Source organism: Calidris pugnax, unplaced genomic scaffold (assembly GCF_001431845.1).
Source record: "Calidris pugnax isolate Ruff unplaced genomic scaffold, ASM143184v1 scaffold219, whole genome shotgun sequence".
NCBI lineage: Eukaryota > Metazoa > Chordata > Aves > Charadriiformes > Scolopacidae > Calidris > Calidris pugnax.
Window position 1 is genome coordinate 6,494,760 of NW_015094507.1, and position 72,089 is coordinate 6,566,848.

Below are 72,089 nucleotides of genomic sequence, written 5' to 3' on the forward strand. Positions count from 1 at the left end.
GCATCCCAGCCCTTCCTGGGCATACCAACAGCACACGTGCAACAGCCTAACCTCATCAGTGGAGGGCACCAGTCCAGCCTCTCCTGGCAGCTCTGCTTCCCAATTGTATTCATTATTTATTATTTGCTCAAGAGATAGCTCGCTTAGAGGCAAGGTTCATGCAATTATTTGACTTGACTTTGAAATACAGTTGTCCAGTAAACTACAGGAGAAACAGAGGGATTAAGGACAATGAAGTCATACTGTTTCATAAACACATTGTCATTACCTTTAACTTAGTGCACTAAATTGTGGCAATATGTCATAGTGAGGCATTTCATTCCTATTAGAGCATGTACAGCATGTAGTAGGAATTTGATATCCAAACCAGATACACAAAAGTTGGCTTGAAACATCACTGTCTTAAAATGTATAGCATTCTTTGTACAGCGAGACAAATCTAACTCTAAAATGAGCAGTAGTGCCATGGAGCGATACCAGCTCTGGCTGATAAACACGAGCCTGGTTTTATCACCAGACATTTGCACAGACAACTGAGTCAGATCACCAGTAATACCGTCAATATTTAAGGGCTAGTTTCTCAAAAAATATTTTCAGAGACGTGCCAATTGCCCATTTTTGACACCATGGCTGTCCACTCTCCCTCTAGTGTTTTAATCTTATGTAAGCTGTCTCCACCCAAGTCAATGATTTGAATGTGTGAAAAAGGAGTCAAGTCCTTTAACTGGACTGTTACTTTGATGTATTTGAGTATTTCATCTTTCTATGAATCCCATCACAGTAAATATAGCCTTGAAATTCAACCTATTTGACAAGGTCCTGTAAAAGGCCAGCAGAATTAGGCAGGTCTCATTTATTTCCATGGCTCCAAACAGCTTTTTAATGCTGTTAAAATCAAAACCTCTCTTTTCCTTGTTAGTCTTTCATTTTTTAAGCAAACAAGTCACGCCTACAGTGACATTTACAGTGGACACCTTGCTGCCCACCAGCAATTTCATATATCAAATATTTAACTTCATGTTTCAAGTGTCCTAATCCTTCCCTTTTTTCTTTCTCTTTATCATCAATAATACTATAAGATGTGAAATTTTAATGTTCTCTGTCATGTCTTCTTGTCCATTGCATTTAAACACACAGTCTTTCCAACACAGGCCTTTTCAGACCATTAAAAGCTCCTTTGTCATCTTTATGTAATGGAAAGTACATTGATTTGCATTTCACTTAAGCTAAACATATAATTATAAGCAAATAACTTATATGAACTGCAATCATAAATTGAAAAATTTCCATCTGAATGTACACACTTATTTTAGGCAAACTTGAGGAAGACAGGGTCATTAGCATGGTCAGAATTAAATTTGTGTTCAGATTTGAATGAATATTCATGGAAAAGTTTCCAGCGCCCTCTCTAGTATAACATACAATAGAGTTAAATTTCTTACAGACATTTGTCCACAGAATATGATGGCTCAAACACTTCTGAAAAGATTAGCACATATGGACTCAAATTTCTGTTTATGTCTGAACTGGTCCCTGCTGAGGAGCCTCTGTGGCAGAGTCCCTTGTTCCTGCTCCCCATGCCCAACATTCTCCCACACTGAATTCTCTTTTGGTCCAAGACTGGCAAGGGAAAGGTGTAAGCTTGCATAGACTGTCTCAGTTACCTTTGGTAAATTTTGCATTTTTCTCCTGAAATCAGAAAATAAATAATGCAGGTTGGAAGGACACACAGGAGGTCTCTAGGACAAAGTCTAGCTCGGGCAGGGTCAGCTTTGAGGTCAGAGCAGCTTGTTCATGGCCTTATTGAGAGAGGACTGCAAAATCTCTGAGGATGCGCTACCTCTCTGGTAACCCTGTTCCACCCTTAACTATCTGCACAGCAATCTCTTTGTATCCAATACAAATCTTTTTTTTTGGCATCCAATGCAAAACTCTCCTATTTCAGTTTATGCCAATGTCTCTCTGTCAGTCTCTTGCCATGGACCTCTATAAAAAGCCTGTCAAGCAAGGCCATGTACCATGCGGTCTACGTAAAACTGTACACATTTTAATAGCAGAAAGTTCTGTCAGGACAGAGAATTATAAGTTGCATTCTTATGTGACTGACTTATGGTCTGACTTTTGAAAGCAAGGATAGAAAGGCTGAGGAGTCAATAACTAACTGAAGATGGTTTCCTAGGGAAATGAGAAGATTAAGGAATTAAATTTATATAGGATACATTTGTGGAAGAAGGAAATCTCAAACAAAAAGATTATGCACTTCTTACACTAAATGCAGGCTAGTGAGGCCATCAGTAGATTACTATCTCCACTTCTGATGTACACTACACTAGTTTTAAAAGACAGTTGATAAGCTGGAGAGGGTTTAGGAAAAAAACGAAATAATTCAAATATTGGAAATCTACTTCAAAATGAATGAATAGACCAAATCTATGTATCAGAATGAACAGTAAGGTTATGACTTGATTATGATTTATAAGTGTGTTCATAAAGGAACCATCTTGAGATAATCAGTCACTAAAGGTGTAAAATGCAGTAAATTACCCAGAAATTTGACATTGCCACATTTTCAGAGGTTTTGTTCTAAAGTCTAGGGTGATATTTTTGATATATCAGAGCAAAGACCTGAATTCCATTCTAACAAATTTTTATTGAGTATGATGAAAAATAAATTAATACATTATTCTACTCATTCAATTTAGATACATTTTTGATGCAATATATCCTTCCTACTATCAGCACTTTGCCTTGCTCAGAAGTGACGACTCATTGTCTCAGTTTTCATTTCTTGTCCTGGGAGATGTTGTTCCTTCTTTTTCTCTCTTTTTGACAGAGGAAGTAGACTGGATGGTCAGATCAGAGATTATCCTGACCTGCAATAACCTCAGCAAAGGAGCTGTGACAGGACAGCAGCCATAATCAGTTTGGAGATGGCATTTATGTACAAGGAAACTCCTCTGCTTGGAGGCATGGTTTCACAGGTGATGAGTTCTATTCATACAGGAAATTTAAGCAGTATAAGTCTCTCTAATGTGTCTCCTAAGCAGCAAAGATTACAATAGACATAAAATATCTGTCCTCCTCTGATTTCTCAGAGAATATCAAATGCAGCCCAGTCAAAGGCATTGTTCCTCAAAGGTGCATAGATTCCTAACAGCTTTTTATTTCAATGAGGTTAAAACAACTGTTACAGAAGTATGACATTGAATGGCTGAACCTCAGGATTTCTGGGGGTACTGTATAAAGGTTAGGTATTTTACAGTCCTGCAAACTTCCTGTAGAGTTGATGAGGACAGATCAATACCACTGGAAGGTGCTTCAACCCAGTTCTATGACTACTGTCTCAGATGGGGTGAAGAACTTGCCTTCTGGAAGGCCTCCATTCTCTGCAGAAGGAGCTTGGACAAATTGTTTGGATCAAACTTCTAGCACTGATGTACAGATTTATTCTTACGGAGTATAACACATATCCAAAGGTTGTCAGGAAATTTGGTAAGACCCTTGCCAGGAAGTAAGTAGACATTGCTACCTTGCCTTCACCTGTTGCTCTAGTTGCAAGGAACATTTCTCCATCTCCTGTAACATAGGTAAAGCCAGACATATACAATTTAAAACACACATACATATATGTCTACATGTACACATATGTATATGCACAAATATAGATGTATCTTTCAATAAAATGTTACATTCCAGTGATAACATTTTATATGACTAGATAATGCATAGACACTAGGAGACACATGTGAATTAAAAACTGCAGAGAATTGTATAGAAATATATCTGTTAAGACCTTGTTTCAGAGGAAACTCACCTCATTTCAGGTTTCGACTCTGTGACTCAGACTGCACTTATAGGAAACGACAGTAATGGCCACAAGCTTTCAAAAAAAACAGAACCCCATTTTCACAACACTGGGTGATGTTTCATGGATTTCTAACAAAATCAGGCAAATGTAGTGGTTTTAGGTGAAGTTCTATGGTGAGACTATGAAGCAAAACTTGAAGATCAGCTATAAACAAAGCATTACTATAGCCTCTTTCAACCAAGAGGCGATGTCTTAAGCAGCTCTGGCACTGGTGACAAAAGAAATTCCATCTTGCAGTGGACAATATTGTTCACTTGTGGCCACTGACAATAATTGCATTCTCACAATGGTTATATTACCTAGAGTCGTAAAATTCTAGAAATGTTCACAGACACTAGAAGAGAGAGCAACAGCATCATTTCTACTGCCATAAACTATGCCTATGAATCTATAATAATTTAAGTGGTATTGAATAAGGGAAGTTTGACTTTTAATTATTTTTTTTATGATAAGCAATAAATGTGTCTTGCAAATAGTTACAAAACTAATTTTATTGAAGAGTGGTATTTATTAAGCTCTTGAACTATTTTAGTTATGAAACATATTACTGGAGCTGATGAATTTGATTAAAAACAACAAAAACAACCTTGAAAAAGTTCAATAACACCACAACTAAAGAAAAACAATGAAATTCAGCTCTTTTGTCGCTAATGAATAGGCTGTTCCTTCCTTCCTCTTAGCTGAAGAATGGATTTCAGTAACTGGAACCAGAGTGTCTTATTTCAATCCTAAACTACCTCAATCTGCAGGTCTCAAAGCAAAAGAAGGAAACTATATGCCAGGTGTAATTTTGGTATTATTCTACATAGCAAAAGGTTGAATATAAGTGGGAGTAAAACTAATGCTCTAATGAGCAGGAATAAAACTAGTGTCCTTCAGTGTCATATTTGCAGATGATAATATGATCCAGGTGCTCCTGTATTCATTACTAATTAGAGACAAAAAGACAGCATAAATTTGCAGTCTTTGCCCACAATCCTATGAACTTTTCTAGTTTAAACTTTTAATTCATTAACTTGATATTCATATAGTATTTTGCATTTAATAACAAAAAAATGTTAGCGTTACCTTTCCAATCTAAGTGCATAAGCATGATGCAGAAGACACTTTGAATTCATAAAGATCAATGGCAGAAATGACTGTAATGAAAATATGCTTACATATATGCTGGAGAAATAACACATGTATCTATTGATAAATGTATATATGTGTGTATAAATACATAAACATGAGGAAAAATTGATGTATAAGGTTAATGAGTTTGTTTTGCCATTAATTTTAGTATTTATGAGTTTATGTGATATATTCTGCAATGACACATATTTATTACACCAGACTACATGCTGAAGTCCTTAATTAACTAATCTCCTGTAAAAAAAAACTTATACAATGCCTAAAATCAATAAAAATTAAGTAGTTATAACTAAAATTAATTAAACAAACCTCTAGTGAATGAAAAGACAGGGCCATGATTTAGCTCTAGGGAAACAGGAGACATCAAAATATGTTTTCACATATGGTTGATGTTACACCTGTTCTGATTTAGCACATCTCCTGAATCCACCGCACACGTATTCACACGTACTGAGTGTCGGTGCATAACCTCCCCATCCCTGTGTAAGCGTGTAACTTGAACATGCTGAATGGGTATGCACAATGACGTTTATTGAATTGTTTCAAGTTTCCTATCAAGGCTTTGTTTCCTCCCCTCCTATCTGAGTGTTCAGATTTCTAGAAGTGGTTCTTTGATGTGTCCTCATAAACACGGAGGGATTTCCCCTCCCTTCTACTTCCCTTCAATTCCCTCTTTGTGTTTGGAAAAGTAATTCAACAACTAGCCTTTGTCTGTATTGTATTTACAACTACGCTCCCCTCAAAGATGAACTTATTTATTTATTTAAACTGGGAGAGGATAAGATCCATGCAGGAGAAGTGGTTTTGGTTTCCTTGAAGGTACTGCTTGGAAGAGAGCAGCCCCTCCAAACGGGGATATTTTTTCTGTCACTGTTTCCAAGCAGCTGATGCATCATGATATAGTTATTTTCAATTTGCCAAAGTGCTTTTACAAGTAAGACTATAACATTTATAGAAAAAAAAAAAAAAAAGAAAAAAGAAGGGGGGTCATGTCTTTTTTATTTTGATATTACTTATTCCCAAAGTGGTTTGGCAAGTCAGTTAAAATTACTTCCATGTCCCTGTATATGCGCAAAATATTCTCTAGGAGTAAGGAACCTCTATCCTCTGTTGCTGGAAGTTCCTGTAAAGGATATAACCAAATCACCCCTCTTCTCCCTAAAACAAAGGTTACCCCTCCTCCCGCAGCCCAAATCTTACTAGGAAAGACCTTAACAGGCCTCACATATGGCCTTCTTTCACAGCCTCTGTATTAACTTTAAAGAAGATTTGTGATTCTTCATATGTGTCTTTTTTTTTTACTGTTTTTACTGCTCTTACACTGTCTGCCATTAACAAAATTTGCTACTATGAAGTGATTACAATTCCACAGCATTTCCTGCTCACTAAAAATACTATGGTTATTGACATGATGGATTGCATAGTTATCCTTTAGTGAGGTCTACCATGTCTTCTCTCTGTTGAAGAAATCACACCTTCTGTGAGCAATGATGATGATTTCTAATTAAATATAAAAGATAAACCTCCAAGATGAAGAATATCATTATTAGTAGACAATATTCCAAGCCCTTATGTTATTGCTTTTTAAGAATGACATATCAGCAGTGCAATGCATGACTAAATTATTCAACCTCACCACCATACAACTGGTTCTCCTCTTATTCATGCTATTTTTATAATGATGCATTGCCAGGGTTACATGTAACTCACAAATATGTAAGAGGGTCAGGGTTGTGGTCTTTTGCCTAAAACAAAACCAAGCAGTGTTTATTTGAGAACACTTGTTCTCATCCCTTATGGATCTCGTTCTCCATATAACCTAAAGAAGCATCATTGGGTAAATTACATAAACATTTCAGATCACCTATGCTAAATTTACCTTTCAGTGTTTCAAGTCATTCTATATTCCCTGCCAAATTTCCACACCAGAAAATAAAGAAACTATGGACAGTGTGATATCCAATGCCTCAGTTCAGGCTATTCATAAAGGAACCCGTTTTTCAGAGGTGGAATGTCAGAGATGTTTTGGAAAAAAAACCCAAATGGATATATACCATACACTGCTCTCCTAGTATATAATTACTTTTTGGATCAAATAGACAGGTTTGGGGGATATTTTTCCTGTCTTTCTTTTTATGGGATGGACTTACTCAAAGGGTTCCTCTCTCCCTTAGCAGATTCCAGCCCAGGTCCAGCTGATCTGTGCCACTCTGGGATCACTCCCCAGCTCTGTTCTGCCCTGCTTTTCTGGATGAGCAATAGCTTAAAAATAGTCTTTTTCTTTTTGTCTGTAATTGATTTGTTTGATTTCTTCTCTTTCTTTCTTGTTGAGAAATATTTTTAAGGGAACAATAATATGATATATGTATGTATATAATTTTGTACATTGACAAAGAATGGACTTATAATGCATGTCCATGAGAAGAAAACCTACTCTTACTTTTTTGAAGGCACACCAAAAATGAACAGTGTTTAACATAGAGAAAAAAAAGCTCATTTTTGCTACTTGGAAGATACTGTGCCCTCTATTCAGGTATAATTTACCTTGTAAATTCACCGGTTTTGTTAGAATAAGACCTAGCTCGTCTCTCTTCAAAATGATCTGTCATGACAAGGTGCTACCTATACTATCTGCAGTATGTCTGGCTTTGTACTGCTCGCCTTCACAAGTGGCTGTAACAGTGCACACTGAAACTAAAGCGGGCTCTGGCATCACATTTGCACCTAAAAGCCGAGGCAATGAAATAAAGAAGTCTATCCAAGCGTATTACATGGATGCCATTGTCTGCCATTCAGCCAGCCAGCTGTGGGGCTTGCTTTTTATTACTACTACTATTATTATTATTATTATTATTGCTATTATTACAACCCTGTTTCCCTTCACAGATGCTGCCATGAATTTACTTTTCCTGCAGCAAGAGCACAGATACCAAGGAATGAGAGGATGTACAAGCTTGGAAGCACTCAGCAGGGCAAACGGGAGCCAAGGAGAGGGAGCTTGCTCTCTGTCTAGTTTCCTGAAACTAATCTCAGTGCTTGGGAAATGACATGAATAGCTAATGCTCACCACGAACGCTGAAAGGTGTGCGGCTCTCGTCTGACTGCCTCCTGCTCCCGTCGTCAGAGAGGGCTCTGGGAGCGAAAGGTCAGGGGGATAATCCTGCACCTGCAGCCCACAGAGGGCCCGGAGTGCAGTTCCAGACCAGCCCTGCCGTAATTGATGCTAATTGTTATGGAGCCAAGGCGCCCTTCCATGGAGGAGCAGGTGGGAGCCTTTGTTGCACTTGGGACCATTATACTAATAACAAGCTTACAATTCTCTGCACAGGCTTTGGAGTACAAAGGCGCAGGCAATACTTTGGGGAGCCCCTAAAAGGTTTACTGGGTGTCTCCTAACACGATGAAGTAAAAGTCCCTGAGAGTGAAAGGGAAGAACAAACTGCAGAATAAAAAGGGCAGTATCTGCTGACCGAAGAAGCCCTGAACAAACCTGGGGGATGTGACTTTGGGAGCTTTATGCTGCACCTGGCAGCTTCTGTGGAGACAGATTTTGCACCCTGTCATCTGTGAGAAGAGTCAGGTGTAAGCAGCTACTTCAGGGACCTAGAGAGCTCCCAGGGGAATTTTCTCTGGAGCTGTCCGTCTGTTTGCAAGTTTTGATGTGAAAGGATAGACTCAGAAAGGGAACTGAAAAATGAGAGGAAAAAGAAAGGAAAGGAGTCCAGCTGCTGATATGATATTGGGTTATGGTCAGACAAAAAGCCGGTAATTGCTAATACTAAAATGATGTGGAACATTTTTTCTTTTTCTCTTCCTCTATGCTTAAAGGGATTGTTTCTCCCACCCCCTGCAGACCACCAGACACCCAGCTGGACGGAGTGCAGCTCCTATGAGTTTGAGAGAGTGAACACAGTTCATACTGAAATATACATCCCAGGGTTTTGCAATGCTATTGGTGGCACTTCAGTAAATATCACAACATTACAGACAAAATCAGGACCGAACACTGAAGGCATTATAAATAAAAATACAAACCTTAAAAAGGGAAAAAATAGGCTAAATCAGTATGTTTCAGTGTATCGTTTGTGTACCCTGTGTGGTGTGCAAAATGGTTGTGAAAACAGTGAAGCACTTCTCAAAAACCCACATTCAAGCAAAAAAGGAAAATGAGGAAAAATAAAAGAAAAAAACAAAATGTAAGCTGATTTTAACAGACTTGTAAATAAGTCTAGAAACGTCATGCAAAATGGCCTGTGAATTTCTCAGAAACCAATTAGAGAGTCCTTTTGAAAACCCTGGAGTAGATGACCTTTTGGATAGGCTTTTCTCATCACTGATACACAAATAAGTGATTTATAATGCAATCAGTGGATTGCATTAAAAAGTTAATGCATGCTGCTTGAGGATGTCACATCCTGCATCGGGTGGTTTAGGTTATATTGACCATTTTATGTAATTTACTGTTATTTTTTTCAGAGCCTTACACTGAGGTGTAGTTAAGCTCCTAATATAATCATGTGTCTTTTAGCTTTATGGGATCACTGTGCTTAGGGAAGCTGACATGGTGATCCATTAAAAAGTCTGTTACCTCTTTAAAAATTAAAAAAAAAAAAGAAAGAGAAAAAGACATTCTTAAAGGCAATATGTTAGAAGCACAAAGGGGAGAAATCATTTATAGAAAATTGTAAACCCATTCATATATCACAAGGAGACATTTTCAGATACAGACATCAGGTTAATCAGGGGTCAACAATCACAGTCAAGCATCACCTGCTCCTCTGAGTCTCTTCTAATTGTCCTGGAAGGATGAGCAACCTTGGCAATTTTAGAAACAGAATCCAAACTGCATAATTTTGACTGCAGAATTCATTAATTTGGCTTCAAAATCACAGAAATTAAATATAAACAAACAAACAACAAGCCCACAATCAGTGGCTGGCCTTCTTTTTATTTATCTCTTCAGTGTTTGAATCTTAGAGGCTTGACTTTCCCTGTAGCCTGAGTATTAACAGCCAATTTTTCCTTGAGAAACAATTTTTGTAGAAATTTTTGAAGAATTACCAAGTTCCAGGACAATCTGAGTTCCCACAACATTAATTGAAATATAGCGGAATCGGCTTCAACTCACACTGTTAGCACACCTGGAAAATTCAGAACCAAGATTTAAATCACTGAGAATTAGACAGAAAAAAAATCACCTGTAATAACTAGTATTCTTCTTGAATTATTATTTTGGCTCCTCTGTGCTGCATCACACAAATTCATTAGCAGGTTTGCTGGGAAATGAACCTGCAGAAAGGATATGGTACCTGTCTTTTGCATCTCATCAGCTAGGAATTGACTTTGGGTGGTCTGGCCTGGCTTACTCAACCTAGCAGACCACAATTTTTCCAGGAAGATTTAAATCCTTAAATCCACCAGGAAAGAAGCACTGACATTTCAGACAGATGTGTGCTCTCATGTAGGAGGCTGGCTTCCTAAGTGGCTCTGCAAGCTGTCTGCTGGCAAAAAGAGGATGAAAAGACTGTTGCTTTGCTGTAGCTACCTGAGCAGCTGTAGATGAGAGGAAGCTGCTCTCAGCAGAGGCTTCCGCTGCAGCTGGATGCTACAGAATTTCCCCATACTGTGCCTCAAGTTCCAGGAAAACCTGCTTCGTGGGCGCTGCACAAGGTTGGCAGTCTGTACCTGTCCTGCAGGTGGTAGAGGAAGAGAGATATGGGCTTAGCTGTAAGAGTGAGTGGGAAAGAAACCAGCTGCGTGACCTTCAAACTCAGAAAGAAAGCTTTAACAGGTCTGTTTGGGTCTCTCAGGATCGGCTGCATAAACGTGGCTGATCTGTAGATCAGAAATCTGTAGATCAGAAATCTGTAGCCCATTCTCCACCACTCAGAGCTGGGAAAATTGTATCAGCCCACTCAGGGGGGCAACAAATACGTCTGAGGTCTCGAGGATGCTATCTTTGAGCAGACACAGAATGGAGATATAGTCTTGTAATGGCAATGGAGGTAGGAGGGTTAACCAGAGAGTAAGGAGATAATACTCCTCTCCTTAAAAGCATGCCTGAGACACAACGAACTAGAACACACAGTTCCTGCCTTAGAACTGGAGTAGGAGTTGCAAAGCTGATTGTTTGATGGTCTTGTTGGCTGCCCTTCACTACAGATTCAGGCAAGACACAATAGAAGCAACAGGCAACAGCCAAGCCAATTATGATGATGGCAGTATCAAAGTGCAGTGCACTGCTATAATTGCCTGAAAATTATAATGCTTTGCAAAGACCTAATACTTGTACTCATTTTAGGTACTGAGGAACAATTTTCTCATGAGAATGCCAACAACTGGGGTATTATTTTTCCACACATTCCTTCAGCAGCCTGGTTAAAATAAGAGACTATACAAATTGGCATAGATGGCAAGTTATCTGTGTTCACTTCTTTATGTTTCATGGAGATTCTTGTCTAAATAAGAAGAAATCTATTCCTCTTCAAGGAAATCCTGTTGTCAGGAGTACCATATTCTTATCCTACATTGACAGTGACTGCAGCACTGACTAGTGAAGGGGGTTAAAAATACAGCCCAAACACAAATGGAGCCACACAAGAAGAAAAAGTTGATTATTTGTGTGCTTTGATCTGTTGCATCCACAATATAATATCTTTCAGAATTTCCCTCCATAATGTTAATATGTGTCTGTTTTACAAGCAGCTATGGACTAGGAGTAGATCTGCTTTTGTGAAGTCTTTGCATAGATGTTCTGAAGAGCTACATGAAGTCTCCTGCACTGCTTTGCAGGTGGAAGAGAGGCCGTGTCATTACCAGCATACTGTATAGGGAATGCTCAGCTGCAACCTTCTACCTATTTAATTGCCAGTATATAGTTGTGGAGAAAATTCTTGCTCTTTTTGAAAACCTAAGGAAATATATTTCAGACAGACTTGCCTTGAAAACAAAAAGTTGGCATGTTGCTTTGAATTTTCATGGATTCTCATGTGCTAGCAGGCAATTTTCACAAGGATAAAAGGTCTTTGATCTTAGTGAATGGCTTCCTTCTATTTTCAATAATGCAATAAGCCATTTTCTTTCTGGCAAAGGTATTTACATAGAAATGTTTTGTTCAAATTACTTTCACAAAAATACTAGGAATTAGTCAAGAAGTCACACTGGCTGAAGGTCAGAGGGATCAAATGGCTTTAATGTAACAAAAATTCTAATGAGTAGCATAGGAGTTTAAGATATGTTTCTAACAAAACATGTGGCAAAGGGCATTTTATTGAATTTTTGATTGGTTATGAAACTGGAATTCACCTTAGCTTTACGAAAGATTGGAAATATTTCAACAATCTGGAGTTAAATTTTAAACAATATTTTTGGACAGTTTCCATGCAAATGTTTCTGGTCTGAAGCAGTCTGACTTTTGCATTGAGAAAATTATCCTCATTTTTAAAACAAAATTTCACATTTTACCTACTTACCTCCAGTAAGATTTCCCTTTGTAGATTTGTAGATTTCCCTTGCAATACTACTGCAAAAGAGTTTTTTGGTGAGAAGAAGGTTTCTCTGTGCAACACAGCACATACTCAATTCAGTGTCACTGTGGATTTTTGCCTCAAGTATTCAGTAACTGGAAAGACTAGCCTTCTCCACCTTACATTTTCTTCTTGCTAGAGCTTTATTCCACAATGGGCACAGTAAACTCCAACAATGCTATTGCACTGATTGCTGTATTTCTGCCTTTGCATACTACCAAATCTGTTAACTTGTTTCAAACACTGTGAGAAGCAGCTTAAGCAATTTTGGGATTGCTTTGAAGACCATTAGTTACAAGTTATTAAATGCACGTTGTTAATAATGGATAAAACTCAGAACTAGTGTAGTAGGCATTATTCCCATTGAAGATAATGGCTCTTTGCCAAATGAGTTTGCAGTAATTTTGCCAATTGTGAAATCTACTGGGCATAAACTGAAAAAAATGGAATGGCTCTTCAATATATTCAGTAATTATTCTCTTAACTACATTTTAAAAGTGCATCTGGACACTGGACAAAGTCTTCAGAATCTAAATGAGCCAAAGACAAGCTCTCCTCACAGCACAACAGGGGAATTCAACCAAATGCATTTATTATACTCTGAAATCACAGCTGACTTCTAGTAGTGCCAAAAAAAGAGAAGTTTACACAAACTGCTCATAATTTTTTAAGCACTGATTACAGCTGAAGTGCTATTTTTTGTGCGAACAGAATTTGTTACCAAGTGCCATGTCATAGAATATAAACTTTGCATAAGTCCAAAGACTCAGATGTTATTGCAAATGTAGTCACAGAAGGGAAAAAAGAAAGGTTTTATCAAGCCTTAAAAAAAAAAAATAAAAAGAGAAAAGAAGTCTTGTACTCTTTTGCTAACTTATTATCCTTGCAGAATTGTAACTTGTAAACAATGGAGACAGAACTTTTCCTTTGAAAAATTACTGCCAGTTAAGGCAAACATAGGTGGTTTCCTTGCTTTATTTTATTTTCCCAGAGTTCAAAAATCAAAACTATCTAGTACAAACTACTGAAATCCCTGATCAACACACATAGAAACAATAAAGTTCATTTTTTTCTGAACACTGTAGAACTACAGTGGCAGAGGCAGAATGCAATTTCAATGTCGTCTTATAATTTTAGGAAACCTCACCTGTATAAATGCTTCAATATTAGACTACAAGCAGTAATATTAATTTGTTCTTAATTAAATTCTAGAGGTGATAAAAGCATAATTTGCATCCTGAAAGGATGAGGGAGAAGTTTATAGATCAATATGTCTTTGTGTATCATCACCAGAGAAGGTTACATAGATGAGGAACACCTTTCAAAATGTTTTGCAATAATTTGGTCATGTATGATTCCATGCATGTATTTAGTGAATGATTTTCTATACCATCAATTATGTCAAAGCCTCCTGGGGCTGGTTTGTTTGGGTTTTTCCCCGGCCCTATGGCCCACTACCACCTCACAAGTGAAATATATTGTAAAAACATTTGCTGACTGGCCATTAACAAGTGTATCCTGTGAATCTATATGGATACCACGAAGGCAAACACTAGAAAATCTTTGATGTTCCACTCATAATTTCTATTAACTTTACTCTCTGTGATCTATTTTGCCTCCACTACCCTGCTTTCATACTTGTATTCCTTCACCAAGTCATAGTAAGAGAGAGAATAAAATAAATGTCTCTTTTCTAAGACATGTTTCTTCAAAACAATATTTTCTGTATTTGCTCAAGCAGTTTCTTTTTAAAAAATCAGGTTTATACCAGGATTACATTAGTCTCATTAAGTAAATAACTACAGAATGCTCTAAGAGTTTCTTGTTACTTTGCCTATATAGTTCATTATAAGAGCTGGTTACAAGCAAGACGCATTTTGGGGATTGCAGCTTATAAAATTTAGTGTCATTTCTTCCCAGTCCCCTATTTAAGTAGAGAGAAGATGCTCCCCATCAAAAATTTCCTGTTAGTCACATAGTTCATTTAATTTGCTTTTTGGTGTGTTGACATACCTTCAGTTCAGGGATTGCTCTCTTCACAAATTGCAGAGAAGAATTAATCACAGGCAAGACTGTAATGATGCCCTAGTCCTCAATAAACTTCAGGATACACTGCTTCACTAAGGCATCGCTTTCTCCTTTGATATTTTTAGAAATTCCCTGGGGGGAACAAAGAATAGATCAGAGAGTATGGTCCAATCCTCAGACTAGAGGCCAGGGGATGTTAACAAGGAGATTAAGGAGGTACTTGGCAACAGTTCCAAAATTGCTGATTTATTTCTGAAAAAAATAAAAGCCTGGAACAAAGGTTATGAACTCTTCAGCTCGGAAGACCTGGACCAAAACACTAATGTCCCTAAGGGTGAGAGGCGGAGCGGTGTCCCAGACTCAGAAGTTGTGATCATACTTCAAGCTGGAAAATTTCAATGGCAAGTATGTTAAATGGTGAGGAAGCCAAATAACAACCTTAATTTGGGAAACTGCTTCTCCTGTCATGGGAGGGAACAGTACAGGCTTCCACTTTTAGACGGTTTGATATATCACCTCTCACCTTGGAAATAGTTGGCTTACAGATATTTCTTATTGTTTTGTCTGTGGTAGTACACCTATATTGCAAAATATCTGTTACCTGACTGACGCTTGCTAAAATAACTGTAGCATGAAATCATTAAGCTCTCTGGCACCTCAGTTACCAAAGGTTCAGGGTTATTTAGTGTCAGGAGTCAAGATCACATATTCATTGTATGTGTGCAAAACGGCCTTTGGAGTGACTAAAAGGCAACATATCTCAACATACTTGTCCCTACAAATATCTTTAAAGAAAGGGCCTTTTAAAAGGGTCAAAGCAGTAATGTGTCCCTTCTAGAATAAATAGGTGGTGCAGTAGAAATAAAAGGCTTGTAATGAAGTGCTAAAATAGCCTTAACCTTTCAGAAAAGTTTGAGAAACTCCAAGATTTTTTTTTGTTTGTTTGTTTATTTTGGCCATCTTTTCCTATTGATCTTGTTGTAACTTTCAGATATAAACAACTGTAATACACACAGAAACATTCACTTTCCTGGATGTTTGCAGTCTTCTCCCTTTGGAAAGTCTTTGGCTACATAGCTCCCAGCCCAAGCAGGTAGGTGTTCTCCTGCCGCATCCATCTACTCAAAGCACAGAATAAAAAGAAAGCTAAGACAGCTTTCATCCCTGTCCTACTCACCTCATGCCCTACCTCCTGCACACACACACAGATACACAGAATATGCAACAATAGAAGGACACGCAGGGAATGGAGGTGATGGGGAAGCGGGGCCATTGACAGGTACCAAAGCATTCTTACCTAAGGTAAAATGACATAGCAAAAAAGCAATTACTTCTATTTAACCCTCATGTATTCTATGAGTTTCAAAGACACTATGCGATTCCTTGTGAATTGTGATGATTCCTTGATCAACAAAGGGTTTGCTAACTCCCCACGTATCCATTTTAATGATAAATTTGATTAAGATTCCACTCAGGCAGCTACTCTGAATTTGCAGAGGTGTAAACCTCAGTTTACTGCAACAAATTGGAACTCAGATCATGGTTTTGGCTTTGAACCCATAGGCCTGAGGTTTTAGTGGGAATTTCGTATCACTTGAGAGACAGAATATCCTCAGATTCCTTAGCTGCAAAACAAGACTAACTCTCTTTTGTCCCCAGAACTGTGCATTTCTTGCAAACTTCCCAGCCTACCAGTGGTACTTGCTTCTGCTTTGTACCTCCTGGGTCAGGAGAAAGGTAGAAACAGATTAAAAGGCGCACAAGAATGCTGTTTCTCTTTTAGTAGCACTGCATGTAACAAATAAAATTGCAATAACCAAACTTTTTTTCTTCATACATTTTCATTCTGAAGTTTTGTTATCACTTTGGGCTGAGATCAAAATACTTGAAGAATATTTTTAACTCAGTCTACTTTCTCTGGTCACGGCTGAGTGCCCCCTTAGTCACCTTTCTTCTCCCCTTTTTGTTCATCTCACCTTCTTTTCCCAGAACTCATTTGGTCATTTAAGCTTCCTGTGTGATTTTGTGGCTCCAGCATCTTGTTTTTTATTTCAGTGTTTTGTCATTCCTCCAAAACCAAAGACATATTAGCTCATTCCCCCAGCTCCACTTTTGTCATGCATTTGTTTGGTTGGGAGAATAGTTATTAAAAGTTTCTCCCTTGTACATGTCTTGGACACACATCATGTGAAAATAAAGCCCGCACATATTTCCATGATACAGCGGTGTTCTTAATAAGTTCATAATTTCAAACATGAATAAAAATTGAACACTGGCAAATTATTTAATACCTTGACTCCTCAATACAAATTGTTCTGTTGTTATTGATTATACTGCATTTTAGCATAATTATAATAGTCTAGTGGTGTGGAAATTAATGGGACCTTATGCATGTCTTCCATCCCTAAGTGGTCAATATTGAAATACTGAATTTTGGTTTCAGCTCAAAGAGGGTTTTTTGGTTTAAAGGCAAAGTTATTTTTCAAATGTACACAAAGGTCCAAATTTAAGGTTTGATCACACACCCACTTCTAACTTTAGTAGTCCCACTTACTCAGATGCAATTAGACTAACAATTATAATCTTAAATATCTAGCTATCTATTTGATAGTGTAAGCAACTGATGTATATCCATAGATATATAGAAACACTATGTTGTATAATTACAGCATATAAGAAAATAATTTCTGTCAATTTTACTACTAGAAATTTTATTGGTGCAAGACAAGTTATTTTTCTTGAAACTGCTTATTATTTTAATTGTAGAAATACCTTGAAAATAAATAGGAAACAAAGTCAAAGCAGTTAACTTAGATCTATATACCACATCCCACTGAGAAATAGTTAATTAAAGCTACAGATAAAAAAAAGAACATATTCGTTCATTTATTGTGTAAGGATTAGCTTCACATGCCAATAACTAGGGTTCTGTGTCATTATCTTATGCTCAGTGTGCTGTGTTTTTCCCACCATCGTGTTTCTTTTATCTCTTTGACTGATCCTGTTGAAGAAAAACCCTAGGTCAGGATAAATTTCCATTCTCTGTGTCTCAGGACCTTCACATACACCAATGGAAAAAACAACAACAACTCAAAACGCAAAAGAATCATTCTGATGGATACGTCTTGAAACGAGACGTAAACTAAATAGATATTTCTCCAGGGAAATGCAGGTGAAAAATCTTGCATCACAATTATCCCTTAATCTATTTCTGTTGTGGTCAGGTTCAATGGAAATTTTAAGCATGGGATTTCATTCATAGGAAAGATAAATGGGACAGATCTGTTAAAAGTTAAGCTTGTGCTTAAAAATTCTTTACAGGTGTTAAATCTTTAAATCCTTTTAGATGTGGTTATTTCATAATGATCACAAATGGAATACCTTTTAAAATTACTGAGTGATTACTGAGGGACATAATTATTCTCTAAAATAATGTCTTCTACAAGTTGCAGCTGTGGCCCTGTGAGAGATAGTGCTGATTTGGTCCAGATCCTCACCAGAATAAATAATTGCAATCCCAACAATTATAATACAAGGCATTCTGAGCCTAGATTTTCTGCTAGTGTAAGAAGTCAGTGCTGTTCTTCTAATATACAAATATTATGTTTTGGTGTCTTTTGGCTTGTGCATTAACCATGCATGCCTTGCTGCCTTGTGCAAGCATTAGTGCTTGCCGAAGAACCAACAGTGATAACAGCATTGGCTGATGATCTGGCACAAATATGAGGAGTTGAAAATTTCTTACATTAATAAGTCAACTGTTGTTATAACACAGCAGTCATAAATTAAAACGTGCTATATTAGGGTGCCAGGCAATTATATCAAAGTAGCAGTAGATTGCTTCAAATTACAGTTATATAGCTGGTAAGACTGGCTTTAAAATTGTATCAATGTAATCCTGTTACTGTCAGTCATTTATACAGATTGAATGAAATACTCTTACTTGTTTTAACTTGTCAAATTTCAAGAACAGTGTAAAAAAATGTCACTCATCTGCATCTATGACAACTCCTAGCCCCAAAATAAAAGCTCAGGAAGTGAACACCAAAGTTTTTCTGCTTTACAAAAACAAATTACTCCAAGCAAGAACTACTCAGAACAAAGCATGGAATGAAGCTCTGGAAAAGACAATAGTGCACCACCAAAGAAGAATAAAAGGAGAGGATTAATGTTCACAGTAAAATAAACTGGTGCTTTGGTAAACAGACTATTGGGACAAAACAAGAAAACGAGGTTTTCAAATACACTGTTGCTTCTGCAAAATTAAGATTCCTAGATGTTGTAGTTTTTCCATAGCTCTCCTCATTTATTTTCAAAATTTTTATTATTTTCAAAGAGACAATTTTTCAAAACCACTGCATTATTTATTGATTTTCTGTAGAAACCATTCATGGAACAGAATTCTTCATATATAAACATTCTTATTTTTTGTGCTGAAATTATTAAAAGTCTTATTTTAAATGAGGAATGTATTATTGTTAAAGTGTAAACCCTTCATTTTATTTTATTTCACTCACCCTTACTTTTAAAATCATCACCACCAATGTAAAACATAAGTTCAATTAACATAATGGACCTGTCCAGGTAAACATACACATCCTGGGCTCGTTGCTATTGCTTTTGTAGAAGTTAAAAGTTCACATCAATTTTGAAACTACATTATTGATATGGCTGTCATGCAGCACCCTTGGCAGGGAGAAGGGGATGTACAGCCCTAAGTCAAGAGCACATTGACCACCCCCCAGCAATTGCAAGTCAGAATTCTGTGTTTATCTCAAGGCAGAGATGTCCAGCTACAAAAGGCTACTGCTGCTGGGAAACATACTAGGAAGGGAAAACAGGTACATTTTTGCCATACCACCAAGATAGGTAGCCATTAATCTGTGCCTCAATGGACCAACAAGCTCAAGTTTAAAGCCTTACTTAGTTCAGCCTCTGAAGTACTAAGAGCAGGACTCGAGTGCATGGAAACACTTTAGTTCTGGCTATCATTAGCATTTCCATGAAGCAACTGGATTTGCCATGTAGTTTAACCCTGTTTCTGGAGCAGCTGCACATTCCTCACCAAGAGAAGACTGTAACATATTTACTGTGCTTCTGGCAATGCAAAAATTATTCAAAGCATACACCAGTGTTCAAACCTCTTATGTTCTGCTCTGTTTTCATAAGAGAGCATTAAATCAAAATGGAATTATATAGAATTCAGAAGTCATATTGAGATAATGAAGTTTTTTTAAAATCTACATCTCTATTACATCTTCTTATTGTGATTATTTTCCACTCAAACATTGCTTATACAAAGCATTTTAAAATTTATTTACCAAAAAAAACACGTAGAAAAATTAATCAAACACGAGGTTTTACTTTTACAAGAATCTTTTTGTTCTCAATTCTAGACCTGATTTAGAGGCAATCAAGCATTTTTCATAGTTTAATTACAAAAATAAATTTGCATACACTAAGAGAACCTTAAAATAGATTATTGTTATTAATAAACTCCCTTACTGTTCTGTTGAAAAATGCACTTCAGAATAATTTTCAAAGTAATATCCCTAAAAATGCAAACAAACCTCATATCAAGATATATGATGATTCTTCCATTTTCAAGCTGAAAATGAAGGAAAACAGTGACAACTAAAAATTAATTAATTTCCACTAACAGACATTAAATATCAAGTTTTAGAACTAAATACAATAGCATTTGTGAGACTACATATGTATGTGTGCATCTGTATACGGATAGAGAGCCTGAGAAATACAGCTGTCATCAAAACATATGATTAAGAGTTAAAATTGTTGCATTAATGTAGAAATACTGGCCTTCTCACCAAAACTGACTGAGTTTACATTTGTTGTGTAATGACTACAAACATAGTCAATCTTGTGTGGCCAATATTACACTGTGTTTCTCTAGCCTTCTTCAGCCAGGGGTACAGTGTTAGAAATAGTCATTTCTTTGTGCAGGTAAGAGGGACATGCCTAACTGCAAACACTTCCTAGTGCACTAAACATCATACACTGTAGAATGACTAAGATTTTATCTCAAACTGTAAGTCTATTTGAAGGGAATTGTCCCCCTCAGGCTCATTCAGGGTTATAAAGGGGCTCTAATGATATCTGGGGGTCTACTGCTAAATTCTCTGAATTTTTACAATAACACTTTTTGATACTTCTTTCTTCTTTTTTTTTTTTTTTCCAGACTGTTTTGCAAATGAATTTTTTCCTGCAGTTTTTTAAGTATCTAAAATAATTAATTCAGTATCAAAGCAAACATGGGAAAAGAAATAACAATGATCAGTTCCTGATAAATTTATTTCGTGCTTTTGCTTATCCTCTTACTCCTTATGCGTTTTCCATTTGCCTGAGACACAATTTCTCCTAGATCTTTTCTATTCTCTTCGAGCCGATTCTTGAAAATGCTTGTCTAAGTTTAAAAAAGACCAGTCATAGCAGTAAAAAGTTTTGTTGCAGATCTGCAAGTGCTATAAATCAGCATACCTGATAACCGAGGAGCTGTATTGAAAGTGCTGTTGGCTCCCATATTGTGCGTGGAGAACAGTGCAAGCTTTGCACTGTAGAGCTTAGCCATCTTTTGGATGACCTTCCCCTGGCTAAAATTTTTCTTGTGCATCTCTTAAAACCTCTAGTGTTTACTCTGTCATGCTTTATGCAATTGGTCAGTAATCACAACACTAATTGGGGATGTCAATATTTGAATGTTGTCAGCTGTAAGCTATTCTACCTTAAGCCTATTATCCAGTTTTAGGGATACTTATTAGTACATGCACAATGGATTTAGCTAGAAATGTATGCACAAATTGTTTTGCAGTGTGGCTATATTTTCCAGGGTTTTGAAGCTCATGAAAAACTCCTGTGAACTGAGAAGGCAGACTACAACATTCTCTGCTGAGACAAAAATGCATTGAATCCTTCAAATTCTGTGAAGCTACTCAATTTTGGTATTATTTATAGCTGCCGGGTTTGATTTCTGCTGGAATGTACATGGGTGACTAATGCCATGAATCATTGGTGCTCCACTAACCTAAATCAAACTGGATTTGTTCTATTTTCAGTCAGTAACAAAATTGTTATGAGGTGTTTGCCGGCTTTCAATCTCAGTAGGTTCCTAAGCAAAATACACATTTGTGGTTTCACCCGCAGGTTTTCCTTTCCTTTTAGTTATATTTTTTAATTCAACTTCCATTTAAGAACAAATTGCTGGAGCTTTCAGCATGCTATGATTAAGGCAGATACTTTGCCTCAGCTATAAAACACTCCTTGTAATCTGGAGGATAGGTTGGAGGGATGCTGGGCATAGGTGCAGCTGTTCCTCTGAGAAGTCAATTAGAGGCAATGGGCTTAACAAAGGGTTGTGGGCTACAGCTCCTCACATCTGCAGTCAACTTCTTGTCTGCAACAGAGCTACTAGCAACTTTAAGTTTCTAGTGCTCGCTATTATAACTCTGGCCTCTTTCACAAAGTCCAGTCCTTTCCTTGAAGCCATCAATCTGTTCTCAGACCTCATCCAGTTCTGGAGATCGAGATATAACTTCTTCCTGACTGACAACTAAATCTGTGGCCTTTGAAAAGGAAGGAGGCCCCTATTCATCCAAAATTTCACCGTCTTAGGAAAAGGTGTTTTGTTACTGTCAAAAAATAGTAATTTCACTGAAGGAGTATGAAGATGTTACAATGCTTTTGCGACAGGTGAAAGGGAAAACAGTAGAGGATTTCGCAGAGAGCACCTCAAAAGGCAATCTTTCTGCAATTGACTTCTACCTCAGCATTTGTCTCAGCACTCCTCCAAACTACCCACTACCGCTCACATATGCTCTGAAGTCAGAGACGTTTACATCGGCCGCTCTGCCCTGCTCACTTTGTGCTGCAGCTAAAGGTGCTGGTAGTCAAACTCACGCTTGATAGTTCAGTGTTATCCAGCAATTCCCCGGGCCTATTGTCTACTCATTCTCTGTTGGGTTTTATGTCCCATAAACTGCTACTCAGTCTGCAGCTTTAATTTGCACACCCTGGTCAGCTATTAAATTCTCATCTTTCACTTTTGACACAGCCTCATTGTCTTGTTTGTGTTTCAAGAGTAAAATTTGAGCAGGCACTGACATTTCTGTATTCTTTCAAGGGTGATACCAGCTAGAGGTAGGAAAATTTATTATTCCTCCTTCTCTTTAATACAGTGTTGCAATGATTACAAAACTACAGATATAAAATTACTTGAAATGGCATACACTGATTTTTGGATGTGCAAATGATTGGGCAATTTTCAAGAAAAACAAAGCTAAACTGAAAAGATTACATAAAGATGAAAATGGGTAGGAAATTAGACTTACCATTCTTAAAGCTATACAAAATCTGTGGTCATAGACTAGTAAAACTGAGGGAGTTTTGCTGTAATGTAGTGTCTATTCTATTTTGTTTTATTCATATGTCACCTTCATTATAATAATATTTTAAAACATTCCAGTAATATGTACTGTGACAAAATTAATACAAATCACCTATTCTTTGTGCTTTCCACACTTACACTTTAGTATTCAAAACATAAACAATATGCCAAATGTGGGATTTGAAGGGGTTGCTTAGCAAACCCAGATCCAACTGTGAGATCCTCTTATCAGATTTCCAGATATAGCTGTGATTTGTTTGCTTGTTTGCCTCCTTTTTTAATTATTTTGCCACAGAATAGTTGGAGCACCTCTCCCAGGGCTAAATATTTTCTTCCTTCTCCTATATTTGGCCCAACTATCTTGTCTTCAAAGCTTAGAAATGTAGCAACCGGGCTTGCACGCTTCAGGCAGAAGTGTTTGCCACGGAGCAGTGCACTAGAGTAGAATTTTGAGTGGCATCATCATCTGCTGCGCCTTTTTACCACTGTCTTTTATGCTATTTTCCCAGAGTCAGTGCCAAAAAATCTTGTAGAGACATTGCAAAAACTGTCTGCAAAAATGAGCCTTCTCTAAGTTTTCAATGTGTCTGAGTCCAAGAAAAAGGAAGTTTCTGAAGTACTAGGCGCAATCATTTCCTTCTCTTAGTCTTGTGCTGTTTGATGCTTCCTCCAATATTTACTGCTATTTTTAAACAGTTTTATTAAGTTGGTTATAGAATGCCAAGGACACTTCTGTGTTATGACAGGGTGAAAAGGGGAACTATTATGGCAAGTACTAAGAATCGAATTCTTGAGCTAGTATTGTGAGGAACTTGAATAAGTTAGTAAGAATAGACCCATAGAAGAAATAATATCACAAACCTGTTCATATTCATATTTAAATATATTCATATTTAAACGTACATGTATTGATCTTACATGTTTATGTGAATGGCTATATGTCTGCATCTTACTATCTTGCCATTATGAATTGTCACACATTTCCAAGCAGTTCCTACATGTATGCATATTCCAAACATCATAAGAATCTAACCAAATAAATAAATTTGCAGCCTAGAGTCAAAACAAGTTCAACACTAAAAGCCATGCTATATGCTTTATATTAAGCAGAAACTATTTATGTAATTATTATTTTTTTAAAAAATGAAAATGGTACAGTATCATTGTCATCAGAAAATGTGTGCTCACTCTCCAGTTTTGCAATTCATCTTCACAGGCAAGGAGCAATGCTCCATTAAACAAGAACAACCAATGTATTATAAACATGATCTTTTCTTTCCAGAAAAGGAGAAATCCTCAATTAAAAGAAATGTTTTCATTGAGTTTTTGCCCTTGTGATTAATGGAGACACACAGGAAGATGGAGACAGATACAGATTTCAATGGCAGGCTGCAGCAGCTGGTTTAACATAGCAAGAGCAATATTTTATAGCTATGAGAGCCTGGTAATCAGTTGGTGTAATGAAAGAGGTTGCTTCTCCCTGCAAGTACTGCCTTGCTTCATACAGCAACAGGCTTCAGCACAGAATTTATATGGCATCAGTCTCACAACAGGCTTTCCAAACTAAATGTTTCTTGGCCTACAAATAGGGTACATTTAATCTCAAGAGTAAAATAAAGTGTAAAAGTGGGTTTCTGGAAATATTTTAAGCCCCTATTTCTGGTAAAATCCAATTTCTCCTTTAGTCCTTTACTTCTTTAATCTACATTGAACTCTAGTTACAAGTTATGACGAGCTACACATTCCTATCAACCAAAGATTAGTAGTTTTTAAATCCAATACTTAAACAGGCCAATACTGAACCCAACAGCAAAATTCCATCAGTGACCAGCAATTGGTATCAGCCTTTATTCTACAGCCACAGGAAGGTCAGAGTAGTCACAAGGAATAAGAAACTTAAAACATCTGCCTTTTTGTAAAGGCAGATATATTGAGAGATTACAAGGGAGCAAATCAGCTCCCATCCCTTTTGACTCTTAATGGGAAGGTGAGACCTTCCTTCCTCCATGAGAAAAAATCTATTCACTTGTGCTCTTTAGAGTTGCTGCATCTCAATTCATAGATAAAAGTAGTGTGCATGCACTGGCTAGCTCAGGGTCCCAGAGCCCAAAACTTCTAGGGAGAATTTGACTACTGTCCAACAGAGATTGACTACGTAATTCCAATGCAATAAATCTGCTGTTGTTCCAAAGAGTGGAATTTACTTTGGTGCAGATGCCAGGAAAGCCTCAGAACTGCAATTGATGTGTTGAAAATAGTTACAATCTCTACAAGCTGTAGACATCTCTATTTCCGGACCTATGGCAGCTTATGAGGGATGGGCCCATGTTCTTGTATTTAGGCAAAGTAAATAAACAATGGGCAGCAAGAGCCGAAATTTCCAGCATACGTAGATCTACAATGGGAAAGGGAATCCTTGATTATAAATTGCCTAGGTAAGATTTTGGAGTAGAGATAGGAAAAATGCCCAGGAGGACAATATTTTGCCTTTATGATTCCCTTTGTCTCTGAAAACAGTTCATTCCTGTGAGTCTGAACAAAGTCCTGTTCATATGAGAAAGAGAATAAGGCACATTTAAATGAAGAAAAAAAATTCATAACTATTTTTTTGTTTCCTTTATATCTTTAAATAAACTCAGAAAGACAAATTTTCATTTTAACAACCTGCATTTTTTCAAGGCTAAGGTTTTAATGGCAGCATAGGAATTTCACCCTGAAAAAACATATCAGGGTGAAAATGTCTGCAGTTTCTTCAAAACTTGTAGAAAACAAATTACATTTTTCTTAACCTGCGGTAGCCACCATTTTAAATTTCTGGGATTATATTTACCCCAGACGCCATTGTTATGCCCTGCTCTCTTTATCTATAAACTGACTACACTTTCTAACTAATGGCATGTTGCAAAAAAATTGCAAATACTGCTGAAATTTCAAATACTGTATAAGTTTTCCTCCTGCATTCCTTTTGCAATACCTTTGGGAAAAGGCATTACACTTTTCTGCTTATGCTCATGCCCACTGCTTCATTTAACCACCTTTGGGATTAGTACTTCCGCTCCATTCTCTTGGGCACTCCCAACAATTATTATTCCCAAAGGAACAATTGCAGTCAGCTTGTTCATAAGGCTTCAATTAAAAGTCCTGAGCGACAACATTGAAAGAGGTATTTTATTTTAAAAGCCTTTAAATTCTGCACAACTGCTGCATTCTGAAGAGCTCCCTTACATTCCTTCCCAGTTCTTTTTCTGTTTTTTAGTCTCTCTTGATCACTAATTCTGGCATGCTCTAACAAACTGCTTTTTATTGCAGTACACGTGTGCAATCATTTTGGTGAAGCACATTCTGTCATGTATTTGTGTGACTAACATTAGGTGTCTAACATCTGCACCTAGATTAGGGGAATAGACTGACTAATGTATCTCTGTAGGCAGTGGAAAGAATTAGGCTTATCAGAGGGAGATGCAGGGCAGGACCATATTCCCAGTTTTTTGGTTTGCACTCTGAAAAAGACTCAGTATTCATTGAGAGTGTCCAGCAACTCACTGCAGCTCTTGAAGGGCTGTTACATTGAATCATAGAATTGTTTTGTTGGAAGAGGCCTTTAAGATCATCAGGTCGAACCATTAGCCTAGCACTGCCAAGTTACCACTAAACCTTGTCCCTCAGTACTACACCCTAACTACATAACCAGCAGAGCCAGACTGGCAGGGTGATGCTGGGTACTTCAAATGATGTGAAGAAGTTTTGAACCCAATTTCTAATATAACAGGCCTTATTTTCTTTCTTTGCTGGAGATCAGAAACCTTGGAGCATTGTCTACTTCATATCTTTATTATTTTTATTAATAATATTTTAATTTATATTATTATTATCATCATTATTATAATCCTTATTATTAAGCAGAAGCTTACCACCTGTTCCTATAAGTGTAAAATATACATCTCTCAGAAATCATGTCACATGACAATCATACAGCACCAGAACTCCTAAAATGTAGTCAACATCTAAGCTGAGTTGAGAAACTGGGAATTTTATGAGGGTCTGAAAGTTCACGTTTCCACAGTTTATTAAAGAATGTGGATGTACTAAGCATCGGAAAGGAAAGAGCTTCAGCATTTTAGAGGCAAGGGGATTAAGTCACATATAAAAATAATCTAACAGCCCCTGATGAAATGAAAAATGCTGAATGAAAGCTAAGCTTGTTTACTGATGCTTATAACGTTCTCAGCCATATTTTAAAAAGCAGATTTATGTCAATTACAAAAAGGTTAGTAGCAATAATAGGATGTCATGTGTTGTTAAATAAGAAGATAAAGTCACACTTTTAACATTTCCAATCAAATTACTATTTCTTTAAAATATTGTAACAACAAACATTCCATCACTATTATGTCAATATGATCATATTACTCATCTCAGTTCTCATATGTTTTGTTTATGATCCACGAAAGAATTATCCCTATCCAAACGGATTCTAATTGAATTACAAAACAAAAAGAGCCCTTTCTAACTTTCTAACCTTCCTGACAAACCACAATAGGGTCAAAGAGATTTGGGGAGTCATTGAAGAGTATGTTTTGATTTACTTCAGATAGACTCAGTGGAACTTTGTTCCAGATGGTAACCTTAACCTTTTACAACAAACTGTCTATCTGTGGTAGTCCTTTATTACAATTAGATCCATATCTGTCTGATATTCTGGTGGTCAGGAATTTCCTGGTATCATGCCACCTATGATAATACATTTTCCATCATTTATTATGAATACATATAACAGCAGAGGAAAGGAATTTAATTTCTGTCACTCTCATGTGGCTGTGAAGTTTTTTTTTGAAGTATATTCAGTGTAAACACTTCAGAAACCAGCAGAAAGCAAAAAACATCCTCACACCTAAGTGTCAATTTCAGTTTGCAATTTTTGCCCATAAAGAATTGAAGAGCAGTTTTATACCAATGGTCAGTTTTAGATATACTAAAGCCACTTGCATGTCTAACCGCAAATTGTGTCTGCAAAAAGACACTGAAGTATTCAAAAATGTTATTTGTGCTTAGTATTATCTATATTTCCAGTTAGATTAACAAAATAAAGCAAAGGAAATGCAGTTTGTGCAAGTTCTGAAAACAAGAAGATTATGTTTCTAGTAGCCCCCAAAATTCCTTATTTACAATATTTAGGCTATATAACAAGTATTTATTTTTATTTCAGGGACTGCCTAATATAGTAAGAATCACAGCTGCTCACTTTTTAATACAGGCCACCTGCATGAACGTCCATGAATGTCTTCTCTAGCTCATTACCAGATCCTATATTTCTATATCATACAGATAGAGTTGACCCATGTTCACACCTTTAACATATTATACAGACCTTATCAATTTAGAATGTCAAATGTAACTTTTTTAAAAGCTTGAGAGAAAATACCTCCTTACCCCTATTAAATTAAATCAACTTACCTTGAATATTGAATGGTAATTTTCAGGCTGGAATCCATGGATACCTTGACGTTTGTGTAAGATAACTAAGGAAAGTGAGATGAGTGTCAATAAGCTTAGTTTCTCTTCAGAAGGTTTAGCCTATCTGCTGGAAAATTTTACATGCTTGTCAAATTAGAAAAAAGGTTGAAAATCTCCTTATGGATGGATTTGATGAATTACAGAAAATCATTAACACTTCTGAAGAAACCCTGCTGCAAATAGTATTATCAATCTTTTGCTCTTATAGAAATATTTAATTTCAAGCTACAGGAACATTGCAAGTGCTGTTTGCAGTTTCATTTCTTTTTCTTTAAATTCAGATATCATATTATTTTTCTTAGCCAAATATACCTGCATACTCTATTTTCAACCACATGCTTAAGGTGCTTCCATTTCTCCCATTTGACTTGATTATTTTGTGAATCTAGTGAAGTTTATTTCTTACATCATTGCATGAGTGGCTGTGCACACAATTTTAATTCCAAGAGCACATTATATTTTTATCATTAATATACTGCATTCAAAATTTCTTATAAATTTTGGCCTGATCTTTAGTTTACAAATACTTTATGGTAGCAAATATTCATTTTTATAGCACTTTGCATGTTACACAGACTAGACTTCTTGATTTTTCAGGCACTAACATTTCCCTAGAGATCCTGTCTTGATAAGCTGCTCTTGACTGGAATAAACAAAAGACATTATGACTGAAAATTCTGTGCATTAGCTCCAACTCAGAAGACATAGGCCTTAAATCACAAAAAAAATAAAGGTCTTTTTATAAAGCCTTTTCTTTCACCATAAGGAACACTTGCCATTTCTTATTTTCAGTTATCAGGCTTGCACCTCTCACACTACCTTTGGAATTACTCACACTACCTTTGGAATACAACCTGGAGATACAATTTTTTTTTAACTACTTTTTCAGGAAGAAAGCTTCAATTTTTTTTTCTTTTTAATCCTCGTCATATTATTATTTTCCCTGAGAACCTGAGAAGCTCTTGGTATGAGCTACTTTAAAACCATCCTTCTGACTTCCTCCTGCCTTCTGCTAAGACAAGCTGTGGAAACACAATGAACACATACAGGCGTGGGCACCAAGTGTCAGTGGAAAAACAAGAAGTACTTCTGTCTAGAGCAGAGACAGTCAGTCTGGGAAGGTGCACCCCTAATCATGGGACACTGCTTCATCTTCCCTTGGTGACACCTGTAAAGCTATGTCTTCTCATTACAAACCAACCCACTTCAGAGAGTGCTGGCACAAACACACTCATTGCATTGTGGCTGTTTGGAGTGTGTCATGGAGAGGAAGAATTGCACAGCTTTCGATCTTTCCCTGTTACAGCCAATGGATAGAGAAAATCTATCTGACCTAATTAAAAAATTTACCTGAGAATGAGTTTAATTTGGCTCCAAGTTTTCTTTTTCTTAACCATTCCTCCAATTAATCTATAATGATTTTCTAATATCCTGGTTATCCAGAAGTCTGAGAGTTAAGATTGGCTTATCTAACAACTTAGTACACTTCCAATAGCCTTGTAAGAGATTATAAGACATGCTCAGGTATACATGTATACCTCTGAACAGATTGTGTGTCTCTAGAGCAATAGTTGGAGCTTTATTAATTGGATAAAATGTAAAAGCTCTGAACATCTTAGTCATGGACTTGAGTCAAGCATCTCCAATTCCAGGTTCCAAATTGACCCAGCTATACATAGATCTTGACATGGAACTTGAAATAACTTTTTTTTTTTTTTGCACCTAAATAAAGTTTAGACCTAATTTTTTTTACTTGAGTTATGTTTCTAGTGAATCTTCTCCTAACAATTTTCATAGCCTGGACATGTGTTGAAAGGCTGGGACTGCTTCTGATCATATTCAGCAACATAATGCTCTGTGATGAAATAAGTTTTTCTGATCAGCCAGATGAGGGCACTTGGTTTTGAAGTATGCTGGGATTTCCTCCCCACTGGCACGACTGATTTTCCTCTCAATGAAAACCAACATAGACAGTAGTGGGAAAGTGACAATTTGTGGACCTTGTTCAACATATAGTTGAGAAGTAGCTATTGTACATATCTGAACCTAAAAGCTGAAAATCCCAGAGTTTATATGTAGTCTATGATGGCAGTCTAAACATATTTTCAAGGACTGCAGTAATGAATCATACTCTTTAGTTTACCTTGTTTTTTATCTAAGCTAATTGGTATGTGAGAAATACAACAACTTTATTTTTGTTAGCAACCTCTTCATTTAGAGAGTATTAGGTCATATAGATATCTCAGCCTGTATTTTTCTTTTCATATAAGCATCAACAAAAACAAGAAGTCGTCTTACATTTTTTTTGTTAGAAAATATGTAGCAGAATAAGATGTGACTTAATGCTCATATTAAATGCAGCAGTTCAACAGTAAATCAGGTCGAGTCATTCAGAACTCATCACAAACTGACCATTATGTCTCTTTCATCACAATCAGGGAAAGAAAAGCCTTGAGAATGATGTTCACCAGACACAGAGCCTTAATGATAATGTTTCTTAGAGCAGTTAATCAGGCATATTTTATTGTAGGACAATTCAATTAAAAAGACATTCAGAGATGTTCAGTGCTTTTCAAGTGGAATTCAGTGAATTTCTGAGGAATATATGCTTAGGAGTAACTAATTTTCTCATGGATATTTCACAAAACCTCTTTGAAGTCTTTGCTGTTACAGTAGGGATAAAATTAATCCTATTCCTGTTACACACTGATATAAACCAGATAAAACCAGTGATGGCACAGATCTCTAGCTGGTTCCTGTCAGCGTAGCTCACTGAAGCCAATGGAACTATACCTACTTGGAGTCAATCTGGTTCTGTTATTTGACTACATGTTTATTTCTGCAACTGAATTTCCAATCAGGCACTTATACATGTGCTATTTATTTGTCCTGCAGCATCCAGCATAGTATACAAATTTTCTGCCCTTAATATTGCTAGAGGCAACAGGTAACAATGATACTATTCTAAAGGAAGAGCTACTAGATTTGGGAAACATTTCACTGAGTAATTTTCACTGTTGCGCCTTCTATAACAAATAAGTCTTTATCATTCTAAACCATGTTTTGCACAATAACTGCTTTCTAGAATACATGTGACTTATTTATTGTAGAAGTGATGCTAGCCTCCAAGTACACAGTGATAATATATGAGACCAAAGTTCATCTAGTCCAGTACCTCTTCTGTAACAGCTAGCAAAAGTGAACGCTTAAGGAAAGAATATGAAAATCAGACAAAGGGCAGGTCCCCAAGGCTGTCCTCTTTTCAACATCAAGCAAAGCCTGGTCTCTTCCCCTGTGCATCAGCAAGCAACAGCAAATCAAAAAGAATGCTAAAGACTGGCTGAGTTTTTTGAAGAGGACATGCCAATCTGGTATCAGTTGTTTTCCTGTCCTTCCCCATACTTATCAAGAACCCAAATGCTAAGCCTTTCACCTGCAAAATGAGCTAAAGTAGTCCAGAGGCCAAGTGGACTTGTACTAGTAGTAGAAACATCACCCTGGCCCTACACCCTCATACCCCCCTACACACAAGGGTGTCAGCCTGATTCAAAGCCCTGCAAAGTTTACAGCAGCCTTTGCTTTCATGTCATTGGCTGCCATGAGATGAACTAAGTGAATTTACAAGTAGGTGCAGGATAGTGAAATCATTCACATTTCGGTTTTCCCAACTCCGATAGTGCTTTGTTATAAAACTAAGCAGAGAAATATAACAGCACATATTGTGTCTTGTATAGTAACATCATGATGTGGAAGAAAATGCAAGTATGCATTTTGTTACTCACCAGGGTATTCCAAAAGTGACTCACGTTGTCTGTAAGGTTAAAATATTCATCCATTTTACATTAGAAAGAAAAACAGAAAAGCACACCTAATTTCAAGGTGAATATGATTGCTGTATTTGCTGCTGCTTTGAGAGTTCCATTATATAAAAAATCAATCATCTTTTCTGCATGGCAAAGAATATTTCAGGAAAAGAGAAATACACAGAATTTATTTCTTAACTTGTTTTTCAGCTCTTATTCTGAACATGTGTGCAAGGCGTGAAGAAAAACAAACATAGAAGAAGGATCAAAAGAGGAGGAGAAGAAGATCAGAAGAGCAGGAAAAGGAGCTCCCCACCCAGCCTGTCATCTCCAAACCAGTAAAAAGTATTCTGGGATGACTGCTTATCCCTCTGTTTTATTGACCTTATAGTGCAACAGCTTGTGACACACTTAGTCAAACTCCTTTTATGTCAGTCCTAGCATGAGAGGGGAGAAGGCAATTTCAGGCAATTCTCTTGAAGCAGGAACTGTGAGATCAACTTCTGCCTCACCACCTCTACCATGGTCACTGCCACTGTTTCCCTGGTCCTGGACCCTCTGTTCCTTGGTAGCTGCTGCCACCTGGGCATGGCTGATACGCTGCTGGGAGGGAAGGAGTGTCGAGCCTGGCACCAAGAAACATGTAAAGAGGAGAAGAAAGAAAATAGCTGAGCTGAACAGCAGCAAGGATTGTACTTGTTTGAAAGCCAGCTCTTGGCAACCCTAGAGGCCTTATTACAACCCAGTGCTGTCTTCATGGACAGTGGAGTTACTATACAGCTTTTCATTAACCACACAGCTACTCAATCCTGTATTCCTTGCTTCTGATAGCATTGGGAGGCTGTAAAATGTGGTGTATGCAGTATGTTAGGTTAGGATGGAGCAGCAATTGTATTGTGCTTAACATTCCTATTGTCAAACAAACCAGACAATGCCAAAAATGAAGCTTGCCCTAAAACACAAACTGAAGTCATTTGACATTGTAGCTGCTCATTTTTTAAAAACCACAAATATTCAAGTACTGAAAGAGATAAATCCTAATGTGTAAATCTTTTACTTTTCTCCTGGTAAAAGTGCTTGGGGAGGCTGGCAAAGAGGTAGTGGAAAAATGTTGCAAATCAAATAGACAGCCTGTTCAGCCTGTTTTGTCATTTCCGTGGCTTGTACTGATCAATAGATGCTCTAAAAAAGAGGACAGTTGGAAGATGTGCTTCAGAGCATTTCTTGACAGCCTAGTGAGGGTTCAGTACTTGGTTCAAATGTGCTGGTCGTAAGGACTGTAGCTTGCTCTGCACGCTCAGCAGTGTTAATGCAGGAGAAGCAAAGGGAGTCTCTCTGTCTCTTTAGCTTTTCCCCTCCTCCAATAAATGCATCTTTTCTCTAACTTGATAACATTACTGAATACTGAACCATCCAAAAGCCTGTTGTTTAACACTGATACAGTTTGATGCTGTTTACTCTAGGTATATTGAAGCTGTTATTCCAGGTGTAGCTGCACTTCAGTGATGAACTGAAGAAAGTGTTGCTTATAATGGGTGTTGTTACTGTTGTTTTGAATTAATGAAAATTTTGGTCTTATCCGGACTCTAAAATACAAGATCCTCTTAGTGAAACTAAAGTGTCTCAGTATTACTGACTTTTTAAAAATAAGTACCCTAGGGATAGGAAATGGGAGTTGTATTTGTACCCTTCAGGCTTCTCATTCTAATGGCTGGAAAGTTGGTTTTAATTAAGTGCACGGAGAATAACATACTTTAAAAAGGGATCTTTCGAACAATAGTGTTTAAGACAGAGAAAGAATACTGCTTCTGGCAAGTTTCACACTCAGACAAAGATTTCTTATATTTGCAGTATCAGCAAATACATTCTGATGAGTAATGGTTTGGTAAAGCAGCTCCTGACTTTAAAGGAAAGAAAACCAGTTTTGTTTTGTTTTGTTTTGTTTTGTAAAGAAAAGAAAACCTCTAATTTCTTTTTTGAGCTAAATGGAAACTTTTGTTTCTTTTGAAATTTTCCACTTTTTTAAATGAAAGTCAGGGGAAAACACCGTGCCATTCTCTGAAAAACAAAATCAAAACAATTTCATTATTTCCAAATGTACAGATTTTTTACTGAAATATATTTCAGATATGAAATAATAGTAATTCTCTTCAATTTTCTATTCAGACTAAGAGAATATTAACTTCCTAAATCTGAATGAAGTGAAGCTTAAATTATTAAAACAAAGCTAAGCCAGGTTGTTAACCTCAGATAAGTAATATTTTTGCAGTCTCTGAGAACAACCCTTTATATGTGGAGAACACTTCTGATTTAGTAGTGACCCCATTGGTGTCTGTGCTGCAATATGAACACCCTGCAAGGCGTACTGTATTCACAGGATGAATTTCAATGCCTGAGCTTGTGCAATTCATTGGCAAATACTGCAAAAATTAAAGCAGTTCAAATGGCTTAGGTTTTGTTGGGGGAAGGGTGAATTCATAAGATGGTCTCATGTGTTTTCATTTATTTCAGTGAGTAATGTATGTGTTTCAGGGCTGAACCATACAAGAAACAAGTGATGTAAAATGTGATGAAAAAGGAGCATTACAGAAAAATTCTTTATTATTTTATAAGCCACAGGACAGTCTGGTCTTTCTGTTCTTAGAGAAGACTGAGTGTGAGAGAGACAAAAATTCAAGTTGCGAGGACTGCAATCCTAAACTGAATCAGTAATTAAAGAAGGTTAAATAAGCCCCTGGGGCAGGGACTATCTTTTCATTATAGCCTTGTACAGTGCCTGCCACAGCAGGGTCCCCCCTTTCCATCGGGAACTCAGGGAGCTGCTGTGATGCAAGGAGTAAAACCCACAGCAACAATACTGGGAGGGAGGGAACCCACCAAAAAAAAGCCTGAACAACACATAATATGTAGAGTCTCCTTCTGTCTCTGGTCTTCACTACACTGTGGATTAGAGAAGAAAGCCCAGCCACGAAACAGCAGAAATTTAACATTTGATGAATTTGAGCTGTGAGGCAGGAACCTGTTGCTGCTGTAAACTTCTTGTCAAAACTTTTTCTTTAGAGGTAATAAGAAGAACATTTCTTATTCTTATTTTCTCATTCTTGTATTATGCTCTTTTGTTATTTTCCTGTTTATACTAATGGCAAAAAAACCCAAACAAAACCAAAACAAAACACCTGAATCTCTGACATCAGTGATTGCTGCTCATGAATATCCAATATCATATTTGGGAATGTGGCAAATAAGCTTTACATATCAACTAAATATTCTTTGGTGAGCAGATTGCATCTTCTAGGTTATATTAAATATATTAGCAAGCATACTGAAACAATCATATCAAGAAAGAATATTATTTTCCTCTCAAGTAATTAGAATTGGAGCCACAAACTTTCTGTGATTTTACTGAGGAACAGTTTCTGCATAGCAGATGCAAGCAACATGACCTAGATCCTTATGTCTTCAGATGACAGTAGTAGTCTTGTGCTCAGAGAAACAAGATCTATACTTACAGTAATCCTCAGGGCATGTGTATTTTCATTGCCCTATGGTGATGGGGGTGCAGTTACTTTGGACCTTATTCTCCTGAGATCTTATACACTACCACGGAAATAAACAGAAGCTTTGTCCCAGATCTAAGAAAAAAACCAAGAATGTTCTCGCATTTTGGCTTTTAGAACTTGATCTCTGCAGTAGAGTTTGTATCCCTGAAATACAATTATAAGGGCTTCCTGTACAACACCCAAGGGTATTATACACCCCTTAACAAGTTGTTTGACAGCCAGTGTGCAGAGTGGGTAGCCATGCAAGAGCACCTGCAAGAAAGTGCTCGTAGGGCAGAGGCCATAAGCAGACAGCCCCTTCCCTGCTACATCAGAGCTCTAGCCCCTCAGCTGCAGTGCTAACCAGGTACCTGAAGTAGACACTGATAGAAAAACATCATTCTTCCATCTAAAAAACAAGTGATAACCATCTTTGACTTTCACTGAGAGCATTTTTACCCAGTGGACTCGCAAGATACTTACTGACTCAAGCCACCCAGATAAGTCTGGCTGTGAAATTACTTGTCTGTGCATCCAAAGTGTGGGTTAAAGGTGTCATTGGTATGCTCAACTCTGAGCCCCTAGGGATCTGCGGAACCTGGGCTCTTGGGTAAAGTGAAGTATTAAATAGCAATGGCATGTGTTGAGTCTAGGTGTCTGGAACATAAATGGCAGGAGCACGGTGACAGATAGAAGGATCGTAATTTTTAGCTCCCTCAATTCTAGTAGTGTGGCATTAAGAACTTGGGGTTATTCTTGAGTTTGTACATCTGCCCTTTGCTTAAGTAAAAATCTATAAACGTGGAAAATTCAGTTTCCCTTAAATTATTTCACATACTTTGTATGTAATAAGTCCTGCTACTTACACAGGAATACTTGCATTATGCTGAGTGTGAGGTGAGTCACCATGAGAAGCTTTAAAATTAGATATTAATCAGCAAGCTCTACAGGCCCTAATTACTAGGTACCCTTGAATCTGATACTGCATGGATGATGAAGGAGATAGAAACACACCTTTCTCACTTATTCCAGTGAACATAACTAGGCGTGGCTAAGTGAACAAGCTAACTCATTTACTTATATCAGAAAGCTAATATTGAGGTATCCAAGCTTCTGTACCTCAAAGGAAAAGGTTTTGTTAGCTTGGAGCCATGTCATAATGGATTAGGTGAAAACATAGCTAGCAATGGGTTCATTAAGAAAAAAGTGTCTGTTCAATAATGAATTCTTTACCAGTAACATTCAGGTGTCTCCGCAGCATGTTGCACAATGACTGTGTTTCTCCCCATGGAAATAATTCAATGTAGTACACTAACCTGCTCTGGCTTCTTTTGACTCTCCCTTTTTATGATACTGTCAAAAGGGAATAACTTAGCATCCTTTGTTGTCTGAATGTCTAAACTAATTACAGACAGACACTAAAGCTGTATTTGCTGACTTGGCTTCTGCTGACTCAGCTTTTTCAGTGTTTAATGAACTTCTTTAAAATCAAGCGTACTAAGAGATGGTTTTGCATACAGAATATATCTGAAGTGAGTACAGAACTGTTATTTACCCAGTGGCTGCTGTAACACTTACATGTGATTCAGAAAGGAAAGAAAAAAATATCAGCCTTATTAATGGCCATTACCCAAGGGACATCGTCTGTAGTTTATAAAACAGTATTTAAATTTCAGTGTCCAGAGGCATAATCACAGATGGAAAAAAACCCAGAAAGTTAAATTACCCTTATAGAATTCTTGGGTCTTATTTGGTATTATTATTTTCCTTACTATATCTCTTAGGAATTCAGGTTTTTACTTCTCAAGGATGCAAAGTGCACCAAAGGTAATACAGAGGGACATAGAGGTAGAGAAGAGCCTAGATTATACCTGTACTGTTCTGAAACCCAAGTGTGCAGGGTGGAGGATGTCTTAAAAGAAGAATGGTAATTCAAGCATTTATTTTGGGATGAGAGTCTTCCTTCTTCTAACAGCTTTCATCCAGGTTGGATGTGCTGGAGAATCTCCAGTTTTGTGTCCAGTTTTGGGCCCCTTACCACAAAAAAAGACATTGAGGTGCTGGAGTGGGTCCAGAGAAGGGCAATGAAGCTGGTGAGGGATCTGGAGAATAAGTCTTATGAGGAGAGGCTGAGGGAGGTGGGGTTGTTCGGTCTGGGGAAGAGGATGCTGAGGGGAGACCTTATTCCTCTCTCCAGCTACCTGAAAGGCGGTTGTAGAGAGCCGGGGGTAGGTCTCTTCTCCCAAGTTACAGGTGATAGGACAAGGGGTAATGGCCTCAAGTTGCACCAGGGGAGGTTCAGGTTGGATATTAGGAAAAAATTCTTCACTGAAAGAGTTATCAGGCATTGGAATGTGCTGCCCAGGGAGGTGGTTGGGGCACCATCCCTGGAGATATTCTAAATATGAATTGACATGGTGCTTGGAAATATGGTTTAGTGTTGGTGTGTGTGTTTTTTTTGGTGGATTTTTTTGGTTTGGTTTTGGTTTGGTTTGGTTTTTTTTATGGTTGGACTAGATGATCTTAAAGGTCCCTTCCAACCTAAGCGATTCTGTGATTCTGTGGTCTAATGATTAGCTTGTGTGTATGTAGTGATGGAGGTAACTGTTTTATTCTCACTTTTAAAATAACGCTTATAGAGACATCTAGATGACTCAGTAGATAATATTTCTAAATCTCGGGAAGATTCTGACATGAAAATTCCTTAGATGCAATGCTCAAGGAATGCTTTGTGAAGTGTTTAACAAAACAACAAGAGGAAGGTTAAAATAAAGCAATATTGATAATAACTCTATCCTTGCCTCAATCTGCATCTGAAAATGACTGTTTTATTTGCAGAGTAGATTGCTAGGAATCCCAGACCCTCCTTTCTTTCCTCCCTTCCTTCCTTCCTTTCATCCTTCCATCTTTTCATCCTTTTGTCTTTCCACTCTTCATGTCTTCCTCCCTTTCTCTCTTTCTTTTCCTCCTACCCTAAGCTAGATGGAGAACAAAAGAGGAAGACCTGCATCCCCTCTGTGGTCTAGGAGCAGGAGGAGAGCTCCTGCACAGAGTTGAGTGGGAGCCTCACAGTTAGGTATGCGGATGGCATCAGGGAGCAGGTAGGACCTTGCCTCCTCCCTCACTGAGATAGGGGAGAGCTAAGCCAAGGGAAGAATATTGCAATTTACTGCTGGCTTGGTCCACAGAAAAATATAATTGTTTTCTTTCCCACTCAGATAAGAGGAGCTAAGAAGCTGATTGTGCTTTGATATTTTCTTCATAGAGTCCCTTAGCTTTTAGGTTCTTGGCTTCTAGGGCTACAAAGCCAGCTCCTTCATAAAACTTGTGGCAAAGCAACAACTAAGTCCATTAAAAATATAATGGCTTGCCAAATACATGCATTTTTGCTTTAATCACTGTTGCTTGAGTTTTAAAGAGTTCCTTAAATCGGCAGGGTTCCAGGTCTTGAGGTGCATGTACTTTATTGGGATATATTAGGAGTTTAAAACGAATTTTGTAATGAAAATAGGCAAACCACTATAATTGCTGGTGTCATTGTAATGTCACACATGCTTATTGTGGTACAATAATGTGTGTCACACATTATTATGGAAGCCACAATGTCAAATAATTTACAGCAAGTGGAGGATTTGCAGTGTGCAAAAAAGAAATTGAAGACACACTGCTTTGTGAAAACAAGTCACAAACTATTATTCTCTGCTTAATCTACTCTTTACTTCCTGTAGTTCATTTAATTACCAAGAATTATTGTCAATCTCACATTTTTGCATCCTGAAAAGGGCAAGTGCAGTTTGAGAAAGCAAATGAAACACTCATAACACGTTTCAATTTTCCTAGAAGCCTCTAAGTGTTGGCTTCGAAGAAATTTTCTCTAGTGTGAAAGCTTACAGAAGGAATGCAGTTGTGGGTCTAATGTTGCACAGCTTTCTGGAGAAGATGGTTTGCTTAGTCATTTACACTTCTGTGATTTTCTTATTATTATTATATGAGAAGTACTACTTAAAATCATCTTCTTCATTAGCATCATGGATCATAAGATGCAGTAACAATCCACTCTGCTGTAACAGCCTGAAGACTTCCTATGTACGGATTAATGTAATTTCATTTTTAAGTAACATAATTCCCAGAAATGTGTCTAAGAATGAGGACTCAGCTAAAAAAGATGTCTCTGCGTGATGTTGTAGGGTGAAATAATTGCAACTTAGCCTGTCCCTTTCTTGGAGATGTGATATAGGAAGGTGTTATTTCAGAAATTGCAGTGAAAAGCTTTTTTATGATAGAAATGCCCACTATCTTTCATACTAATCCTAGTTATATCAATCTGGAGCATGAAGTACAGATGTAGGACATTCAGTATGCTACCAAATTAATCACTATTTTTGAGTAGATTCTATTACATTTATTGATGTTTGTCCATTTACATTAAATTGTTTATCACTTCAAAATTACATTGTTTGTAAATATTGGATCAGCTACCTGAATACATTTCTTCATTTTTCATCCATTTTTCATCCATTTTTCATGACAATTCAGAAAGGTATTCCTGGATATATCTTGTCACAAATAATTTTATAATCTAGCTGTTCAAAAGGAGCCATGACTTGCAATCTCAAAATTGAATCTATGACTAAATATTTGTCTTAAGATATAGGAAATACGGGTTGGAAATCCCTCAGTCACAGAATGGAAGCTGTACACAGGCCTATGAATTGTGACTGGGTATTTTCTCATTGATCTACATGGAAACACTCCCCTCAGTGTTTTAAATTTAAAAAAAAATAATTCCTTTCTGTTCTGACCTGTTTTGTTTTTCCACTTCCCTGTAGCCTTTGCCATTTTCTCAAACAAAAAGTTCAAATTTCCTCCTTCAGGAGAAGGCACTAGATTGTACTTTGTGGACTAAGGCCTAAATTCCACAGCAGGGGCAGGATGCAGATCTAACCCATGCCCAGGACTTTGTAGTGACCAAGCAACTGTGTGCTGATACATTTCGTTCTCGGACATCCCCAGGTCTGTGAAAGCAAGGCACCCTGTTAGTGTTCCCGGTGCTCAGCACTGTGGTACTGAAGTTTCTTTCTGCACCTTTGGACCTCAGTTCACCATCTGTCAAAGGGCAATTATTGCCTCATTATAGCTGTGTGTGGAAGAAGGTATAAATTGCACACGGAACACAGCAGCAAAAGCAACATGAAAACATAGGAGGATTAGTTTTCCAGAGATGATAATGAAGACAATAACAAAAAAAACACACCTCAAAAGAATAATCTGACAGACTCCTAAATCAGGACAAATAATAATTCTTCCCTTCTCATGCCTAATCATAAGTGCATTGATCCCAGAATAAATAAAGCCAAATATTTTCTTGAGAAAAAAAAAAAAAATCATTGAAGTAAAAAGGACTTCTTGATTTGCTTCATGATCTAGGGGGTCAGCCAGTGACATTCTATTTGCTGACTTTCTAGGGCTTTCCTCGTGTACTCGTGATTTTACATAGTGTCTTTGCCTGAAAAATAGTAGAATATCTAAAAGAAAAAAAAAATTCTTTGTTCTTTATATGTACACCTAAATAGAGATATTTTGGGAAGTAAAACAATGTTTGTGAAAAACTGTGAACACTACTTGGCAAAAAAAGGATTTGTCTGTCTAATTGCTATTTCTATAGTAATCTGCTTGTGTTCTACTTGTCAGATATTCAGTTATGACTGTCAGCCAGAATTGCAATTCTGGCTGAAAATAGGGCATTTCACCTTTCAATATCATCACAACTCACAATTCTTTTCAGTGAATTCACTTTCTAGAAAATGTGAGACCTCTTTTCTAATGTATACAACACAGGACTGCTACAGCCTAGTTCACGGTATCTCCATAATATGTTCCTTTCTTGTGTGGAAATCACAGTAATTTTGTAAGGGATGTGGCTTCTACACAGACCTTGATAAAAACAATTTTGGATTTCCCAGATTGGACTTCAGAGGATTCTGTTTATGCCATATGATATGATATATGGTATATGATATCATTTCAGATACAAAAATGTATCTGAAAAGTGTCATCACTCTGGAGTATATATTTTCTGTGAACAAACTCCACTGATGACTTAGTTCTCACTGTGGGCCATGTAACTAAACCAGAAATCTGCTATTTGGAGAAAGAGCATCAGTCTTTCCAGTGTCTGACGAAAACAGAGGAGGCTGTCAGAAAGAAATAAAACAAGGCTGAAGTCAGGAATGACTTACAGAAGATTTACATCATGAGTTATGAGGAAAAAGAGTAGCCAGGAGTTAACTTTGTTCAAGTATGTTATGAGTGTTTAACAAGCATCAGTAAAAGAGGTTGGAGTGGACAATCAGGGACATTAGGGAAAACCTAATGAAATTAGTTTATGCAGTTCCTTCTTCTTCCTTCCTTATTCACTAGGTTCACTATAAAGATGGTTGTAGAAAGCTTTCCTTGTTGTTGTTCTGAAATACCTCAGCTTTGTGGCCTGAGAACAAAGACCTGAGAGAGTTGTTAAGGCTTTATTTTGCTGGGTCCAGCCTGGTTGTGGAGAGGGCTAATTCTGAGTTCACTGGTGGCCAGCATCTCATACATAATGACAGAGACACAGAGCCAAAAGTATGTCATGCACTTCAGTGGCTGGAGGAACTCGTCACGAGAGTGTTCAGGTTGTTTAGTAGCAGTGGTGATTCAGCTGTCAATCTGAAAATGAAGAACAGAAAAAAAAAAAAAACAAAATTGAAGATGTTTCATTTTAAAACTACCCCAAAAATCAGTGTTCCTGCTCCCCAATTGCTTTCTATTTGCACAAACTATGACATCCAATTGAACTTTTCTTTTTATGGTGGAGAGAAGGCAAGGTGGAGAGAAGGCAAAAGGGAACAAAGAGGGGACTTTGCACTTGTAGGAAAAAGAAAGAAGGCTTTTCTTCATGGAGGGCACTTTGTGGTGTTCCCGTTTACTGAGCAGCTCACAGATGAGCATGCACGTTGAAGAGACAAACATCTCATCCAGGTTCAGCTCGTCTGTCTGCCATTAGCAGGCTCTCTGCATGGACAAGCAAGCTGAGGACAGCTGTCATCTCCCAGGCTCAGCTGGGCTGAGGGTTTTCCACTCCAGCTACTCATCACTGTGCCTCCCCTGAGGGTACTGACGCCCTACGCTGGCTGACTGGCTACATTAGCTTGCTAACCCACTCTGAGGGAAAAAATACACTGGGCTAATTTCAAAAGTTTAAATAGTAATTTATTACTAGTTTGGCCCATGAAGACTAAAGCATGTTAAGGTGTTTTCCCACAAGCAGTTCAAAAGGCATTGTGGAAAAGAGGCAATTTTGTCAGCATGTGGCAAAAGAGAGGCGTTAGATGAGTTTTGTTTTTTTTCTGAAGTAACAGTTTAAGACGTATTTTTGTTTACTACACCATAATCAAAAGCAATCATTCATGAAAGCAAGAAATAAAGGTATCCACATTTGAGATAAGTTGTCCCAGCAGTCTCATCCTGCATCTCAAAGTCTTGTTAAAAAGACCCAGCCTATGGATTGTTGGCTGGTATTTCTACCATGCCACAAGGTTTTCACTGTCCTTAATCGAAGTGACTGAAATTATGTTTCATAGACCCTCATTGAAGAGAGAGAGATGAACATTAGTCTACGTGATGAAAAGATAATGCTACTGTTAGAGAGTTAGAGAGAGGATCCTTTTGCGCTTTGTGTATTACTTCAAACTTATGAAAAGATATTGTTTTTCTGAACTTTGTGTAATTTTTAGAAAGGCCAGTTTTTGTTTGACTTTTGGAAGAAACAGATTTCAACATGTGTCAAGTACTTTTAAACAAAATTCATCAGAAAGGATAACCTTGGACCTCCATTCAATATCTTAACATGCAGAGACCCTTTGATTCAAGTGATACCACTGTGAAACTGTATTTTGTATAATTTCCAGGAGTAAAGTATAAATATTTCCAACAAAGTATTCTTAACGTAAGTTTGTTTGCTAAATGTGTTTCTTCCTTTTGGGGGCTTGTTCCTGTTGTAGGAAACCTTTTTTGTTTTAATGGAAAAACAAAATGGATAGATTCCCCAGATTTTAATTTCTATCACTCTGTAAACTCACATAACCATAATGTAAGACATTTGTGACAAATCTCCAAGAATAATGTCTGAGAGCTCTTTGCTAGAATATCAGCCAAGAATACTATTTCTGTCACTTCCTGTTTCTCACCACACTGAAAAGATTTGTAAACATGACATTTCTCCTACTATTTGTGCACTTTTAAAATCTGATCTCAGCAGTAGCCAGGAAAAGCACAAGAACACAAACCTAACTGCTGCACAATAAAGGAAGCTGGGATTCAGCGCAAATGACCATTTCAATGCTTTAGATTTGCATTTCTGTACAAAATATTGATATTCAGGGCTAATACAGCAACTTCAGGACATGTGGCCTATTTCTAACATCTGTTTTAAAATAGGATAAATCAGATCCTAGGTGTGTTTATTTCTTTCCACTGACTACAAAGGTATGACCTCTTCTGCTGCACGTTTACATGGCTGTTGTATCCATTTCGTCAGCTGAGTACCATCTTCTTTGCTTACCTACAGGCAGACATGTCAGTCTGCATATTGGTTTTCGCCTTTATACATCTTGTAACAATTACCTTGCATCAATTTATATAGACACCTTTATTTTATGGTCTACAATATCTTTTAAATGCAGCAGGAGTTATTGCATCCTGTTAACTCAACAACTAAGTATAACATTTAATGTCCAACTAAGCAATCTCCATCTTATAAAACAATTCATATATTCACTGGTCCTAATTTTCCTGTATCACAGTCACAGTAATAGAAGCATAGAATCATTTAGGTTGGAAAAGACCTTTAAGATCATCAAGTCCACAGGTAAACCTAACACTGCCAAAACCAGCACTAAACCAAGTTGCTAAGCCCCACATCTACACGTCTTTTAAATACCTCCACTTCCATAGGCAGCCTGTTCTAATGCTTGACAACATTTCCAGTGACGAAGTTTTCCCTAATATCCAATCTAAACCTCCTCTGGTGCAACTTGAGGCCATTTCCTCTTGTCCCATCAATTGTTACTTGGGAAAAGAGACCAACGTCCACCTAGCTACATCCTCCTTTCTGGTAGTTGTAGAGAGTGATAAGGTCTCCCCTCAGCCTCTTTTTCTCCAGGCTGAACAACCCCAGTTCCCTCAGTGGCTCCTCATAAGACTCGTGCTCTGAACCTTTCACCAGCTTTGTTGCCCTTCTCTGGACACACTCCAGCACCTCAATGTCTTTCCTGTAGGGAAAGGTGAGGGGCCCAAAACCAAGCGCAGTACTCGAAGTGGAGCCTCACCAGTGCTGAGTCCAGGGGGACAATCATTCCCCTAGGCAACACTACTTCTGAATAGCTATGCTTCTCTTTGTTACTGTTATTCACTGACAAATAAAGACATTGCATGTTTATCATCCTTGATTCTCCCTCTTATTTACACTGCTTCAATGCCAGAATCAATTCTATATCATGAAGGAGAGTTCTAAATATCTGTTTGATATGCTGTTTGCTGTATGGCATAATTTCTAAATATAGGTATCTGTGTGTCTACCCTCACTCATTTAAGCAAAGGCAGATAAGGATTCCAAAGAAGAAAACATAGTTTGTGACTCTGACAGTACAGATCAGCAAAAAATTACCCCTTGTTGCATTAGGAAAGGCCACAGGGTGTTTGTTCAGTAGTATGAGTCTAGTTCTGCAGCTCCTGGAAATCAAAAAAAATATCTGCAAAACAGGGTTTCTCCATTAGGAAGGACATTCTTCTACACAGTTTGTCTGCTGTAAGAGAAGGGTTTCTACTAACTTTGTTACCTCATGCTTAATTGGTAGCATCTTGTGGAAGCAGCTGTGTAATAAAGGCTTCAGAGGATGAAATCTGGGTAAAATGATCTCAAAATTATTCATTGCTGCTGAATGATTTATGCATAAAAAGAAATGGCTGCCTGTTATATTAAATAATGAAATATTGGCCAATTAGGAAAGGACTCTGGTATTCCTGGGAAGATTTGAGTGTCATCCAAAACCAATCTGTGGAGTTGACTGTTGGCAACTTAATTACGAAACACATTTCCGTAGTAGATCAGAAATAGCATGCTTGAATTTGTACAAGTTAATTCCTGATTGAATTTACAGTACACTAGGACAGATGCTTCCTCCTATTTGTACAGCAGAACAAAAATCCTGAGCTGGAAAAGCAATAATAACAAAAAGTGCTTGCCTCCATGCTTTTTATTTGCTTGTTTGCATAAAGGTAATGGGAACTCTTTTGGAACAGTTTTAATAGAGATGTAATGTAAGTAAATGAAAAAGGACCAAGCTGACATGGTTATTTTATTCCTGGTGATATTTCGGCCACCAAAATAAGAGAGAAAACTTTGATTGCATTTTTTAAACATGTGGAGGGAAGTCACATGCAGTTGGAATGCCTCTGCAATATGAGTTTGCATTCAACCATCTGAGTTCAACTACAATTTTTCCACTAATAAAAGTTCAAATGGTTCAGATTGGCTTCTGTTACAAAGAATGCTCTGAAATCTTGGCTGTGATGACATTCATGGGCATGGAAATATGCTTTTTATAACTCTAAATTTCTAGAAAGTGAAAACATTGGAGAAGCTTTTCTCCTCTTACTGAATTTTTAAACTTTAGTTTATTTTTTTTGGTTGAAAGTGTTTGAATATCTTAAATATATTGAAGTAATGTAAGATATGTAGCTCGGATAGAACATTTTAGCTTCAGCTCCTGAGTTGATTTCAAATACCGGCTAACATAAGACAAAAAGGACAAATTTTACTGATGTGAAAGTAATCTAAAATAGACTGTTTATTCATGGATGGTTTGTGACTTTGCAGCCTCAGTGTTGGAGTACACCATTTAACTCATATGAGATGACCAAACTGTGAAGAAGGTGAGCTAACATTTTCAGAAAATTAGTTATCTTTATGTGGAAGTTATTCAATGAAACAATGGAAACCTTAAAATTAGTCTTCTTGAAAAATTTTGCCTTCAATTTTTTCTATTTTCCTCTCTGTACAAATTTCAGGAAATATTTTTTTAAAAAAAGAGACAGGTCTGTCAGACATTCAGTGGGACCTGTAGCACAAGCTACTTATGACTTTCAAGTAGTAAATAAATAATTTTGAACTGTCTCTACAACCCCCTGCTTCATGGTCTTTCTGGTCAGTCCACTTATTCATATAGGTTGCTCATGATATGTTGCAGTTTTTAAGGTGGACCTTTGTGTATACCAGGACTACAAAAAGCACAAGACCTAGGACAGAAAGGTGTTTAAATACAGTGCTAACAAGTGAATCATTATCCTAAATTAATAACAAAACCAGAAAAAACCAACAACGGAGCCTGTTTAAGTTTCTCCATCTTTTTGCTATTATAATCTGGAGCTCTGGTCCAGTCAAGGACTTAATTATGTGTTGAATTGATAAATTCCATGAGATTATGTATGTGGTTAACTGCTTTGAAGGAGCCAAGACTTAATCCTTAATGGTTAATTTTTATTATGGTGTGTTTGTAGTAGAGCCAAAAGTAGTTTAACTGTCTTATTTAATTTTGATATACAATATGTAAACATGGTGGTTGCATTAAGAATCCTATGTAAGAGTTATAGAAAGAATTTATTATCAAAACCCGTAAACTATTTTCTAGTAAGTTTGCAATTTGTGAATACAGAAGTATATAACATTACTGTAAACCCATGGCTGAGTATTTATTAATAGTTTTGTAAAATAAAAATGAGCTACATAAATTAAGAACATATGAAACAGATGAAATTGTTGATATATATAAACTATTTTCCTCTGTCTGTTTGAATGGCAGTCTTCCCAGAGTAGTCAAGCATCATTCTAAGGGCTAGAACTGGTTGCTTAAATGATAACACACTGCTTTATTGATTAATTATGTTTCTACCTTCATTACATCAAGAAGTGTCTGCTATGGAATTTGTAAAAGATTAATTGCAATCTAGTTCCAGAAAAGTGTCACTTTGTCAAGAAAACAATCCAACATAAAATAGTACAAAATTGGTAAAGAGGTAATCAGAGGTCAGGAATGGAATTCAGACTTACAAACTGCAAATATAACTTTAAGGTGAGCTAAAAAAAACCAACCCGAATCCAGTCCTCATGGAAGCCTGAAAAATCTTCCATATCCACCAGAAACTGATGTTCACTTTGTAACCCAGTCTCTTTCTCATTGTTATAAACCCATCTATAGTTTTATTTTTTTCTGTCTTTTAATGCTCTTTCCCTGACATTCCTGGGCTCTCCAAGTCTTCAGTGTTTTGGAATTCTATGATAGGCATTTGATACTTGAAAGTTGGAAAGAAAATATGGATTGCAACCCTGTAAACTACAGTTCTCATACTTTCCTAACATATGATTGTGATTTTATAAGTACTGCATGTGTATGTGAACTGTGTATTTCACAGATCTGATTTAAAGAAAATCCAAAACATTAAGATGAGAAATAACCTGAAAATAGACATGGTGATCAAAAGAAGTAATCATGATCAGCAAAAACTGACTTTCACTGGGATTTGTTACACACTGAGAAATTTCATCAGTGTGCTTTAGTTCTGCTTTTCAAATTCATTAATTATCTAGAAGAAAGAGTTTAAATATGTTAGTGAATTTCCATACAATATGAATTTTTAAAAGCCAGAGAACACAGATAATTAGAAAGAAATTCCAGAGCTGTTAGACAAATGTACAGAGAACAACATTGCTAAAGTATAACAACTCTGGATTCCTCAGCACAGGACCTGCTGGAGCAAGCCCAGAGGAGGGCCATGAAGGTGATCAGAGGGCTGCAAGCACCTCTCCTATGAGGACAGGCTGCAAAAGTTGGGGTTGTTCAGCCTGGAGAAGAGAAGGCTCTGAAGAGACTTTATAGCAGCCTTCTAGTACCTAAAGGGAAAGATGGGAAGGGGCTTTTTATTGGGGAGTGTAGCAGGAGGACAACCAGGTAATGGTTTCAAACTGAAAGAGAGTAAATTTAGATTAGATACTAGGAAGAGATTCTTTACTGTGAAGGTGGTGAGACACTGGAACAGGTTGCCCAGAGAAGCTGTGGATGCCCCATCCCTGGAAATGTTGAAAGCCAGGCTGGATGGGGCTTTGAGCAAACTGGTCTAGTGGGAAACATCCCTGCTCATGGCAGGGGGGTTGGAACTAGCTGATCTTTAAGGTCTCTTCCAACTCAAACCATTCTATGATTCTATGATAAATTGGCAGATATAAAGAAAACAATTCAAAAGCCCTGCACAACTGCAAAAGAGAAACTGGAAAACAGAAAGGCCAAAAGTAGCTTTGAGATGATCTTAGACAGCAAACAAGGTACAGTAGGAATTTGAATCATGATATGGCAGAAAATCACCAATGCAATTTTAAAATGTCTTGATGGAGAAATCATGTCATGGTGGAGGAATATAATGATACCTATTTATCTTGCCCTGCAGGAAACAAACCTTGAATAGTTAGCTGAAATTTTGGGACTGTGTTATCAAAAAGACAATAACTGGGCTGTTTACGGAAATTAAAAACAAAACAAAACAAAAAGGAAAATCAAAGCAGTTAGAAGGAATATTAACTGGTAAACTTGAAACATACAATAAATACCACTGAACACATGGAAACAATTCTCCCAGGTTAAAGATTTTTAACATTCTGATACCCATTTCTAGACGTGGAGGAGAATTTTGCATTTGAGGCTTTACTTTCTGGGAACATTGGTTTTTTTGCAGTGAATGAAACTATTTTTGAGAAATATATGAAAAATAAAATCTTTAATTCATTTTGATGTGTTTGTAGTGAGAGAAGGACAACACAGAAACAAGATTGTGCCAACAAGTAAACCCATATTTGAAAACTAGCTTTTTTAGTTGTGGTATTTTTTTGTTTTTGCTGTGTCTGTCCACTGAACTGAAAAATAAATTCAAACATTTCTGTGTTTAGCACCTTGCAGCAGAAAACCCTAAGAGACTCCCATAAACTTAGTTCATTGAGACAATAACCCAGACAGTGTCATTGTTCTGAAGGCAATAGGCATGATGACATACTGAATGTAGTGAGGGTGCATCAACATCTGAAAATGAGATGTATTATGCTGATTAATCAAGAGGGTTAGAACTGGGATCCAAGAAAAGATACGAAGACTGGAAAAGTAGGTCAGAACATAAGGGAAAGATTGTTGGTTGAAATGACCATTTGATGGTTAAATAGTGTCTTAATGTGTAAGGACTCTGATCTTGTGTATGTGGATAAAATGTAGCACACTACAGGAAAATGTGGATATAGTAACAATAATAATAGCTTTCAGGGAGATTCCTTCTGGAACATTTAAAACTAAACTGTCTGCACACTGCTGTCTGTGGTAAAGGAAAGCTCATGCACCAGATAGAGAGGGAAGAAGATAGACCTTCTTCATTATAGATGTCTGGGCTTGTGTGAAACTAAATACCTTTAAAAACACGGACATTCTCAAGAATGTGGTGTCTGCTGTCAACATTATTGGGAGAACATTTCCCTTTCTCACTTAGCATTCAGTTAGTGTGGCAAATAATCTAAATGTTTGTGTAATTGATGCAAGATTGTGTAATTGATGCTGCCAGAGATGGTTCTGCGGCAGAAAACAGGACTCACTGGATGAAAAAAAAAGAAACAAAGGAAAACCAAATACCACGTCTGGATTATGTTATAACTACACATGGTAGGTTGTACATCTGAGAGGAGGAGGAAGAGAAATTGAGCCAGTGAGGGCAAATTCCTCAAATAAACAGGAAGGGGACTTGGTTGCACCTAAGGGGGAAGGGAGGATGTTGGCTTCTATATGCCCTGTGCAAAAAAAAAAAAGTAATTCTTTACTACCCAGCATGCACTGTGATCATGCTACTTTGTATGGCACTGGTGAAGACGCTTCAGGGACAAAAGACATTGCTCACAATATTAAAGTGTTCTGTCGGGTCACTACTTGAACAGGAGCATCTACAAGTACATGCTTTTTTGTGAATTCGTTTGAATTTCTAATCCATAAAGTTGTTTCTTTTTGGATGTTTGGTTCCTGAATAAATATTTAGGCATATTATAGTAAAGGGCAAAAGTGATTAATGTGTTTATTTTCAGTTTCTGAAAATACTGCATATGGGTTATACTGCTGAAGGAACATGAAAAAGAAAGCTGCTCACCTGCCTTGACTTGGCTGCTGTTGATGAGGTCAGAGTGACCATCTTGGAGGGATCTAAGATCCTCTGAGAGCAGCTCATGCTTGGTGTGGGGAAACTTCAGCATTGCCTCAAAAGACAGGCTGGGTAGAAAGAAGACAACTGAAATACACTTGAGAGGAGTTAGCTGCCTTGTCCACAACAAGGAATGGGTTAAGCCATACTCAAAATAAGTTAGTTAATCACCTGGAAAGCAGGAAGAGAAGGACCTGTTTTACAAAGATACTCTAACAAAGTAAGAATCATAGAATCATAGAATTATATGGGGTTGGAAGGGACCACCAAAGAGACAGATTTCACTTCAAGATTTTAATTTACTATGTCTGAAACACTGAGCTTTCTGTATTTGAAAAGAAAGTCTCTCTAGTTAAATTTAGGGGTTGGGGGATTGTTTGGGATTATTGGGTTTTAGTTTGGGATTTAGTTTGGGATTATTGGGTTTTTTTAATTAAAACAAGGATATTTTTAGAGATCAAACAGTGACAATGTCATCTGGCACAATCATTTCAAAAGAAAATCAAGGAGGATGTGGTTCCACCTAGTCACTTTAAGATCCTATCACATGTGAGTAAAAGTTTTTTGATATTTATATATCCCAAGCACTCATGATTCATGTTGACTTCACAGGAAGTTTTGAAACCTCAGAATTCAAAAAACGCAGACATCTTTTCATTAAACAAGTCAAAGTAGATTTTGGAGCCCATCTCCAGGTATGAACATTTGAGAAGTCAATGTTTATTGACTGCAAATGGTGATAAAATGCAATGTTTTTTACTCTTGCATCACCTTTGCAGATCACTTTAATGAAGAACTCTGACGAACGTTCATTGAGCAAATATAGCAAAATTTTATTTCCAAGTAGATGTTTTGCACTTCACCTGCCAGTGGCAGCTTTCTTCTTTCTTTGCAGGCTCAGCAGAAGGCAGCATGTGAACCATTCAGCATCAAAAGCAGCTAAGGCACCAGTGTGTGAAATGGAGCAGTTGAAATAATAGAACACATGGGGTTTTTTGGATTCCCTACTAAGAGAGGCTGCAACCTTTCATGGTGCCAAGATCTGGGTGCAGTAACACCTATGACCACTACAGTGAACTTTGCCTGAGGCTTTCCTGCCAGGCTGAGTCTGATTCCTTTAAATTGTAAGAGAGGAGCAACTTAAAGAGCTTCTAACCAGATCCTTTACTGGCCTAAAGTAAGGTGGGCAACAGCTTATCTAGGAGTGGAGCTTTTTATCCTGTAAATAGCTCTGCTTTCGATGCAGAATTAGTTCGCATGTTCATAATTATTGTGCCACTTAATTTCACAAACAGCAGAGAAACTTCTCCATAAGTTCTTTTATGGTGGCTTTGTGTGAAATTCTTTAGTCATGGTGCTTGATTAATCTTCTAGCTCACATAATGGTGTTTGTGTATCTCTTTTTTGAAAAGGCTGTAACTATTAACACATGTGAATGACTATTATTTTAGCAAGTTCTTTGCTTGAAAAATGGGCATTCATTCCCCAAATGCTCAAAATAAACTTCCTTAGAGAAGTATTTGTGAAGACAGAGTAAGAAGGGTACATGTGCAGTGAAAACACCAGTTGATCAAAATTTGCCTGAAACGCTCTTCAGAAAAATTCAGCAAGTGCTATCAGATTTCCAGGTAGAAATATGCATTCTTTGCTGCTCAGAGAGTAACAGCTCCATTGAAACACAGCAGTATGTATACACATATATATAAATATTCAAAGTCAAGGCAGTGAGTTAGCCATCTGAATCTCATTGAAGATAATGAGAACCACGTGGCCAAATCCCTGCTTACAACATGGAAACTTTTTCCTGGTAGCTATACGTAACATGAAAAAAATGTTAAATAATGAAACATTGTAGCTTTTAAATAAGTTTTAAATACAAAACACATCTTAGTCAAGACAAGTTTACTAAAAAATCGTAAAAACACCATAAAAAATTTGGCTGTGCTTAAATAAAGTATAACAAACCTCAACCATTCTCATTTAGAAAGAGATAATTTCCATTTCATATTAATGAACTAGAAAAGGCAATGAATGCTTTACTGTCTGCTAGCTCTACATGCCTGTTTATGTCTTCTAAAAAAGATACGATTTGAGTTGGAATTCTCAGAGATATTCTGGATATTCTATGACTACTGCATCTACAAGAGGACAAGAGAAAAAAAAAGGCCATCACATCATGAAGTCTGCAATGACACCTAAGTGGCCACCATTTTCCCAAAAAATGACAGAATACTTACAAATCTGATGCTTGAATAACTAATAAGATGCATATTTTTAAGGGTGATACAGGAACAAAGGAAAATAATTTGTTAGAAAGGTTAATAGTATTGATGGAAGCCTAAGGTGAAAACCCACCCTAATGCACTGATGCAGAGTTTGAAGTGAAATGGCAAAAAGTGGGAAAATTTTTGTTGATCTGTGTGTGATGTGTATCATTCTGCCTTTTTCTATGGGAGCAAAAGAAGCCAGAAAACTCTCTTTCTTTGTTTTACCTTTATTGTAGCATGAGGTGGAAACAAAATTTTACAGGTCAAAATGGATGATTATCCCGGCTTGAAACAAAACAGGTTAAACAGGGGAGGATATCTGTGTATGTTAATCAATAGATATTCCTTACAATGAGCCTAATGACAGAATATGAGGAAAGTGAGAATAGCCCCACAACTCTGCATAAAACTTCCCTTGTGCTCATTTTTATTACAGTTCAAAACTGAAAGGCTGTTCAGCAGAGTTCATGACATATCAACTCATCTGAACTGAAAAATGAGTGTTCTAGCAATCAGACTGGAATCTGTAAGAGGCGGATGGTCTCAAAGGGAAACTGGCTCCCAGCAGTTTTGGTCCTTAACTAGGCAATGCCTGAACATTTTTCTTGCCTTTATCTTCACTGGGAAGATCAGCTTAGGCTGAAACAGAAAGATGTCCACGGTGCCCAAGCCACGAAGGACCAAAACCTTTTTAAAAACCCACAAAGTTTTAGTCTTTTCAACAGAATTTTACAAGATATTTCAAATGTTTAATTTAAAAATTAAGCCCTGATCAACTTTCTTTTCTTCTTTATGCACTGAGCATATACATATTCAAATGATACTTTTAATTTTAAATCTATCTAATCTCTGATAGTGTATGGCTTTGGCCATGCAAGCAGGCAAACGATTTATGCATGCAGCCTCAGTGATATATATATATATTATACACTTCAGCCACCTAAAAGTTCATAGACAAGGGAAGTTGGCTGCCACTGACTTTCTGGCACTGGAAAGCCTTTACAGTTTTGCAGTGTTGGTAGATATGAATTAAGTTTTTTTCCTGGGTGGTACAACTGAGGGCTAACTGTGGCCTAACTCTGATGAACTCACTCTTAAAACATATGAAGAAGTTACATCACACAAAAAGCTGTGTTTGTTTATAAAACAATGCACATCTGATTGCACAAAAAAGAGCTGCATTCTTCTTGCAGTACAGTGTTCATTATACAAGCCATAAGCAGTGCACTAGTCATTTGACACCATTTATTTAATATTCAATAATTTCCATGGATCTGGTCCTACTCCTGTGTTACTCTCTAGCTGTAAAAGAGAAGAACTTTGGTTCTTTCTTTTGGTACATCTTTTTAATTCAACGCTTTTTCCTTTAGCCTATGAGTTCATCATACTCAAAAGAAAGAGGTTTTGAAGTGTGTTGGGCTGAAGCTGTGAACTGTTTGGATATATGATTGTGGATTTGGTGGAAAACCTAATATTATCTTAGTCGGGATCATCTAAGATTTTTCCACTTTGCTTTGGCAGGCTCATTATACCACAGTGCACGTATGTTTTCCCATAATTACTCACTACCAGTTGTAAAGCATTGGTCTTTATTTTGAAATTAGGTTTCCACAATGCATGTAATATAAAATGTAAAATTGCAGAGTGCTGAAATTGATGTGAGAGTACTTTTAATCCTTGACCTATACAATCAACTGATGCTATGAGATTCTAAAAATTCATTAAGGCCCTAGGTTAATGTCAGAGAGACAACTCAGACAAATAAACAAACTAAATTATTTGGGCTGATTTTTTACATAATCTTAAAATCATAGAATTGTCTAGGTTGGAAGGGACCTTTAAGATCATCTAGTCCAACCATCAACCTAACTCTGATAAAAACAAAAAAATCCATCACCAAACCATGTTACTAAGCATTATGTCAACCTGTCTTTTGAATATCTCCAGGGATGGTGCCTTAACCACTTCACTGGGCAGCACATTCCAATGCTTAATAACACTTTCAGTGCAAAATTTTTTTCCTAATATCCAGTCTGAACCTCCCCCGGTGCAACTTGAGGCCTGTGACTTGGGAGAAGAGACCAACCTCCCAGTTTCTACAATCTCCTTTCAGGTAGTTGTACAGAGCAATAAGGTCTCCCCTCAGCCTCCTTTTCTCCAGGCTGAATAACTCCAGCTCTCTCAGCCTTTCCTCACCAGACTTACTCTACAGACTCCTTACCAGCTTCGTTGCCATTCTCTGGACCCAAGATGTAGGCTTTGTTTTGAAGTAATATGTAGAAACTTCCTCACTGCTTTCATTTCTTCCAAATATAAGAAGATTTTTTGAATGTCAGTCACTGAAACAGAAACATACATGTGATTTCATGTCACAATGACAAGGACTTGATTTCTGTAGTTGACGTTAAAGCTGTCAACATCTTTTCCCTTGAAAAGGATATCTAGTTAGAACATGACTCTCATATGCTTCAAAATTCTCCTCTCCATGTTATTCTTACCCTTCTAGGTATTCAGAAATCCACATCAATATTTCCCTTTGGTAATTTGAAACTGGAGAAAAATCCATAGGACAGGGAAGATGGCTTATTAAATCCAAAATACACTTCCTTGAAATGAACTCATATTATGGCTATCAATTGTGTGGATAAGCCCTTGTATATGTGTAAATGTATACATATCCTATGCACATACATAAATGTATTCTGTGTCTTTGACCATGTCCTAAAATTTATGAATCCTAAAAGTCATGCTTCAGCCTGGAATGCTCAGGTTATCCATTCACACCGCATTTGTAATTCACCTGCATTTGGCTGGATACAGAAATTTGCAAAAGGAATACAGAAGGAAGTTATAAGTAACTCCTCCAGGATTTAAATGATAGTGAATAGAAGTACATTACTTCTAAGGGGGAACCTACAGGGTTTGTTATATTTTAACAAATAAAGTTTAATTTGACACATTGAGTTAATTCATTTTAGGTCTCCAGTGTCCCTTGGGAGACAAGTCCTTAAACCGCATACTGTTTCAGCAGGGACTATAATTCTGTTTGCAGAGTGCTTAGTTTAGTGGAGCTCAGATCTCTACAGTGTCTCTAGGACTACGGGAAAACTAGTATTTAATAATAATAATACAAAAATAACATAGTAGCTAGATGCACTGAATGTCACAATAGCATTCCTTCTGATTTACAAGAGGTGGTGCAAAAGCAAGATTAAGATCATAGTGTGTAATAGATATCTGTTACAAATGTCAATTGTTATGAAACAGGACCACAAACAGGCTATCCAAGACGATCTCTGCAATTTCTTCTGGATGTTAGGGCAAACTTGAATCAGAAGGGCAAGCTGCTGACACGTCTGGTGTTAAAGCTAGCATGAGAGAAACATTATATGTCAAAAAAGCACTTCTTTCCAATGAACAATGTTGAAAGCCAGTGAGTGAACAACAATTAGTTTATAGAGACCTTGAATTGATTGCTCCCTAATGCTTTTTTTACTTCACTGAAGAAACTGCTAAGGCACTGAGATTAGCAGCTGTTGCAGCACCATTAGAGTCTCGGTGTTCTGCAGAAGTCTACACGTTACTGAATTGACACTTTTCGTTACAGACTAAGAAAGTGCAGAATTGCTTATCATTCCTTGATAGAAACAATCTAATTACACTTTTCACAAACAGTAAAATGATCCAGAAAGCTATAAAAATTAACTGAAATTTACTGTTCTTAAATATCCACAATAGACAATTCTTAATTCTCTGGAGGCACATAAAGCCCAGCTTCAAGAGGGGAACAATGAAGACTCCTTTTAGTCTTTTGGTGGACACAGGAGTTATGAAAATGTGGTCTCCTAGTCCCTGGAAAAGGCATTTCACTGCTGTTCTGAAGAAGCTGGCTCCTGCCATTTTAGTAGGAAATAAAATAACGCCCTGTAGATGCTTGCAATAAGAAAGTGAGTCAAATTCTAAATGTCTGTTTCGCAGCAGTACATTGGAGTAGTCCTGAGACAGATGCCTGAAGAACTTCCTCAATCTTCTGCACAGCTGGTTAAAGCTTCCCTGCATGCTGACTGTGCTGAACACTAGTAAATGCCTTATTCATTCAGTAACAGCCGATATAGTCCTTCTTTAGGACTCTGAAACTCACATGAGAACTGTGTCCACTTAATTATCTATATTTCTTTATAGAATAGAGAGTCGCCTAAGTCTTTTGACTCTGGGCATTGACTATTGCTCTGGGTCTTTTTCAAATCTCTCCCGAGTCATCTCTTTCACTTTAAATTCAATGGACATAAATGAACTGGGGTTTTGTTATGCTCCTATGCTTCCAACAAAAACAGTCACACCCTTTTTCTCTCCAAATGAACATTCAATTATTTACAAACAGTGGAAACATCTTTGGTTTCTATTTCCATCCTATTAGGCAGAAGGTGCACTCAGTTCTGAATTCTGCTCAGCTTTAGGCAGCTTTAGTGAAGCAGTTCACTGAAAGTTCAACAGAAGAAGCTCAATCAGATGTAAAACACAAGAAACATTTAGTAACAAAGGGTATAGTATTCTTGTGAATTTCAGGAGTAAAAATACAGGTTACAAAGATGCACAGTCAAAGATGGTGGAATATCAGCAGGCATGCTCACCTATAACTTCTTCTTCAAGGGTAGAGTTTTGTGGAGTCTAAACAGTGGTGTGAGAATATTTCTCTTTTATCTTTATTGTATCCATCCTATGGGAATAATTGAGAACAATTAATACTTGATTAACCTATAGAGGTCACTTATGTCAAAGTATTCACCTGAGGAACAGGCTTGAAGAAGATCCCATCTACCTACCAATTTCTCAGTGCGAGTTATATGTCAAGAGATGTAAGATTGGTTTACCTCATTCAGCAAGAACTGAGCTGAATTATGAATCTTTCCTTCTAGCATTGTCTTCCTTATAACCTCAAACTACTTGGTGAAATGCAGAGTAGGAGTTTTGATCTGAATTTTGATCAAGATATCACAACAGCAAAGCTCAACACAGTCAATTTTGACCAAGGACTCATCCTCAGAGGTAATCCATGGTAAGAAACTGGAGGTGTTTGAGCAATGGGGAAGCTTGCAGAAAAAAAGAAAGGGAACAAGATGGCTGAAATCAATCTTTGGAAGCGTGTAGACCTGGATCTGAGAACCATTTGTCTAACGAAATGCATAACTCAGATGAAAAATTTTGTCATATTGCAATTGTGAATCTTAGGTGGAAGCCCATTATCCTTTAAATGGAGACAGTTTGTGCTTGAAATATTATACGGAAAGATAAAATGACAATCTAATATCAAGCTATTATGATGCCTGTGTAATGACAGAGGCTGAGTACCAGCAAACGACGAGCTATGGCAGAAATAAGAATCTTGAATTTTTTTTCTACACCTTGATGAGAAATGTAGGGTTTTTTTTGTTTTGTTTTCAAAAACAGCCCAAAAATAAAGGAGAAATATCTGCTTGCATTTGATTTTATAGCTTAATTAAGGGCATGCCATAACAAATTTAGTAGATTTCAAGGACCGGATATATTAGATATACATTATTAATAAATTGAGATGAGTGACTTTTGTAAATAAGTATTTATTCTCTTTCCAATAATCTGTGCAATAGTGCAAAGCTGCACAAAAAAAAAAATCTAGCAAAATAAATGTAGACTCACAAGTGCTTAAAGATGAGAGATGGTTATTGCCTTAAGACCACGAGTTTTAAGTAAAGAGGGGGGAAAAAAAGGAGATGCAGAGTTTTAAGTTCCATTTTTCATAACCTCAACAGAGAGGTGAAAAAAAGTACTGACCTACCATTTTTTTATGTCTGGTGTGAACTTCTATGGTGTTTCTGTCATGTAACATGCCACAGACTGGATTTGACCATTCCCTTGGAAAAGAGCTAGCTCATGTGAAGAATCAGTATCTAATAACATGCAATAACAGAACAACATATTTCTAGTACAAATAATGTGATTTTCTAACCATTCTTCTGCAGATTAACTGCCATGACAAAACCCATAATATAACCAACATTTACAGTAAAGATGAAAGAATCTGAAGCCACATTCTAAAAGTTAAACTTGGACAAAATTGCTTTTAAACTTTTAAAGACACATGAGGCCATTAAGAAATTTTCTCATTTCTTTTTACCTCCTGAAGGTTTCTCCCTGTTCTCTGAAATTATGCAGGGATTTAAGATTTAGTATCCCTCTTATTTTGTAAAACATGAAGGCGGTAAAGCCTCTGCTATTGTGCTAAGCCTAGGATCAGGAAAAAAAAATAAATAATGCATATCTGAATATCCTTTACAATACTGCAAACAAACATTAATATTTTTGCTTACAGCAAGTGTTGATAATTTTGCAAATTGTACTTTGCGTTTACATGTACTGGTCATAATTTTAAAATTCCAGCATAATAAAGAAACTCAAGATGCTGTGAAGTAGTTCTATCACATTGAAAATATCTATTTTGTCTGCTTGCACAATACAAAGACATATCTCCTGTTTGACCTTTCTGTAGCACATGCCAAGAATCTATCAGCAAAAATAAGATTCGACATCAGAATTAAATTGCAAACAGCATTATCTTCATGTACATAATGGATCTTTTATAAAGAGACAGAATTTCTTTTTCTTTAGACTTAGAGAGATTAAGGTCACATCGCAGTATGTTAAAATACACAAACCTCGATAATCTTTGGCAGATTTATTACCTACCACACACTCACAGATCCCTGTGAATCTTTGTAATTCTTAACATGAACAGCTGGTAGTAAATAACCAAACATAAAGTGCTTGACGGAAAGAGAAAGATACCTTCTTATACTCCCAGTGAGGTTCTTTACTGGAAAGCTAATCAAAGAATGATTCAGAAGAAAAGCTAAAAACAATGTTCAGTTTGTTTTTGCAGATGTCCCAATGTTTGAGCTTTAATTTATGCTGCAAATATTTCAGTAAAACAACAAATACTAGGGTCTGAGCTAGATGAAATTTATCAAGAACTTCCAGTTTATTTTTTTTAAACTCATCTGATTTAACAAAGTTTTCTATTTACAAATACCTCAGACTCAGCTAGTTACATTAGATTAGACAAAACATTTAACACATCAGGAGGTGGAGGAAAGAAAGAAGAGTGAAATAGTAGCCAAGTATTAAGCAGCATTAGCTAAATTTCTGGATTTTTTTTGTTTATATTCTTGCTGTCTTTAAGTTGTGGAAGGTTTCTGTAGGAGGCTTGGAAGGAGGGTCTTACAAGAAACTCAGAGTTTTTTGAATGCTTTCTAGAGCTGGGTTGTTGCCAGACATCTTCTCTTTGCCTGTAAGTCTTTAAATCTTGTTTGACTTTAACAGGTGCTCACGTGTTATCAATGTTTATAGACTGACCTCATGGCAGCCCTATAAAGCCTGTATAGAGTTATTGAGCCATATTTGCTATTTTTGTCATCTTTGTGACTGGCACTGGACTATTTGCAACCAGTCCCACTGAAGAGTGGGACTCGGAGACAGTGAGCAGGTGAAGGAAGCTGAATTCCAGACACAGGCTCTCAACAGTCATGTTCTGCCTCCTCTCAGGTCTTCAGATGGATGGGGAGTATGTGGAGTCCTGCAGGAGTATGTAGCCACATTATAGCCTAATTTGGTGAAAAATGTACGGTCACATGTATTTTGAAGTGCACTTTATGCTCAGCAAAAACTCTTTGTTTATGTTGAAGATTCACATGCAACTAACACTTTGTATCATCTGTAGCGTGGTAACTGATGAACTCATTTCCAGCTGTCTTTATCATTTCTCATCTTAGCAAAAGCAAAGTAGATCTGGGAAGAAAGCTGTCTCAATATCAGAAACTCTAAGTAGTACAGAACACAGTGTGCATCTCTCAAGAATCGGAAGAAGTTTCAGCTGCATTCTCTGTTGCTTATATTGGCTTCTAAGAAGGTGCTGAATCAAGTTCAAAGCGCATATCACTATATTGAGTATTCAAGGGCTCCAAGACACACCAAAATCAACTGAAATTATAAGATACAGATTTTCAATCCTTTAGAAGAGCAAAAGTGATGGTGAAATACACCTTTGCGAGAGAAAAAATGCTTTCTTAGAGACTAGAATGTACTCCCTGGGGAAATAGGGCTCTTAAGAACTGTTTTTAATAACCTTCTCCTCCCTTTATCCTCTCTGTTTAGTATAAACTCACATCCTAAAACCAAAACAACTCCTTATCTGTCCTTCTTCCCTTGGGAAGAAGAAAGAAACTACAGATATGGCTGTCATATAGAGCAGCTGGATGCATTCAAGTATTAAGGTAATGAATATGGAACAGGATGGAGTTGAACAAATACAATAGTAAAGCAGCCCCATCCACACGGAATGGTATATTTTTGGCTCATCTACAAGGTACGGGAAAAGAACAGTTAGACATCTTGCTACAGTTCTGCATGCTTGAAGTTAAACTTTATTCTGCACTCAATCAAAGATCACTCTCAATCAGCCTGGCTGTAAATGGGTAGTTGATCAGTGGTCTAGGGTTTAAGGCAGTTTGCTATGTTGGCCAATTGTTTAGACACCTTGCCTAGGTGTTGGTCAGTGGATCACCTAAACACAGATGAACATTGGAACCTAAGCCTCAGACCTCACCACTGGTGCCAGTCTCTGAGTGGTTTTTACATTATTTGAGCGAGATACTTAACTGAATTAGGCAAATTGCACTGCTTTTCATCAACTGAGAATCTGGCCCATTTCTTTTTGTATGTTACCTATCAAGGAATTCCAGGAAGAAATTTTCAAAAGCCATGTCCCCATCATGAATGGCAGTCTGGGGTTATGAAATTATAGCCCATAAGGAGAGAAGTTAAACTGATGTTATGGGCATTTCCATATTCAGATCTCTAAGAACTCATCAAACAAACCATACTACACCAAAAAGAGTCCATATGAGTTATTTATTCTCACTATATATAGGAGTATAGCTGCAGATAATCTTCTTTGGATACTGAATGCAAGAAAACATGACAGAAAATACATATTCAGGTTATTCAGGCTTTAGCCTTAGACATAAGGGTAGTTAATCACCTGTACACTCTTCAGAGGAGATCATAGAATCATAGAATCATAGAATCATAGAATTTCCCAGGCCGGAAGGGACCTCCAAGGGTCATCTAGTCCGACCCCCCCGCAGTCAGCAGGGACACCCCCAACTAGACCAGGTTGCCCAGGGCCTCATCGAGCCTCACCTTGAATATCTCCAGGGATGGGGCCTCAACCACCTCCCTGGGCAACCTGTTCCAGTGCTCCACCACCCTCACAGTAAAGAACCCCCTTCTAATCTCCAATCTAAATCTGTTCCCCTCCAGCTTGAAGCCATTTCCCCTCGTCCTGTCACTGCAGGCCTTTCTAAACAGGTTCTCCCCAGCCTTCCTGTAGGCTCCCTTCAGGTACTGGAAGGCTGCTATTAGGTCTCCCCGGAGCCTCCTCTTCTGCAGGCTGAACAACCCCAGCTCCTTCAGCCTGTCCTTGTAGCAGAGGTGCTCCATCCCCTTGATCATCCTTGTGGCCCTCCTCTGGACCCTCTCCATCAGGTCTATATCCTTCTTATATTGAGGGCTCCAGACCTGCACACAATACTCCAGGTGAGGTCTCACCAGTGCAGAGTAAAGTGGCAGAATCACCTCTCTGGACCTGCTGGCAACGCTTCTTTTGATGCAGCCCAGGATGCGATTGGCCTTCTGGGCTGCAGCTGCACACTGCCTGCTCATGTCCAGCTTCTCGTCCACCAGAACCCCCAAGTCCCTTTCCTCAGGGCTGCTTTCCAACACCTCACCCCCTAGTTTGTATTGGTGGCGAGGATTGTTCCGGCCCAGGTGCAGAACCTTGCATTTGCTCTTGTTGAACCTCATGAGGTTCACCTGGGCCCACCTCTCCAGCCTGTCCAGGTCCTTTTGGATGACATCCCGTCCCTCTGGTGTATCGACAACACCACACAGCTTGGTATCATCCGCAAACTTGCTGATGGTGCCTTTAATCTCCCTGTCTATATCATTGATAAAAATGTTAAACAGCACCGGTCCCAGCACGGACCCTTGAGGAACACCACTTGTGACTGGTCTCCATCTGGACTTTGAGCCGTTGAGTACTACCCTCTGGATGCGACCATCTAGCCAGTTCCTTATCCACTGAACAGTCCACCCATCAAATCCGTACCCCTCCAATTTGGCAATCAGGATGTTGTGGGGGACCGTGTCAAAGGCCTTACAGAAATCCAGATAGATCACATCCATAGGTTGCCCCTTGTCTACTGACCAAGTCACTTTATCATAGAAGGCCACTAGGTTAGTCAGGCAGGACCTGCCCCTAGTAAAGCCATGTTGGGTGTCCTGGATTACCTCCCTGTCCTTCATGTGCCCAAGCATGGCATCTAGGAGGATTTGTTCCATGATCTTCCCAGGCACAGAGGTGAGACTGACAGGTCGGTAGTTCCCAGGGTCCTCCTTTCTACCCTTTTTAAAAATGGGTGTGATGTTCCCCTTCTTCCAGTCTGCAGGGACTTCACCTGACTGCCATGATTTTTCAAATATCATGGAAAGTGGTTTGGCAACTACATCAGCTAGTTCCTTCAGGACTCTGGGATGTATCTCATCAGGTCCCATGGACTTGTATATCTTCAGGCTCCTGAGTTGATCTCGTACCTTGTCTTCACTTACAGTGGGAGGGACCTTGTCACCCTGGTCTCCAACTTTTTTGTCATCAACACAAGAACTAGGAGGAAGGCTGATAGGATAGAATGGCTGATATTTTGGTTTTAACCAATTAAGTTGCTGGGTAATGCAGTTGCTTGACTGAAGAACTGGACTACTGCAGAGTGAAACAGAAATTTTCTGTTATTAAAGGCCAACAGTAAAGTAATACACAAGCAAAGGCTTGTTCAGCTGGGCTGAAGGATGACTCGGCAGTGTCTCTGTGTCATAATACCTCTGGATCTGGAGCTGTGTAGCTCATATGTCAGCCCTTGTTCAGGCCTCTGCTTAGTCCCAAAGTCTGTTCTTATGAGTTTAAAGACATTCAGATAGAATTAGAGGTTTATTCACTGAATCCTTCTACTGTGCCTTTTATTTTTCGTTGTGTTCTTTGGATTGCATTCTGCTATGCCACATCTCCCCATGTATATGCCTCAGCTTTGCACAGTTCCCTGAACAAAGTAAGCCATGGCCCTTGCATGCTAATTATTAGCTATTTCCTCTTACCTTAGGAATTGGAATGAAAAAAAGAAAGAGTCTGGCATCTGAATTTGTTTCACTTTTACTTCCTGCAAGATTTATTGTTTTTCAGTTCCAGAGTGGAAATGCCCTTTTCTTCACACAGTGAGCATCCTATGTTGAGTGCCTCTGTTCCTTTACAGATCCAGCTTTTAAACCACATATTTGCATTCATTCCAACAGTGTCATTTTAAGCCTTCCTTTCTTCACTGTTTCCATTCCTCATCTTCCACTTGAGTTGCTGACTCTCTAGTCATTTTCTGTTGGCAATAATAAAAATTATATGTGTATGCAAATTGCCAGAATGGTTAATTCTTCATGACTGTCTTCTCTGATCCTCATTTCCATTTTCCCAAGCCTTCCCATATGTCCCTGAATATTTCATTTCAATAATTAAAGTTTCCAAGTTGGCCCATAACGCAGAAACCAGCAGCATAGTCTTTTTTTTTTCTCTTCCTCTTTCTTTTTCCTTGGCATGGTGGGAGTCAGTATTGCTACAAAAGCCTGCCACAGACATTGGGCTTTGTGCCTTTGGGAGAGTGAAACAATGTTGGGAGTCACTGGGAAGTTGTGTGTGCCAGGGAAACCCTCTATTTCAAGTGTTCCTGTTCCACTGTTATTTTTTCCCCTCTGGATTCTTTTGGTGGTTTCCAGGTCTCTCTTCTGGGATTAGACTGTTTTATTTGCTGTTTCTACTAGGTAGTATCATCAAAACAGAGAAGTAAAAGAATATTACAGTCTTTTTAGTTCAGTTCAACATGATTTTATGAGTGGGATTCACTAGCAAAAGCATTTAATAAATGTGCAAGTGCAGTTTAATATATATCTAGACTGTACTGAAATTGACATTGAAATCCTCTAACACTGAAAATAAAGGTTGCAGGTTTTTTATTTTTAAATCATGAATTCATTATCAAAAGAGCAATCTTGATAATATATATGTTGGCAACTGGTGAAGTTGTGTGATACTTGTATAGCTTTTCTTCAGCTTGTTCTTCCATTATTAAGTCCATTAGACTAGCATGAACACAGGATTATTAAAATGACAAGCAAGATTATATGATAATTTTTAATGCAGTCATTTTATCCTTCCATTCATTATGTTCCAAGGCTTATATTTTTCTCTTTGTGTTGTTTTTCTCTGCAGGTGTCCTGTCTCATATAATTGTTCCTCTCATAAGGTCACAGGTCTTGGTGGAAACTGTGCTGCATATATCAGCATATCAGCAGAATTACCTTCAATCAGACTCTGAGAATAAACCTTCTCAAAATGAATGGGAACTGTAACCCACTTTTTCCACTTACCAGAAATGTCAGAAGTTGTTCTGGACAAGAAAAGTCAATACCAAATGCCAATGGTAATATGTATCCTGAGATAGGCAGGACAACCAGGACATACCCAACGTTTAACGATGTAAGTAATCTGCTTCAACCAGGTAGATCCTTTATGCAGTGTTCCCAAAGATCCTTATGCTGCCACCAGTTGATAGGAAAGTTTTGGTTTCATTCAGCCTTTGTGTCCAGGCTGAACTGTTCAACTGATGTCTTCAGGAAGGAGCAGTGAGACTGAAGATGGCTTGCTGCATTTAAACAATCAGAGCCTGTTCTGGAGAATTTAATGTGTAATCTTTAGTACATTACAAGAAACTGCTAACCACCTATTAGCCACAGCTCACTTCAGAGGTTTAAATTAATTCTGACATCTGAATTCCCCTATCTGTGAGTGTCAATTATGGGTTAGTCTGCTATGATCTCCCCCTCACCTCCCCAAACATGTTTACATGTATAACCAACTCACATTTAAAAGCAAGCAAACTCCCCTCACTTACAGGTAAGCTGTCATCTAACACTTTTCTGTGTAGTTAAGGTCACTTCCTTTTCCCAGGAGATAATACAGGAGATGTGTGTGAAAGGCAGAAGACAGACTCTTCACCACCAGTTCTCCCATCCATGTGGCCCCATGCCCTTCCTTCTTTGATATTTCTGTTCTTTTCCTTTCCAAGTGATGTTCTTACTTGGAGTCCTGGATGCTGCTCTGCTCTTGGCAGTAGCAGCCCATCAGGATGCAGCACAACGGAGGATTTCCAGGGACATCACACCCTGCACCATTCACTTCCCTTCTCTCTCAACTCATTCCCAGCACACATTCCTTGTGATCAGGCACGTTCTTGTGGAAGAAATGCCTCTAGGATTTGAGCTACTCTGCTGACTCTCTCCTGCTTACTCTAGTCAGCTTGCTATTTTCCCTTCCCTTCCCTTCCCTTCCCTTCCCTTCCCTTCCCTTCCCTTTGAATGAACAGAAAAAATAGTCACGGTTACTTTGGTCTCCATTACAATTCAATACAGAATTCTGAGCAATGAAAGCATGGTTTACCTCGAATTTCCACAGTAAACTAAGGGGGTGCATAGAAGAGGAAAACTTATCTTAAATTGTGAATCATATCCTTGTCTGGAGCTGCAATTTCAATTTCAAGCTTTTATATTTCAGATTGACTTCAGTTGATTAACAAAGGTAGTTCTTAAACTGAAATAACAGTCCATGTGGATTATACACTGGTTGAAGCACAACTTTCTCGTGCAGGCAAACCTATGAATATATAATTGACAGTTGTCATAGCTTTATATCCCCTAGGGAACAGATACAGAAAGAGAATTTGGCATAGAACACCCAAAACAAGGGCAAAAAAGCATTTCTTTCATCAGTATGTTATCATCTATTTTTATTTTCTATGAATATTCAAAGAACAAAACTAGAATTTTGGGGAAGAACATTCATGGAAATATTAATGCAAAAAGAGGAAAAAAAAATCAGATCTGCATGTTTCATTTTCAAAAATATGCATGAATCTTTACTTGATGCCTTTTTTCCCAGCTTCGTTCCTGACACAGCCAGAATTCCCTCTAGAGCCAATGAGCTTCTACCTTTCTGAGCAAAGCCATGGTCACAAATACTGAACATCACCTTTCCAGCCTGACCTCATGTCCTCCCAGTTCCTCCAAATCAAACCATACAGAGTGTTTCCTTCTGGGTGTTCAGCCCTCGTCATTGCTTTTCACAACCTACCCTTCCTTCCTTCACACAGCCCCCCGCTATGGTGCCTAACAGAGCTGTAACTCTTTCCCAGAGCTTGCTTTCACTCCAGCCTCATGGCCACAAAGTGTATCAAAAAAAAAAAAAAAAAAACCAAAAAAAAAAACCCCAAACAACGAAATATCTTGTAAAATGGTTAATGCAAAATCAAGCAAACAAAAGTTAGGGGTAAGCAGGCACAATGGCATAAGGAGATGTTTGTGTTCTGATACCATTTGTGGTAAAATTCACTTGGAAATACCTGGTGTTTGTATAGCAGGCTAGGAGACAATCGGTTTGGGTGGTCCTGGATTGCTTCCAAACCATCTGCTCATCCCTAGCAGAATAAGCCCACCTTGGGATTCAAATAAGGTTTTTGTTTGTGCTACTAATAGGCTTCATCAGTGCACACATTTTCCAGATTACACACATAAAAAAAAAAACCCCAAAGAGTGAAAAAAGCCAAAAGAGTGCCCTGTTGTTGACTGGGACAGGGATGAATCGTGTCATAGTTCAGAGCACTGTTGTCGCTCTGGCACCGAGTCACCGTGCTCGGTCTCTGCCAAGGCGGGTGTCAGCTGGTGAATTATAACATTGGCAGACAGGACAGAGATAAGCAAAAAACACAATGACAGCTGCTACACAGAACTATTCTTTCTGGCTTGCTGAATACAGAAATACATTGTGTAAATAAAGACAGACAGCTTCATTATGCAATTGTCTGCTACTACGTCTCCACTGAAGAAGTATTATTGATTCAGGAAACTATACCCAAGCTCATCAGACTAATGTGTTCTTGCTTTTGGACTCCCAGTATAGTAAGAAATATAGTAATGTAACTCTCTAACAATAGTTCTACAGAAATATGTCCTCAATGGGGAAAGAAGGTCCTGGTGATAATCTAGTAGTTTTGTTTCTGATAAATGCTTCTTACATCTATTTGAGTCCAGAGAAAAACATGGAAACAGATACGCTCACCTTACGTGGCAGATGTAGGATGTAACAGAAGTTAACAAGTAATCTCTATATAGAGATAACATCATACCATTCCATCATTGCAAATAGTTTTTTTCCTGTTATGTTTTAGCCCATATGATAATGAGGCACTGAATGGGAAAATTATAGTAGGCAAACCATAGAAATCAGCTGAAGCTGTGTTACCATAGTGTGTTTATTAAAATGTTGTTTCTACATTCTTTCACATAATTATCTTTGTAACTTTGTATCTTTGTAAACTTTGTAACTTTGTATCTTTGTAAACTATGGAGAGAGACACTTTAGAGTGTGGGACACTCTGAAGTAGCATTTAAACAATCTCTCAAATGGCCCCATTCACCTTTTGCTTTAACCTGACATCACTGAGTCCCTTGACTGAACAAAATGAAGTGAGGAATGACTGCTTAGATGTTCTCATGGATGAAAAGCAGATGAAACGATTTGTTTTAAAAATAAAGGAAGGGAAAGTTAAATCAGAAGCATATTGTGCTGAATATTGCAGGGCATTCATCTTTGGGAGTGCTAGGGAGTAGAAGACTTTAACTTAAAAAAAGTGGGAGTATAAATAGACTGTAAAGAAAGGGTAAGCAGTGTTATTCTCAGCAGGAATTAGTGAACTATCCAAAGCTCATGAGAACAATTCCAGTTTTCAAGGGGCAATTGTGTCTGAACTGGCTCAACTATACATTTGCTGGGATCCTGGAAGCAGTTTTGTGAGCTGTGAACAGAATATTGAGAAGGGAGAAATTGTGTGGGAAGCTATTCCTGATTCCTGAACTGACTTGTTTTAAGTGGGAAGAAGGGGTGGGGAAGGCCACAGCTTATTTCAAGCCCCATTTAGGTTATCTTGCACTCACATAGGAGGTTATCAGCATTATGCAGAATTGTTTTAAAATGATGACCGCCTAAAAATGTCAAGTTGAATTATTTGCATAGGTGCATTGCTAACCAAGAAGTAACACAATGATGAGCAAAGGCCTTCCTGGATCTTTTTGCAAGCTCCGTTTGCTCGTGCACTCTGTTTTATGAACTAGCTCTTATCTAGCTGTCTCACAGCCTGGATAGGAAGTCAGCAACTGTCTGACTTCATCCAAACCCTAGGTGACCTCTGAAAAATGTTACAGGTGGCACAGTCAATTTTGGAGCTTAAGCTTCCACGTAGTAATTAAAGGGATATGTAACAATGTCATAGGGAAACCTACGCCAAAATTAGGTGGTGGTTTTCAAGACACTTGTAAAATGACATAGTCTGCTCCATTTGGAGTTGAGCAACCTCAATTTGTGGTTCAGTTGTTCTATTCTTTCAAATTCGTAAATAAATTCACATTATAAGCAGTGGACTTTCTGTGAGTACCTCTTGGGATGTTTATGTGGTAATTAATTTTAGTGGTATTGCACCCACTCAATTAAGAGTTACCAGCATTTAAAAAAAAGGCAATAGTTTTAAAAGCTGCAAAACCCATTACTGCTTTTCAGTCAGTTGTTTTCTGGCATAAGGTATTCTAATTCCAGGAACACAGAGGATGTTATTAACATACCTGAAGCAAATGGCTGAATTAATATGCTTGTTAAAGAAAGATTTATGACTCGGATAATTTGAATCTCCTTTGTGTTTATCTTGACAGCTTCAGTGAGCTTGGCTCAATTATTTTTTAGCTTGTGATGGCTCTGAAACATGGTCATCACCTTGCATACTAGTAAACACAAAGAGACCAAGGCTATTGGTAACCTAAATTTTAGCTTAACCTAAATTTTCAGCTTTTTTTGAACAATATTCACTCTGTTGGGATCAAGTCAACAGGAATCTGCTATGGCTATGCCATACACCTTTATTGGTGATTGCAAGCATAAAAGTAGTGACAGGTTTGAAAAGAAAAATAAGCACAGACTCTGCAAATATTATAAAGAATATTTGCTCTCCAGAAAAGAGGGTTTTCTAGCCCAAGCAGCAGGCTTAGAGGGCTTATAAGGGCTGCACGTGGCTGCAGAAGTCTTGTGGGGAAGGAGAAACTTTCCTCCTCATACGTATTCTTTGCAACCAGCAACTTCTTTCTCTTCTGACATACCTGCTGCAATGTTGCTAGAGACTCTGACAGGTGAGCTCTGCATGCTTCCACTCACCTCCTCCTGCAAAGTTGGAGTCCCATTTACGTGGTCTTGTCAAGAAAAGGCAGAGACCGATTACTATGATAATATGTAGTATTTGAATGGCTGGACTCTGCCTCTTCCAGTATAGGCAGAAGCAACATAATGGCTGTAGTCATTTTGTTACTTCTGCAGTCCTCTGCTCTAAATAGGTCATGCTTTCCCTAGTCTAGCTCACTCTAAATAAATGTATGCCTTGTATCATGATGTGAGTGCTCTTCATCCACACATCTATGCAACCATAAATTGGGCTTTGCACAATTAATGTAAATAATTTGGTTAAAAAATAAGTGAACAAAAGACACGATAACATCTCTGATGAATATTGTGTTTGTCAGCAATAAAGGTACATATTTAGCTATCAAAACATGAAAGTGGGATAATACCTTTCAGTGTTAAGCAACTTTCATGGCTATGTAGCAGCTGTTTAGGCTAAACATGGGATTCTTTCATTGCTGTTGTTCTTGTGTCTCCTATTTACTCTGATGGCCTGATATACTCTCAACTAGCATCATAATGTAAAAATTTTGGATATTTTTGCAGCATTCTTAAAGGCTTGGGAGACTGGACCCTGATTACTGGGCTTGAATGTTATATTATTATGTATATATGTACTGTTATTTCCGCTAACTGTAGTTAGAAGAGGATTTAAACATCATTCAGTGTTATTTCTTTTACTGTCACTCTCCAGCCTGGAGAGAAGATGAAGTTGTGACATATTGTAAGCAAAACTGTTCATGGGAATTTTCAGCATTTCCAGAATCTGGAAATCTCCAAAGAATTTGCTTTTAAAGTTGTAAACCAAGTAATTTGAAGAGCATTCTGTACCCTAAGGCCCAAGCCTGGGGCTTCTCAACTGATTTTCAAAACTCTTTTCCATATACTAAAAAATATAGCTTGAAAAGCTTAATGCAGCCTAAAGCTTCGTCCCCACACAATTTGTATGCACAGCAGCCGTTGTTCTATTCTAGTGCAAAATCAAACAGCAGAAATAAGCTGTTTAGTTTGCAGCACTGATACTTTAAAATACAGTAGCGGTTGAAGACAACACAAGCCTACTCCCAAATGGCAGAACTGTCCAATGACTAGGGAGGAGGCTGATTGAGAGGCAGTCTGAGATGCTCTTCTCTTGCATCTCCTGTCTGAGTACACATGTGTCCTTGCCTTGGCTGTAACACACCCAGGTCTGGCCAGAACATTTTCTGGGTCAAGGTAAAAAGCTAATGACACTCTGAT